At 41.3% G+C, this 72,089-nt stretch overlaps 2 protein-coding genes across 3 annotated transcripts; one reads left to right on the top strand and one right to left on the bottom strand.

The window, feature by feature from the left end:
• Window positions 1-24,935: 24,935 nt before the first annotated feature.
• LOC104246721 (protein OBERON 4) lies at window positions 24,936-30,757 on the top strand. Of its 2 annotated transcripts, none has more exons than XM_009802597.2 (3): window positions 24,936-25,160; window positions 25,598-28,522; window positions 29,950-30,757. In XM_009802597.2, exons 2-3 carry the CDS (start codon window positions 25,621-25,623, stop codon window positions 30,522-30,524), a joined length of 3,477 nt encoding a protein of 1,158 aa, XP_009800899.1. In that variant the 5' UTR covers window positions 24,936-25,160; window positions 25,598-25,620; the 3' UTR covers window positions 30,525-30,757. The 2 variants fall into 2 exon arrangements, with proteins under 2 accessions (XP_009800899.1, XP_009800900.1); XM_009802598.2 differs by having other exon boundaries at window positions 24,947-25,152.
• A 5,119-nt stretch (window positions 30,758-35,876) lies between these two features.
• Window positions 35,877-42,814, bottom strand: LOC104246720 (DNA topoisomerase 2-like). Its single transcript, XM_070156440.1, is given in 20 exon segments — window positions 35,877-36,679; window positions 36,788-36,899; window positions 37,018-37,079; window positions 37,156-37,197; window positions 37,200-37,350; window positions 37,437-37,850; window positions 37,946-37,995; window positions 38,074-38,260; window positions 38,352-38,709; window positions 38,789-38,922; window positions 39,020-39,361; window positions 39,456-39,620; window positions 39,695-39,805; window positions 39,907-40,020; window positions 40,115-40,324; window positions 40,412-40,611; window positions 40,699-40,969; window positions 41,066-41,147; window positions 41,232-41,506; window positions 42,187-42,814. Coding segments are annotated over 20 exon segments (4,422 nt in total). The 5' UTR covers window positions 42,739-42,814; the 3' UTR covers window positions 35,877-36,089.
• Between the last annotated feature and the right edge of the window lie 29,275 nt (window positions 42,815-72,089).

The raw sequence follows: 72,089 nt of genomic DNA, 5'->3' as shown, positions 1-72,089 counted from the left end.
TCATATTATATTAAAAATCAGATAAATAAGCCAAATATAACAGTTGAGCGACCGTGCTAGAACCACGGAACTCGGGAATGCCTAACACCTTCTCCCGGGTTAACAGAATTCCTTATCCAGATTTCTGGTACGCAGACTGTAATATAGAGTCATTCTTTCCTCGATTCGGGATTAAAATTGGTGACTTGGGACACCCTAAATCTCCCAAGTGGCGACTCTGAAATAAATAAACCAATCCCGTTTCGATTGTCCTTTAATTGGAAAAAACTCCCCTGCGCCCCTCGGGCGCGGAAAAAGGAGGTGTGACAGCTCTGGCGACTCTGCTGGGGACCAACACCCAGAACCACTGGTTCAGGGTTAAGAATTCGAGCTTAGAATAATTGTTATTATTTGGCTTTATTTATTATCTGATTTTATTACATGTTTTGAGCCTAATGTGCTAAATGCTGCTCTTACCGCTTTGATATTACTTGAACTGTACATATAAACTGTGCCGAAACCCTTCTCTTCTCTCTTGAGGAGCGCACGCTGGTCGTGGCTTCTTTCTGTTAGTGTCATATGCCAAAATAGAACGAGGATTCGGAGGAGTTGCAAAGTCGGATGGCCTTTTGGTTACCGGTACACAGCTCCCATCCTCGGCTCGAGTTGTCCGCTCGGGTAAGCCAGGTCTAGAACAAGCACCTAGGTTTTACAGCTTAGCATAACATAACTTCATGCCGGATCCCTAGTAGGAACGCTTATTTGCATCATGTGCATTTGACTTAGGGGACTCAGCACAGGGGCTGGGTCCGTCTAGGACAGGCAACCTAAGAATAAAGGACCATCCTGCTACATCCTGTTTGCTTTATGCATTTACTTGTTTCAAGGCTTGCATGCTGACCGGTTTCTGAATATCGGGAATGTTTGGAAAAGGAAGAGGAATAACGGTTAAGGGGCTATTTATTCTTGAAAAGTCACAAAAATGGTCAAAACTCCGCCAGAATTTTGAAAAAATGTGTGTCTTATTAATCTATTTTAAAAGAAAAAGAAAAAAAAAAGAGAGTCCTTGATTCATTTTTAAGAAAAATAGGGTGTCCCCAAAATTCGATTTATGCCCGAACTACGTCAGTTTGGTTCTCGCATGGTGCGGGATACGTAGGCAACCCCCATCGGGCTCAACTTGTTTCTTTCAAAATAGAGGTATAAACCAAATAACGAAAGTTTTTAGGTAACATCGTACTTTCAAAAACAACCAGGATTTCGTTTTTTCTAAAAAAAAAAAAAAAAAAAAAAAAAGGGTGTCGATTTGTGTATTTGAGTCTAATGAGTCTGGATCTTTGCTTAATCACCCCAATAAATATGCAGAATGAGCATGAGTCCAAGTTTGCCGATGACGGTTAGAAGCAAAATTCCCCTGGAGGTGCGATTATGGTGGGAGGATTTGGAAAGGCCAGAGCAAGACAAGGTCAAACTGCATCTGGGGGGTTTGGTTGATTTGTTGAAAGTTAGGCCTCGGTGTGACATCATAAAGGCTTTGGTTACATTCTGGGATCCGGCCCACAACGTGTTCCGTTTCTCAGATTTTGAACTCACCCCAACCTTAGAAGAAGTGGCGGGTTACATGGACGTCACTGAAGGTTTGAGACACAAATACCTGATCGCTCCAAGGGCTGTGAATTCACACAAATTCATGGATCTGTTGAAGATAAGCAAAGGAGTCCCATACGCTGAACTGGATAAAGGTTTTTCTACCCTACAATTCATATACCAGAGGTACGGGAGCATAGGAGGATTCAATGAGCCAGAAAGTGGTGTTTGCAGCAGGGGAAATCTGGTAAAATGGAATGAGCATAGGCGGTTCGCTTTTATGGTGGCATTTTTGGGCCTTGTGGTGTTTCCCCGAAAAGATAGAAATATCGACCTAAAGGTGGCTGGAATCGTCAGAATCCTGATTACCAACGATAAAAGCATCCTTGCTCCCATGATAATGTCAGAAATATACCGAGCCCTCACGGCTTGTAAGGCTGGAGCAGACTTCTTCGAAGGGTGCAACTTGTTGTTACAGATGTGGATGATCGAACACTTGTGTCACCACCCTCAGTATATGCACTACATGTCTACAAATGTGGGCTGCATCGAGGGTTATAGCCTAAGGGTTTCAGGTTTCCGATCACCGGGAGGGCTTGAAGAATGGATATCCTATCTCCGGATCATCACCGCAGACCAAATAAACTGGACTTTGGGTTGGCTTTCCGTGGAAGAAATCATATACATGCCCGCCACTGGTCCTCACTTCCTCTTGATGGGACTCAGGGGTATTCAACCTTATGCCCCTTACAGGGTAATGAGGCAGTTGGGAAGATGTCAAGTACTACACCCGGACGAAGATCTCAGCACTTATGCAGTCGAGGTCAGCAGTGACGGCCAATTTCCTGAAAAGACAGTTCGTTGCATATGGAGTGAATGCCAGTACTTAACGGCGAATACCCGAGTAAATGATTTGTCCAAGGGTGAAGTCTCGCCGGCCTATATCACTTGGCAGAACAAGAAGAACATCGTAAAACGGCCAATCAAACGGCCTCACCTCCGAAATTTTGTTGAGTCATCGCAAGAACAATGGGACTGGCTTGCAAAAGAGGAAGGTTACCTGGTTGAAATTAGGAAGTTGAAGCGACAAATGGAAAGGATGGTATTCGAAAACAACGTACAAATCGCCCAAGAGCAGGCTGGAAAAGACAAGTTAGCCCAAGAAAACCAAAACCTGAAGGCCCGGCTTCGCCAAGCCAGTAAGAATAACATCGACCGACAGAGGCGTTGCTCCGATGAAAGATTGATAGCCAGTCTGAGAAATCAGGTCATCCAGAGCCAGGTGGAATTAGACCTATCAGAGGCCTGCATAGCAAGGATGAGAGCCAAATGGGCAGAAGCTACAATGGCCCGGAGAAAGCGCCTACAGCAAGTCATGAGGAATTGTGAACTGAGCGTCAAAGCAGCGAAGGAAACAAATTCCGCTTTGCAGGAGCGGATCTTCAAGCAAACGCAAGATGCCCAGGCCGACCGGAGACGCTATTGCAATGCAATGACAAGGATGGAAAGGCAAATGGAGATATTCCAGGATCAGCTCGCCGCCAACGCACAAACGCTAATGTTGAAGAGCCGACAGATAAGGCAATTGTTCGCAGAAAGGGACAACATTCGGGCAAGAATTGACAAAGTCGGGCATTACATCTACCTAAAATGTTTGGCATGCGAGCAGACACCTCGGGAAAACCTCATTGCTTCCATCATGGGCTGCGTCCATCGGATTATGAACGAGTTGAAGGGCTTGCAAAGAGACCTTACACCTAGGGCCGCGAAAGGGCCGAAAGATGCCTCGTGGGTCCCTAAGTTGGAAAATTAGTTGTTGATCGAGTCCTGGTTATTTTGTTTGTTGTTTCCCCAATGTTGTTTTCTTTTCCTCAAACCAAGTTTAAAACCCTGGAGTCTGTACTATTGCTATTTTGTTTGAAGTAATGTGTAATAGCAAATTTTGATAATGAAATTAAGTGACTCCGGAAGAATTTCTATGTGTCTTTACTTTATGGCAGAACTACGCCTGGTCTGATTCACGCGGGGACGTGATACGTAGGCAATCCCCATAAGATTCGACCGCTTTTAATAAATAAAGAAAAGAAAATGTAAATAAAATAAAAACGCGGGGTTTCGCATAATACTCTAAAAAAGAGACGAATGAACAAACCGGGATGACGCATGTGGTTTGAAGCAAAGCATGTAGAAACGGTTAACTGCCTAGGTGCATTGCATCCTCTATGTGTTATGATCAAATCTGTTAAGCTCTAACACTAACAAAGTTTGTTGTTGTCTGATACCAGACAGTTAGTTGTTAAAGAATTCTGGCAACACATTCATACCAAACCAGATCCAAAGGACCGGTAGCAACAAGCATGACCACTTCTGAGAATAGTAATGAGGAAGAAAGGCCGATGAGCCAGTTGCTAAAAGAGGCAATGGAAAAGATTGAGAGGATGGGACTGGAGATGCATGCCATGCAGCTAGCCCTGGCCAAAACGCAAAAGAGCCCTGAGACACTGGGACACGTGCCGGAGTACCCTCACTCTGGCCCTTCCACGAGCCGCCCAAACCCCCTCTATCATCAAGAGAGAAGCCCTCATGATTCCCAAGCTCCACCACCCCATCAACCTCTCCCAACATCCAATATTCCCATTTTTGTGGGACCTGCATCAGCCCCTTTGCAGCGAACGACCAGTGAGCCATTGTTTCAGGCTCACGATACACAATACTATCCCCCTGAGCCTACATTCCATGCACCCGAACCGCAGGCTTACAATCCCCATTTGGAAGTTCCGGCAGAGGTTGAGAAGCCGGTTAAGGCCCCTGAACAGGATGAAGTGTTAAGAAAGTTCAAAAGCCTGGAGCAATCCTTCAGAAACTTGCACGGGCTGGGCAATCAAGTCAGCGTGGCATACAAAGATCTGTGCCCTTTCCCAGATGTCCAACTCCCGGCTGGGTTCAAGATGCCCAAGTTTGATTTATATGAAGGGCACGGTGATCCCATGGCACATTTGCGGGGATTCTGTAGCAAAATGAGAGGGGCAGGAGGCAAGGATGAGCTTTTGATAGCTTACTTCGGCCAAAGTCTGAGCGGATCTGCGCTGGAATGGTATACCAGGCAGGATTTCAGCAGGTGGTACACGTGGGATGATCTGGCACAGGCTTTTGCAGGTCATTTCCAGTACAATCTAGAGATAGTCCCCGACCGTCTCACATTATTGAGAACTGGGAAGAAACCCGGGGAAAGTTTTCGCGAGTTCGGATTCCGCTGGAGAGAACAAGCAGCTAGAGTCGATCCTCCCATGAGAGAGGGAGAAATGGTAGACTACTTTTTGCAGACATTGGATCCAACCTACTTTGGTCACTTGGTGACAACGGTTGGAAAATCTTTCAACGAGGTGGTCAAAATAGGGGTCATGATAGAAGAAGGTTTGAGGTCGGACAAGATCTTAAACTATTCGGCACTTAAGGCCACAACCCAGGCTATTCAAAGCGGCACGGGAGGTGCGCTAAGAAGAAAGAAAGAAGAGGTTGCCACGATCGAGGCAGGCAGTTGGTCCAGGGCTGGCAGGCCACACTACAACCAACCCAGGCCTCACAGGTCAAACTATCCATACAACCCACCACAAAATTTCTATCCACCTCGAGAACCACATTGTTCCGTACACCAAGCCCAGGTATACACTCAGCCTCCGGTTCGCCCACAATGGCGCGCACCGGCTCCCCAGAACATATATGCACCACCACAAAACACTTACCCTCCACCAAGGGCATATAGAAATCCTTCAGGGGCAGGTTTCCGGGGAAATCCAGATGCCAGAAATGACAGGTTGCGGAAGCAAAGAACCTTCACCGAACTGGGAGAAACCTACACCGCTGTGTTCCACAAGCTGCGGCAATTGGGTTTGGTTAGTCCCGTCCATACCCGAGAACCAAATCCCCCGCCTCAGAATTTGGACCGTTCAATCAGTTGTGAATATTGTTCAGGGATGCTCGGGCACGATACCGAAAAGTGTTGGAAGTTAAGGCATGCCATACAGGATCTTATTGACACCAATAAGATCGAGGTCCAGACACCGGAGGCTCCTAACATCAACCAAAATCCGCTGCCAGCGCACCACGAAGCTCACATGATTGAGTTGGTGTGTGAGGGAGGTGAATTAAGAAAACCCTCACAAACAGTGATGATGATCCAAGCTGCCCCAAAAGAAGCCTTAACCGGGGGAGGAACAAATGTACAGTCGCAAGGAGAAGGCGTCAAGCCGGTAGTAATATGGGGGAAGAACCCGTCCGCCATAGCAAGCAAACCCGAGCCAAGCAAGTTGGTAATACCAGGGATCCTGCCCACACCGGCAGTCATGTTGAAAGGGGTATGTAGAGAACGGGTGACCATAAAGCCGGTGGTCCAACTGCCAATGCTTGACAGCAGGGCTGTGCCCTGGAAATATGAAAAAGCAGTGGTGACATACCAAGGAAAACAGGTGGAAGAAGTCAGTTGTGAAGCGCAAGGGCTGACTCGATCAGGTCGATGCTTTGCTCCGGTGGAGTTAAGAAAAACCAACCCAGTGGCAACCAAGAAGCCAGTATCAGAAGAAGAGGCGGAAGACTTCCTGAGGAAGATGAAAGTGCAAGACTATTCTGTGGTTGAGCAGCTGAGAAAAACTCCTGCCCAGATCTCACTATTGTCATTACTCCTCCATTCCGAGGAACATCGCCGAGCCCTGTTAAAGATATTGAACGAGGCCCATGTACCCAGTGAGATTTCTGTAAACCACCTGGAAACCATTGCTAGCAAGATTTTCGAGGTGAACAGAGTGACATTCTCAGATGATGACCTGCCGGTGGAAGGTACGGAGCACAACAAAGCTCTATACCTAGCTGTCAAATGTGAAGACTCGGTGGTAACCCGAGTATTGGTGGATAACGGCTCAAGCGCCAATATTTGTCCATTATCCACCCTGGACCAGTTAAAGATTGACCGTGGAAGAATCCGGGAGAATAGCATCTGTGTCCGAGGGTTTGACGGAAACGGAACAGCCACTGTGGGGGATGTTGTACTTGAACTAACCATTGGCCCGGTCCTGTTTACCATGGAATTCCAGGTGTTGGACGCCACGGTATCTTACAACTTGCTGTTAGGACGACCTTGGATTCATGCAGCTAAAGCGGTGCCTTCCACCCTACATCAGACAGTGAAGTTCGAGTGGGAAAGACAAGAGGTCGTGTTGCACGGTGAGGATACAACATGCACCGTGGGCGGAACCATTGTGCCTTTCATAGAGACCACTGATGACAAGGGTCCTTGGGTCTACCAGATTCTCGATACAGGGTCGGCCAACAAAATCTCTGAAGGAGAAATCATCCCGCACCCTAGGGTAGCTGCCGCAACAGTCATGATGGTATCGGAGATGCTGGGTAATGGGTTTGTGCCGGGAAAAGGCCTGGGAGTTGAACTTCAAGGGATAGTCCAACCTGTCTCCCTTCCTAAGAATCTGGAAACTTTCGGGTTGGGGTTCAAACCAACCGCAGCAGACAGGAAGCAAGCGCGAAAAATGAAGAAGAGGGTCTGGTTTCTGCCTAAACCAGTGCCACGCCTCTCAAGGTCTTTTGTTAAAGCTAGTGCCAAGGGGTCAGCGATCCCAAAGATTCGAGGACCTTTGATCGGAATAAATGAAGACCTCAATCAGAGTTTTGAAAGGCTATTTGCGGATGTCAGTATGGTGGAAGCTGGAGAGGGTTCCAGCAGAGCAGAGATACAATTCGTGGGGCCTAAGGCCAAGACCAACAATTGGACGGTTACTCCTCTTCCTGTCCGAGGGGAGTCTTGGTAGTAGGCTTTGATTAATGTTTTGTTTGTTTGTTTGTTTGATCGGATTATTCAAGGGTGTAATCCCAATTTTACTTTCGTTTTGTAAAAGTGTGAACCCTTTTTATCCTGCAAATTTAATAAAGTTCTTTTCTTTTGTCCCATTTTAATTTCTGGTTTTGTTCTTTTTCTTTCTGAACAGTTCTCTTTTTACTGGTCCTAATGACATGGCATGCACAGCGGATCTTCGACCTAGTCTAATAAATCAATCTGAATCTGACTCAACAATGCAAGAGGTCGTTTGTGATAATGAATCCGAATGTGACGAAGGAGAAGCCTTCGAAGAAATAAATCGAGAACTGTGCCAATTTGAAGAGAAACCCAAGCCTAACCTAAATGACACTGAGGCTGTGAACCTAGGAGACGCTGATAACATCCAAGAGACCAAAATTAGCATCCACATTGAGCCAAATGTCAAAGCAGAATTGATCAAAACTCTCAGGGAATTCAAAGATGTTTTTGCATGGTCATATGATGATATGCCTGGATTGAGCACCGATTTAGTGGTTCACAAATTGCCCACTGACCCGGCATACCATCCGGTCAAGCAAAAACTAAGGAAATTTAAAACAGAAATGAGTGTAAAGATCAAAGAAGAAGTGATTAAGCAGTTGCAATCGAAGGTCATTCGGGTCACTCGGTATCCCGAGTGGCTGGCCAATGTGGTACCAGTCCCAAAGAAGGACGGAAAAATCAGGGTGTGCGTCGACTACCGCAACCTCAACAAAGCAAGTCCCAAGGACAATTTCCCGTTACCCAACATTCATATCTTGATCGATAACTTGCGCTGGGCGCGAGATCGGATCCTTTGTGGATTGCTATGCGGGATATCATCAGATCCTAATGGACGAAGAGGATGCTGAGAAGACAGCGTTTATTACGCCATGGGGAACCTACTGCTATCGGGTAATGCCGTTCGGTTTAAAGAACGCTGGGGCAACGTACATGCGAGCAATGACTGCTGTGTTTCATGACATGATACACAAAGAAATAGAGGTGTACGTCGATGATGTGATCATCAAATCTTGGCGTCAGGAGGACCATGTGGCAGACCTAAGGAGATTTTTCCAAAGACTCCGGAGGTATGATATCAAGCTTAACCCGGCCAAATGCGCATTCGGGGTTCCATCAGGAAAGTTGCTAGGATTCATCGTCAGTCGACGGGGGATTGAGTTAGACCCATCCAAAATTGAATCCATCCGAGACTTGCCACCGCCAAGGAACAAAACAGAGGTAATGAGTTTGCTGGGTAGACTCAATTACATCAGCAGGTTCATCGCTCAACTCACAGCAACTTGTGAGCCCATATTTCGGCTACTGAGAAAGGATGCTGCAGAAGGTTGGACGACAGAGTGTCAAGAGGCTTTCGACCAAATCAAAGGGTATCTGTCTAATCCACCCGTGTTGGTCCCACCTAAGCCCGGGAAACCCCTAATCCTTTACCTGACAGTCTTGGAAAATTCATTTGGTTGTGTACTGGGGCAACATGATGACACAGGAAGGAAGGAGCAGGCCATCTACTATCTTAGCAAGAAATTCACAGTGCATGAGGTCAAGTACACTCAACTCGAGAAAACATGCTGCGCCCTAACTTGGGTAGCTCAGAAGTTGAAGCACTACCTGTCTTCATATACTACTTATCTCATATCCCGCTTGGACCCATTGAAGTATATCTTTCAGAAACCTATGCCCACGGGAAGGTTGGCAAAGTGGCAAATTCTGCTCACAGAGTTTGATATCATCTACGTAACGAGGACGGCCATGAAAGCCCAGGCACTGGCAGACCATTTGGCAGAGAATCCCGTTGACGAAAAATACGAGCCCTTAAGAACGTATTTTCCTGACGAAGAGGTGATGCACACGACTGATTTGGAATTACCTGAGGAACCGGGTTGGAAGCTTTTCTTCGATGGAGCTGCAAACGCAAAAGGAGTTGGAATAGGAGCAGTACTCATTTCTGAAACAGGACGGCATTATCCTGTTACGGCTCAACTGCGCTTCTATTGCACCAACAATATGGCCGAATATGAGGCTTGCATTTTGGGTCTGCGCTTGGCTGCTGACATGGATGTCCAAGACGTCTTGGTCTTGGGAGACTCGGACCTCTTGGTACATCAAATTCAGGGTGAATGGGAAACACGAGATCTAAAGCTCATACCATACCGACAATGCTTGCATGATCTGAGCAAGCAATTTCGATCGGTGAAGTTCAAACACATCCCGAGAGTTCACAATGAGGTTGCAGATGCCTTAGCCACCTTAGCATCAATGTTGCACCACCCTGACAAAATGTATGTTGATCCTCTGCATATCCAAGTCCGTGATCAGCACGCCTACTGCAATACCGTAGAAGAAGAAGCAGATGGCGAACCCTGGTTTCATGATATCAAGGAATACCTCAGAATGGGGATATATCCAGAACATGCCTCGGGAGACCAAAAAAGAGCCCTTCGGCGTTTGTCGAATGGTTTCTTCCTCAGTGGAGGAGTATTGTACAAAAGAACCCCGGATTTGGGATTGTTGAGATGCGTAGATGCCAGTCAAGCAATGACGGTCATGGAAGAGGTACATGCGGGAGTTTGTGGGCCACACATGAGCGGATATATATTGGCAAGAAAGATCCTTCGAACAGGGTGTTATTGGCTAACCATGGAACACGACTGTATCACTTTCGTAAGGAAATGCCATCAGTGCCAGATACATGGAGATTTGATTCATTCTCCGCCAACAGAGTTACATACGATGTCAGCACCCTGGCCGTTTGTAGCATGGGGCATGGATGTCATTGGGCCCATCGAGCCAGCAGCGTCCAACGGTCATAGGTTCATTCTAGTGACCATTGATTACTTCACCAAATGGGTTGAGGCTAAAACCTTCAAATCAGTAACTAAGAAAGCAGTGGTGGACTTTGTTCACTCCCATATCATCTGCAGATTTGGGATCCCAAAAGTGATCATCACGGATAACGGTGCGAATCTTAATAGCAGCTTGATGAGAGAGGTATGCCAACAATTCAAGATTACACACCGCAATTCCACCCCATATCGTCCTAAGGCAAATGGAGCAGTCGAAGCAGCCAATAAGAATATCAAGAAGATACTGCGAAAAATGGTGGAAGGGTCCAGACAGTGGCACGAGAAATTACCCTTTGCTTTATTGGGGTACCGCACTACCGTCCGGACCTCCATAGGCACAACTCCTTACTTGTTGGTATACGGAACTGAGGCCGTGATACCAGCGGAGGTCGAAATTCCGTCTCTCCGAATTGTCACTGAAGCCGGGATTGATGATGATGAATGGGTAAAAGCTCGATTGGAACAGTTGAGCCTGATAGATGAGAAAAGATTGGCAGCAGTGTGCCATGGTCAACTGTATCAGAAGAGAATGGCAAGAGCATATAACAAGAAGGTGCGCCCCAGGAAGTTTGAGGTAGGGCAGCAAGTGTTAAAGAAGATCCTCCCACATCAGGTCGAGGCGAAAGGCAAATTCGCCCCAAATTGGCAAGGGCCTTATATCGTGACCAGAGTATTGTCCAACGGCGCTTTGTGTTTGACAGATGTCGAGGGTAGATGTGTCGACATGGCTATCAATTCAGATGCAGTCAAGAGATATTATGCGTAATTTCTTTAATTACGGCAATTATTCGGTTTGTTTGTTTGTATTGGGCGTTTATTGGATAATGAGATGACGGAGGCAATTCTTTCTTCTACCCAAACACTGTTTAACCCTTGCTTCCCCCTTTTGAGCCTTAAGCAAATTCTTTCAATACCCCTCTTTTGGAATCACTAATGGGAAAGATACGAAAAAAAAAAAGAAGAAAAAAAAGAAAAAGAAAAGAAAAGAAAAAAGAAGATGAAATCATAAAGAAATACAAAACCGTGGGAACTACGTTTGACCTGATTCCTCAAAGAGGATACGTAGGCGCCTCACGGCTCGGTCATAGTATGCATCATAATAAATATAGGATGCATAATGTACATAGTGTGCGTAATAGGCACAGCGTGCGTAACGCACATAGCGCAACATAAGTATAAATAATAAATTCCCCAAGCAAGAAACTGGGGCAGAAGTTATGTTTTAAAATTCCAACAAAGGTTCGATTCCAAAAGTTGTAGCACATCACCCATCAAATTATTTTCATTTCTTTCATAGCCTTTCTTTAACCCCACACCAAAACCAACATCGACATCCAAAAGACCTCCCGATCAATGTTCAAGAGATGCCAAATTCGGCAAATAAGACCGAGAATGATACACTGATCCCCAGCAAAGAAAAGGATCGTAAGACTGGGAATGAGTTGATAGTCAAAAGAATCCCCGGAAGAGAGGGTCGTATCTACAACACCCCGATTCCTCGAAAGAAATAAAATGAGAGAGTCTCATCGGTGAAAACCTTCGCAGGCACCGAGAGGCGATGTAAGATGAGGGATATGAAATGAGAGAGTCTTATTGGTGAAAACCTTCACAGGCACCATAAGGCGCCGGGAGATGAGAGAAAAGAGAGAGTCTCATTAGTGAAAACCCCTCGAAGGGCACTATGGGGCGGCAAGACAGATCAGCAAAGCTACCACATTCGCAACAAGATGAACATCCATCTATCATCCCCAGCAAGTCAGACCATCGGACAAATCGATTGATACAAATAGACTGGGTCGGGAATCTATGGTGCACGTCGTGATCACGGGGACCAGTTGTGTCCTCCAGATAAGTTCTTTGGATTGTCTCCTCCCACAAAATATTGGTTCAGAAAGTTCTTCTTTTTCCATGTCTTTATTTCTTTTCCTAAACTGTGTCTTGAAAGGATTTTTCAAAGCTTACTACCAGAAACCAAAGGAGAATTCATCCAATGCAGGATGATACAAACAGTCTCAAAGGCCGGTCCCAGGCAATGCAGGGATTGTGCCCGGAAATTTTGGAAGAAGTAAGCTCCAAAAGGGAGTGTTTTCGGGAGTTAGAAGCAGACTCCCACATCATGTGTTTAAAGAGAAAGCAGAAAAGGGGATAAATTGAAAACCAATCCTCAGCAAGCTAGAGACCCCCAACAGGCAACTTTACCTGCCAACCAATTATGGGGACAAAGAGCAAGAAAAGGGGAAGAGAGAAAATTGCTCGCCAGAAAGGCACCCTCTACCACCACGATTAAAACTGACTAAATCCTTTTGTCTTTTGCAGGAGAGCAAAGAATTGATGACGGCAACAAGATGCAATGCCATGGAAGTTACCAAAAACCGGGGCAGAAAATTTTCTGCCGATTGTCGAAAATTTTCTCGGAAGAACGGGGAAACAATTTCAATACATTTTAAGTTCTAGGTCGCCCACCAGTATAATGCGGGAATACTTTTAAGTTCTAGGTCGCCCACCAGTATAATGCGGGAATACTTTTAAGTTCTAGGTCGCCCACCAGTATAATGCGGGAATACTTTTAAGTTCTAGGTCGCCCACCAGTATAATGCGGGAATACTTTTAAGTTCTAGGTCGCCCACCAGTATAATGCGGGAATACTTTTAAGTTCTAGGTCGCCCACCAGTATAATGCGGGAATACTTTTAAGTTCTAGGTCGCCCACCAGTATAATGCGGGAATACTTTTAAGTTCTAGGTCGCCCACCAGTATAATGCGGGAATACTTTTAAGTTCTAGGTCGCCCACCAGTATAATGCGGGAATACTTTTAAGTTCTAGGTCGCCCACCAGTATAATGCGGGAATACATTTAAGTTCTAGGTCGCCCACCAGTATAATGCGGGAATACATTTTAAGTTCTAGGTCGCCCACCAGTATAATGCGGGAATACTTTTAAGTTCTAGGTCGCCCACCAGTATAATGCGGGAATACATTTTAAGTTCTAGGTCGCCCACCAGTATAATGCGGGAATACTTTTAAGTTCTAGGTCGCCCACCAGTATAATGCGGGAATATATTTAAGTTCTAGGTCGCCCACCAGTATAATGCGGGAATACTTTTAAGTTCTAGGTCGCCCACCAGTATAATGCGGGAATACTTTTAAGTTCTAGGTCGCCCACCAGTATAATGCGGGAATACATTTAAGTTCTAGGTCGCCCACCAGTATAATGCGGGAATACATTTTAAGTTCTAGGTCGCCCACCAGTATAATGCGGGAATACTTTTAAGTTCTAGGTCGCCCACCAGTATAATGCGGGAATACTTTTAAGTTCTAGGTCGCCCACCAGTATAATGCGGGAATACATTTAAGTTCTAGGTCGCCCACCAGTATAATGCGGGAATATATTTAAGTTCTAGGTCGCCCACCAGTATAATGCGGGAATACTTTTAAGTTCTAGGTCGCCCACCAGTATAATGCGGGAATACTTTTAAGTTCTAGGTCGCCCACCAGTATAATGCGGGAATACATTTAAGTTCTAGGTCGCCCACCAGTATAATGCGGGAATACATTTTAAGTTCTAGGTCGCCCACCAGTATAATGCGGGAATACTTTTAAGTTCTAGGTCGCCCACCAGTATAATGCGGGAATACATTTAAGTTCTAGGTCGCCCACCAGTATAATGCGGGAATATATTTAAGTTCTAGGTCGCCCACCAGTATAATGCGGGAATACTTTTAAGTTCTAGGTCGCCCACCAGTATAATGCGGGAATACTTTTAAGTTCTAGGTCACCCACCAGTATAATGCGGGAATACATTTAAGTTCTAGGTCACCCACCAGTATAATGCGGGAATACATTTAAGTTCTAGGTCGCCCACCAGTATAATGCGGGAATACATTCAGCTCTAGATTTTGGAATCAGTCACCCCACCTGAAGACGGAAGGGTACAACAGAGATCCCCAAACGGGAAACAATGAAATCCCCAGCACCAAGAAGCAGACAACTGCAGAGGCAAGCGCGCAATTCAAAAGGAAAAAGGAACGCGTCTCAAAAGAGCAGTTTGAGAACGCTATGGCATGCCCAACATAACAATTCTGATGAAAAGCCATACCACTGAGGAAACCATTGAAAGATTTAAAGAAGAAAGTCGTATCCCCAGCGGGTCAAGCAAAGTGATGAAAACTGGCATTCAAACGTCAGCAAAGGACCAACATCATCTCCCAAAGGCACAAGATAAAGACATCGGAGGAAAGCGATAGCCGACAAGAGAGCAAGGCAACAAGAACAAGTCGAAGATGGATGAGACTTCAGGATCCTTAGTTTAGCTTAGCTTCTTGTTTTCCTTTTAGAGCAATGTAATAGGGAGATCGGTTGAGCAATAGCATCCTACAGCAGCGTACAACAGCGCACAACAACAGCAAGCAATACAGTCACATGGTAGTCCCAGCTGCCAAAATTTCCCGAACTACATTGACCTGATTCCTGTTTCAGCCCAGGATATGTAGGAAACCTCTGAAGCAAAGGTTCGGTCAAATCTTTTTCAAAAAATGCTTCACATGGAGTATTCGGACGGGCAAAAATCGCTCGCTTTATCTTTGCGCGAAAACCCTTCGTGTCTCCGTGCAAAGAGGGGCAGCTGTAAGCACGTGATTTTTGCTTTACGGACAATCGCTCCAAAAGAAAATAAAAATAGTGACAAATGGTTTCATTGTACAAATTGTTCGAGTTTTCATGTGTTGTTAGTCATTTGTGGATCTGTCCATTTTTGCATTTTATCATTAACAAACAAAATACAAAATATATGTATTAGGATGGTTAAACCATAATTCGGTCAGTAAAAGAAAATTCAAAAAATATATATGTGCACCGTTCGCCCTAGGCTTTTTAGCTAACCTACGTAAATATTTTTGTGATAATTGTGTTAAAATGTTGCATTGTTGTTTAATTCCGTTACCTTATTATTTGTTATTTTTTATTTTTTGTTTAAAAGAAAAGAAAAAAAAAAAAAATAAGAAAGAAATGAAGCAAAAGAGTAAGGGTCTAAATCGATTTGGGCCCAGAAATTGAAACAAAAACAGGCCCAAACCAACACTGATCCAGTCCAAATCCAGCCTGCCCAAACACGGACTCAAACGACGTCGTATCGGCGTCCCCTTTTGAGACCGTTGATCTGATTCAAAGGAACGGTCCAGATCAGGCTGTCCAACTCTCCTCAACGACGCCGTTTCAGGCAAGTTAATCTGGGCCGTTCATTCCCATTGATCCAACGGATCCAGGCCTTCCTCTAAACCCGTCAACACAACCCGATCCAATCCCCTACCCGGTCTTAACCCACTCCCGAACGACGTCGTCTCTCCTCAATGAGTAGATCCTGGCCCTTGATCTCAATTGATCCAATGGCCAGGATCTAAACCCTCAATACATATATAAACCTAACCCCTTACCCCACGCCCCAAGCCACACCCCCCTCGGCCACTGTTCACCATCTTCCCCAGGCTCCCTTTCCTCTCAAACCCTAGCAGCCTAGGTTTCCCACCATAAGCCTGGCAACCACAGTTCCGATGACCACCAAAATAACACCCCCGATGCACCCAACCACCCTGAACACGAAGCTGTTAACCGTTCACCTCGAATCGACCCATAGCTTCTCGAATCTTCCAACGAAGATTCGAGTAAAAAACCAGATCTACACCGATTGACCCCAAACTCGCACCAGACACTCCCCTGACCTTCCTCGTGACCAAACCAAACTTGGTTTGGTCCGAATCTACCCACAACTCCCAAAAATCCAGATCTGGAAATCCAGACCTTTGAAACACATGCACCTGTGGAACCCGGCCAGTTTTGACATAGGTTTGGGGTCTAATAGACCTTAACCAAGGTGTTCTCATGTGAGAACACCCTGATTAAGGTTTGTTCGGCCTCAAAGGTTCGAAGTCGAGTTTGATTTGGGACTGTTTGGTTTAAACATCTTGGTAAGTTCTCCGTTCTTTTGTTTTTATTTCCAAATAAGTTGTCAGCATATCTCTTTGTGTTTGTTTGTTATTTTTATTATTTTTTTTATCCAGATTTCTTTCATCTCTGTAAAGACCTTTTATTTGGTCGTTAGTCTTCTGTTTGTATTCTGAATGTGCTCTGTGATGAACCTGTTCGATTAGATTGTTCGTCAAATGAATAAACTTATATAGGTTCCCAGTTATTTAACACAGAATTGTCTGATGCCCTTTAGGTCCCTAAAACGTATTATTTATGTGAGCGATCGATTATTACCTGCTATAATTAGTATAGTCGACTCGATAAATGTCGTCGATTAGTTTTCTATAACTAATGAATCGAAGGAGCTAGGATTTTCACATAACTAATTAAACTCGGACACTGGCTGGATGACCTAGTAATGTTTGAAATAGTCTGTTGGCATTAAAAATGACTAAAAAGGTTCAGTTTAGGCAGTCCTGAGCTCGAGCTCTCATCAGTGCAAAAAATGTCCTGAGACTGCAATAGGCAGAGGCAGTAATAATCAAGGTTAACGGGGGTAATCTGGGGTGTTTAAAAGAACAGAAATAACTAGTTTAAATGAGCTGACAAGTAGGGTACTAATTTGGGATTAAACTAATACCAATGGGGAACAAGACACAAGGGTATGGGGGCTCAAAATGAATAAACAAATGAGCCCATAATTCTGGATTAAACAAAACCAGGCGTGGGGAATAAAGGGAGCTGACACCAAGCATGCTGAGGATGGGCTTAAAGAGTATGGGCATTCTGCCAATTGGCAGGCAGGGCAGCTCAGCTGTAATGGTGCATTTGGCCTATAAATAGGCCATTTGATAACTAAAACAGGGGCTGAAGTTTAAGGGTCTTAGGCTGGACTTTTAGCTTTCAGAGAGGGAAAAACAAAGGGCTGGAAAATTTGTAGTCTAAAGAGAGGTCTGGTGAGTTCAAAGAAAACTGAAAAACATAAGGTTAGCTTCCAATAAACATTGCAACCAAACATTGCCTGAAAGTTGTATAAGAGTGTATATTGGTCAAGCTGTCTTGACCAAGTTCTTGGTTTGCATTGGTTGAGCTGTTTCTGTTTATTGAATTGGTAGCCAAGCTGTCTTTGCTAATTGTTGTTGGTTATTTGCCGAGCTGTTTGTGATTGTTGAACTGCTGGTGCTGTTATATTGAATACTCTGGTTTTCTGTTGGTTCATCATTCTGTTTCTGGGACTGCTTGTTTGTTGCTCGACCACTTGTGAGCTTCATCATTGTGGCTGGTTGTTGTTGCTGTGTTGTTGGTGTTATCTGCTGTTGCTGTATTCACTGCATATTGCTTAGCTGATCATTCCTTTCTTCTTTGTCCTCCTTACCAGGTACACAATCGATACCACTAATGTAACTGAGAGTTTGAACATGAATGCAAAAGAGAGGACCTGCAGATTGTTTTATATACACGTGGACTGTTGTGTTAAATGTCATGTAGTATATAGTAGTTACATTTTTGTTTGGATAATAGAAGTAGCCTACATGCTTAGTGTATCAATGCAGGTTAATGCATGCTAGTCATGTATGTGTGCTGTTAGGTGAAAAAACATTCCCAGTGTAATAAGTTGTACCTTTAGACTTAGTCTGAGGGTGTAATATATTCTCTAATGTAAGCCAAATAGGAAAACTATCCACTTTAGTTAAAATTCTTTCTCCTTTTGCCAGATTGTCCCATATAAATTGATAAACTCATTTCACAGAACAAAGAATCAGTCCTAGGCCTCAATCTCATGAAGGCCGAGCCCAAATCGAAACAAATCAGTTAGGCCCATATCGAAAAAGGGGGCCTAAGTCTGGCCATCTCGCATGAGCTAGGTTTGGGCCCATAATTTTCGGCTAGTTATCCATAATCGCAGTCACATTTTATTATTCTGTAAAAGCATTTTAAATCCTGTTATAAGTAAACTCGCAATCATGTAATTAATTAGGACTGTCTACCGTTTTCAATTGATAGAGACGAACACGACAAGAAACGTAGTTGCTATAGGATAACCTTTTAAAATAAGAACGAGATGAGCCTCGATGAAGATAAACAAAACACGCAGATGCGGGGCCCTTGTTAAATATAAATCATTGAAGCATTTAGTCTCCCGGATGGGTTGTTTAGCAAATTTCGCGACCCTCCTAAAATAACAACACATTAGTCTCTTTAGGACACGCTTTAATAAACCTTACCTTCCTAAACTTGGGTGCACATTTATGTGACCCAAATCCCAATCTCGGCGGATTCGAAATATGTCTCTAGTCACGGGCGCATTGATTGTGGCGTGGCCCGGGATGTATTTCCATGACGTTGCAAATTCTTTAAAGAAATAAGAATGAGATGAGCCTTGCCGAATAAAAAATACAAATTGCGGGGCCCTCAATAAATACTTGTTTAAAATTACTTAGAATTCAGGAGGGCCGTTTAGCGAATTTCGCGGCCTCCGCAGAAAATAATAACGCGATAGTCCCTTTAGGCGCGTGTTTAATAATTTACTTTCTTAAGCTCGGGTGTGCATTTCATGCGACCCAAATCCAAATCCTAAAACATCAAATAAAATATGTTTCGGATTGTGGGTGCATTTCATGTGACACAGTCCAAGGATATATTTTAAGCGATGTTCACATTCTTATAAAACAATAATAATAAAGCGGTTAAAAGATAAATTTGCACATAAGTTCATATTATATTAAAAATCAGATAAATAAGCCAAATATAACAGTTGAGCGACCGTGCTAGAACCACGGAACTCGGGAATGCCTAACACCTTCTCCCGGGTTAACAGAATTCCTTATCCAGATTTCTGGTACGCAGACTGTAATATAGAGTCATTCTTTCCTCGATTCGGGATTAAAATTGGTGACTTGGGACACCCTAAATCTCCCAAGTGGCGACTCTGAAATAAATAAACCAATCCCGTTTCGATTGTCCTTTAATTGGAAAAAACTCCCCTGCGCCCCTCGGGCGCGGAAAAAGGAGGTGTGACAATGATCAGTAAACACCTCAAAAGACACACCATACAAATAATGCCTCCAAATTTTCAATGCATGGACAATGGTAGCCAACTCCAAATCATGAATAAGGTAGTTCTTCTCATGGGGCTTCAACTGACGAGAAACATAAGCAATAACTCTACCCTCTGCATCAATACACACCCAATACCAACTCTCAAAGAATCACAATACACGGTATATGAACCTGAAGTTGATGGCAAAACTAACATTGGAGCTATGGTCAAGGCAGTCTTGAGCTTCTGAAACCTCTCCTCACACTCATCCGACCACCTGAATGAAGCACCCGTTTGAGTCAACTTGGTCAAGGGCGATGTGATAGATGAGAATCCCAGAACAAACCGTCGGTAATAACCCACCAAACCAAGAAAGCCGCGAATCTCTATGGCTGAGGATGGTCTGGGCCATCTCTGAACCGCCTCTATCTTCTTTGGATGGACCTGAATACCCTTGCTGGACACCACGTGCCCCAAGAAAGACACTGAACTGAGACAAAACTCACACTTGGAAAACTTTGCATAAAGCTTCTCCTCCCTCAATCTCTACAACACAACTCTCAAATGCTCCGCGTGCTCCTCTTGAATACGCAAAAACACCATAATATCATCAATGAAAACTATGAAAAATGAGTCGATATAAGGCCAAAACACACTGTTCATCAAATGCATAAAGGTTGTTGGGGCATTGGTCAGCCTAAAAGACATCACCAGGAACTCATAATGACCATATCGAGTCCTGGAAGCTGTCTTAAGAATATCTGAGTCCCTGATCTTCAACTGGTGATAACCTGAACAGAGATCAATATTGGAGAACACTCTCGCTCCCTGAAGATGGTCAAAAAAATCATTGATACGAGGCAAATGATACTTGTTCTCGATTGTTACTTTGTTAAACTGTCTGCAATCAATCACATCCTCATCGTGACATCCTTCTTATTCACAAATAGAACAAGCGCACCCCAAGGCGACACACTAGGCCGAATAAATCCCTTATCAAGGAGTTCCTAAAGCTGCTCCTTTAACTCCTTCAACTCCGCTGGTGCCATATGATACGGTGGAATAGAAATGGGCTGAGTTCTCGACACCAGATCAATACCAAAATTCACATCCCTGTCCGGTGGTATGCCTGGCATGTCTGCAGGAAACACCTCGGGAAAATCTCTCACAACAGGAGCTGAATCGATACTAGGAGTCTTTGCACCGACATCCCTCACAAAGGCTAAGTAATAAAGACAACCCTTCCCAACCATACGCTGGGCCTTAAGAATAAGATTACCCTACTGGGAACATAATCAGTCGAACCTCGCCACCTGATCCGTGGTACACCCGGCATAGCCAATGTCACTGTCTTAGCATGATAGTCCAAAATAGTGCGACTCAGAGATAGTCAATCCATGCCCAATATTACATCAAAGTACACCATATATAACAATAATATATCCACTTAGGTATCCAGACCCCCAATAGTCACCACACACGACCGATACACACAGTCCACAATATTAGTATCGCCCACCAGAGTAAATACATGAACAGATTAAACAAGAGACTCACGGGGCGTATCCAAATAATGAGCAAAGTATGATGACACATAAGAATAAGTGGAACCGGGATCAAATAATACAAAGGCATCTCTGCGACAGACTGAGACAATACTTGTGATCACAACATCTGAAGCAATAGTATCGAGTTTAACTGGGAGTGCATAGAAACGGGCCTGACCACCACCTGATTGACCTCCCCCTCTAGGGCGACCCTTAGCTGACTGACCTCCACCCCTAGCTGGGCGGGTGGGTGGAGGTGAAGTAACTGGCACTAAAGTCGATGGCTAACTACTTTGCTGAAATGAACCCCCAAGACGACGAGGACACTGCCTCCGTATATGACCCAACAATCCACACTCATAGCAACTCCCGGGTGCTAGAGACGGTGACTAAAGGGAAATCCTAGCACCAGAATGACTAGTAGATGCACCTAGCATAGAAGAGCCCTGAATTGATGGAGCTCGGGACGAACTCTAGGCTGGAAGGGCATTGAGTGATGACTAACCCTGATGTAAACTATGAGAACCATGACCCGATGATTCCCCACGATAACCTGGGGGAGCTAACTGAGCATGTCTAAATGGATGGTCTCTGTCGTGCTGAAACTGACCTCTTGAAGGAGCACCACCATAACTACCAGATCCTCGAGGCCTCCCCCTCATCTCGCTCCTAGCGACAACCGACTCAATCTCGCGAGTGATGTACACATCCACCTCAAAAGTAGCACCAGACACCCTCTCCCTAGTCATGAGAGTATGAAGCTGATACGTGAGTCCATCGACGAACCTCCTTATCCTCTCTCTCTATCCATAGGAACCAATCAAAAAGCATGACGAGCTAACTCCGAGAACCTTATCTCATATTGTTTCACAGTCATCTCTCTCTGACACAACCACTCGAACTGCCTGCACAGCTCCTTTCTGCGAGACTGTAGCACATACTTCTCCAAAAAGAGAATGGAGAACTGCTGCCAGGTAAGGGGTGCCACACCAACAGGCCTACGCTACTCATAAGCCTCCCACAAAGTGAAGGCGGCTCCAGAAAACTGAAAAGTAGTGAAAGCGACCCTGCTGGTCTTCAGAATACCCGCTGTACGAAGAATCATCGGACACTTGTCCAAGAAATCCTGGGGATCCTCGCCATCTGCACCACTGAAAGTCGTAGGCTGAAGTCTACCAAACCTCTTGAGAAGAAAAGAAAAAACAAGAAAGAAAATAGAAAGGTAAAGAAAAAAAAGTACCAATAAAAAGGAAATAGTGTTTGTAATACACTTTAGTACAATTAAAGAAAGAACTAATTAGTTTGTGTGGGTTCCGTTTGAAAAAGGGCATATATGGACCAACTATGTGACGGTAAGGGCATATATGAGCTAAAATATTAAAGAAGCGCATATGTGTTCAATTTCGTATAGTACAAGGACATATTTGGACCTTTTCCGTAGTATTTATCACCAAAGGTCCTTAATTTGCTGTTTGTAATTAAATAAACAGAATACGTCCTTCTTTGATTGTTAAATAAGGGTTCTATACGAAGTTACCTTTCACGGTAATTAGATATTTGGAGTTCATACTTGAGAATGGAAAAATACATTGTAAGAAGTGTTCCTCTTTAATAGATATATTAACAATGTGAATTAAATTAACCGGACCAGTCATGCAACAATAATAATATATTTAGTAAAATTTTATTAATGGAATCTGAGAAAAGTAAAGTGTAGGCAGACCTTATCCTTATTCTGAAAATGATAGAGACTATTTTCGGGAGACTCTATGCGAAGAAAAACGTTGCAAGAGATTTTAAAAAGCAACTTCTGAAAAGTCAAAAAAGAGTCATACCCAAAGTGGACCACCACCAAATTCACCAAGTTGGTCCATCTTTTTCATCTCGGCTGAATATTTAACTAGAGTGGTACCTTCTTGTTTCCAATTGTTTTACTTTACTCCTTAAACTTTAAAGCATATGTGTTTTATTCTCCTTAAGTTTCTTCCCCTAAAATTCACTTAAAATGTTCCAAAAACCTCTTCCTTCACAACTTTATTTACTAAATCATCTTTACTTTTTGTATAAGTATTTCATGTTTTTTACTATACAAATTAAGTTAGAATAGTCATGAATGTAAGAAAAACTATAGAGAGAAAAAAGGCATTTCACTGTACAAAACATCCTGTATTCACCCGGAATTCGAGGAAGTATCGCATCCGTAAGGATTAAAAAAAATAAAAACCGTAAATAAAACTAATTCTTTTTAAAAGATTGAATGTATTAGAATACGCATATTGTTTTTCCATATTTAAATTCAAAACTATAATTCTTGTAAATCAAATTCAAACAGGCAAGAATTTTCCTTTAAAAAAAAAAAACTCAAATACCAATTCTCCTAAAATTGAATCAAAACTTGATTTCTAAAAATTTAAATACCACCAATGACAATAATTGGGGTATGTCATAAACAAAAGAAGTTGAAATGAAATAGAAAATTGAAAAAAGACAGAGGTCTAAATCTAATTCAAAGTTTAGGTTTAGAGGGTGAGGTGGAAAGTTAAGAGTGGTGCACTTTAACTTTCAAAGATAGTTGACTAAACCTCCTTACTAAAATGCGCCATACGCGCATTTGCCCACACTTTCTCCCTCTTTCCTCTCTTTCGCTCTCTCTCTCTCTCCTTTCAAATCGCCCAATGTATATTTTATTGATAGCACTCAACTTATGTTAATTTCAGTTCTGGTCCCATATGTTATTACATTTACCATTTAATTTATTTAAAAGGTCTAATAATGATATTTGCACTAGAGAATTGATTGAATACTTATAATTTTGTTAAGTTAGTCAGATTTCTGGCCTTACAGACTTCCCAAAAATTAATTCAAATAACCATGTCATGGACTACTGTAACGAATTGTTCTAAACTACGGTCGTTTTAATATTATTAGCTTTGTGTTTTCATTAGGTAAAAGTTTACACATTTGATAGTATTTGGAGAAAAATAGATGAAATAATTGGCTTAAGTGAAATTATTATCATTACCTAATACATTTATGTTGTTACTCTAGTCTGCTGAGGTGGATGTGCGGGTACACTAGGACGGATTAGATTAGGAATGAAGATATTCAGGAAAAGGCGTGTGTGGCCCCTGTGGATGACAAGATGCAGGAAGCCAGGCTCACATGGTTCAGACAAGTGCGAAGGAGAAGCCCTGATGCTCCGGTGAGGAGGTGTGAGCGGTTGGCTTTAGAGGGTTTAAGAAGAGGTAGAAGGCGACCTAAGAAGTATTGGAGAGAGGTAATCAGGCAGGACATGACATGATATGACTGCAGATCTTTGAGGACATGACCCTTGATAGGAAGGTGTTGATGTCGAGCATTAGGTTATAGGCTATGAGGTAGTCGAGTTTTTTTCTACTTTGAACCGAGGGTGAGGCTAGTTTGATTGGGTTGATCTTAGACAACTAGTGGTTAATGGTGTGTTCACACTATCTTCTGTTTTTCATAGCACCAGACCTTGTTATTGTTATTGCATCTCATCTATTTTTTTGGTTCTTATGATGCTGTTATTATTTCTATGATTTCTGTTGACGGTACCGATATATTATCTCTTCTTGTCTTTTCCGTTTTCTTGAGGTGGGTCTATCAGAAACAGTCTCTTTGCCCATTGGGATAGGGGTAAAGTCTATGTACACACTATCTTCCTCAAACCCCACTTATGGAATTTCACTGGGTCACCGTTGTTATTATTGTTATTGTTACTCTAGAGAAAACACAACTGTTCATAAGAATTCTACTAGTATCATTTTAGAGACAATCAAGAGTATAGTTTAATGGTTAATAAGGTGAAAGAATAACTATGAGATTTCAAGTTCATACCTCAGCAACCACATAAATGCAAACTAATTTATTTATAGTGACGGAAGACAACAAGTTTCAAATGAAATAGTGATATCAAATTAATATAAGAAAATTTGTTAGTTTTAACCCTCAAACAATAAAAAAGGATAATTGTAGACAAGCAAATTAATATAAGAGGTAAAGTGAGAATAACCTCAAAATACAAGGACGGAATGTAGTAAGAAACAAGAAGCTTTCCAGGTTCCCAATATATCCCCCTTGACCGATGCGTTCTACGCACTTTGCGTATTCAAGTCTCCTTCTTTCTCTTTCACCACAAAACAAAGCAAACAAAGACCTACCCACCTCAAGTACGCTAGCAGTTAAAACTCCGTTGACTAATAATACAAATACTAGTATCTTTTTCTCAAAAATGGTCTAAATCTTGGAGCATTTTCTCACCGGAAAAACTTCCCCGGCTGACATTTAGAAGCTACTCCGGTGGACTGCTGTGGTAATATGGTAACATTTCCTCAAATGGGTTTTTGAATCTGACCTCTGTTGTTGCAAAAAGTTGTAATCTTGAAAAACCCCAATTTAAGCTCTTGGGATTTTAATTGACAAAAGATGGGGTTTCTATAGTTTATGGGTTTCTCGTGATTTAGCTTTTGTAATCTTCTTTGTTTGGTGAATTGGAATACTTCTCTTTGAGATCTGATGAAGAACTTTTTTCCTTCTGCGGAGTGATTTTTTGTTGGCTTGTTTATGCTTGAGTTTCTATTTCTTTTTGCTGAAGATTCAGAATTGATTAAAGCTGAAAGATTTATTCTTTTTGTTGGTGTTGCTTTTGTACCTTTGGAAGATTAGGTTTTTAAGGGTTTTTCTCTGTTTTCTCTGATGCATTTAGAAGACAGGAGTATGGTTTTGATTAAAGTTGAATGAAACTTTTTGACTTGTAGGAAGTTGGTTTTGTAAGCTCACAATGAAGAGATTGAGGTCTAGTGAAGATCTTGAGTCATGTGGGGAGAAAGGTCTGTTGAAAGATTGGGCAAGAAGGGAGGAGGATCCGAGTTTGCATCGCTCGTCTTCCCACAGGAGCTTTTATTACAAGTCTGAGAGTGGGAGAAAGGGATTGTCTTCGTCATCGTCTAGGTATGATCGGTTTGAGGATGACCGTGAAAGTCTGAGACCGATAAAGAAGCGGACAGATTATGATGCGGACAGCTATGATAGAAGAAAGAATTACGATCGATACAGTCATAGTAATGATAGAGGGGTTCTGAGCTCTTCTCCACGGGGTGGATACGGTGCTGATCGGATTCATAGGTCAGAAAGTTTTTCTGGCCCAAAGAGGGAATTCCCTAAGGGGTTTAGATCAGAGAGGGATAGGTCCAGGCGGGAGGGGAGTGTGTCATCATGGCGCAGGTTTGGTGGCGGGAAAGATGGTGATGAAGGTACAAGGAGTGGTGGAGATTCAGCAAGAGGAAGTAGAACAGAATCAGAAGATATAGGGAAGGCAAAGTCACCGCCGGGATGGAGAGATGCAAAATCACCTGCTTGGTCAAAGGACTCTGGTAGCGAGCAATCAAGGAGTGTTGAAGTTAAAAGAAGTGATGCCTTGCCGATGGAGAGTGGTGGACATAGCAGTGAAATGGAAGAAGGGGAACTGGAGCCTGATCATCCATCTTCTGCAGCTGAGCCTGCAGCTGAAGATGAAGCTTCCGATGAGATGAATCCCTCACAGAAGGAGAATGAGAGGCGAGATGATGGGGTTAATTCCTTGTACGAACAGAAAGATGAGCTCAGTAAAGTAAGTGCTACTGCTGAGCAGTCGGAAGAGACACAGTCGGATAATGTCCGAGACATTTTCAAGGATGGTGATGGTTTGTCTGATCATCAAGGCACTTCAATGGGGCCTAGTGGCATGGGAAATGGAAGTGAAGCCGTGGTAGATCATGTTGGTGAAAAGAATGACTCCACCAGGAAAAGCAGTAGTGGGGAAGAAGAAAAGAATATAGATGCTGAGAAGCTACCACCTAAGAAAAGGGAACAAGTGGAGGACAAGAGTAGAGATGTTGAATCTAAGGTAAATCGTAATGACGTTCGTGAATTAAATAGGGAGATTGCTGGGGAAGGTGGACCGCCGGGCTCTGTTTCTTCTGTCGCACATGAAGATGTATCACAGAGTGTCCAGGACAAGGGCAAAAGTGTGGCTGTTTCGCCTGGTAATAACACTGTCCCTCCTGCAGATTGTTTGAGGATGGAAAATGAGTCAAGAGGCATTGTACCTTGTGGAAACTCTGTTATGGAAGGACCAAGTAGCAGGGGCCTTGAGTTGTTCTTGTCAGGTCCTGTCAAAAAACCTGAGAAAGCAGAGAAATTTAGTAATTCCATGACCAAAGATGAAAAGTTTGATCTGGAACCACTTGAGCTTTCTCTTAGCTTGCCAAATGTCCTGTTGCCTATTGGTGCACCGAAAGAAGTCCAGCCTCCTGGTTCACCTAGTCAAGGAAGGAGTTTCCAATCCTTTGCCAGCTCATTTCGCACAAATTCTGATGGCTTTACCATGTCTATGTCCTTTTCAGGATCACAACACTTCACTCATAATCCTAGCTGCTCACTGACACATAATTTAGTTGATAATGAGCAATCTGTTAAAAGTCGCCCCCTCTTTCAAGGTGTCGACTGGCAAGCCCTTGCTTCAAATGAGCAGAAGAATAATGACATCCCAGGTTGTCAAGGCATAATATTATCAAATGGAACTGGATTGTATCAGCAGTCTCAAGGAAATTCTAGTGGTCAAGCTGTAGGAAAACATCTCAGAGCTGCAGAGGGAGGCTCTAGATTGCCTGTTGGGCTAGACAGGCAACTAAGTACTGGTAAAGCATCTCGTCATCCAAATGGAACTAGATCTCCTACACAGAGTGTTGGCTCTCATGAAACCGGATCAGAATATAATAAAGATAACAAACAATTAATTAGAGCTAAAGATAGTAGCTTTTATAGATTCGGTGGTTCTGATGGCAAAGAGCTCCCATTGGCTGTTGGAGCGGACTTTGTTGAATCAGTAATCACCACTATGGTTTCTGAACCAATACATGTGACCGCCAGGAGGTTTAATGAGATCTCAGGGCAACATTTGCTTTGTCTGAAGGAGGCTGTCTGCGACATCATTACAAATCCTGGTAAACCCTGGCAGCTTAGTGCTCTGCAAAAGGCACTGCAGAAGAGGTCTGACATCACTTTGGATACACTTCTGAAATCCCACAGGAGTCAACTAGAGCTGTTGGTGGCTCTGAAAACTGGTCTCCAAGAATTTCTTCGACAAAGTTATGATATTTCATCATCTGATTTGGCAGAGATATTTCTGAATTTAAGATGTAGAAATCTGACTTGTCGATCTTCGTTGCCTGTGGATGAATGTGAGTGCAAAGTTTGCTCGCAGAAGAGTGGTTTCTGCAGTGCTTGCATGTGTCTTGTGTGTTCCAAGTTTGACATGGCATCTAATACGTGTAGCTGGGTTGGATGTGATGTATGTCTGCATTGGTGTCATGCTGATTGTGGGCTACGTGAATCTTACATCAGGAATGGACGTAGTGTTTCTGGTGCAAAGGGTAGTGTAGAGATGCAGTTTCATTGTGTTGCCTGTAACCATCCATCTGAAATGTTCGGCTTTGTAAAAGAGGTTTTCCAAAACTTTGCAAAGGAATGGACGGCAGAAGCACTTTCCAGGGAGCTTGAATATGTGAAAAGAATTTTTTATGCCAGCGAGGACGTCAGAGGGAAACGCTTGCATGACCTTGCTAATTATATGCTGTCAAAATTGGCAATTAAGGCTGACCTTCAAGAAGTTCAAAGTCAAATTATGCATTTCTTGCTGACTGGTGAGCTCTTGACCGTTAATCAGCTTTTCTTGATATTCTGTTAGCAAATGATCTTTTTCTTGAGTGCAAGATGGATTGTCAGCTGGTAACTTTGTTGCAGAAGTCTCTATTGTATCTCTTTCCATGATAAGATATAAATAGTAGAATCTTGGAAGTTTTTGCCTGAAGCCCTTAACATGATATGTATGCCCCCTCTTTTTCTTTCCTATCTTTCCCCACCTCCTTCCTCCCTAATCATCTTCTGTCTTATCCTAACTAACAAGCCCCTTCTGGCCTTGTCCTCTTTTATCATAGTCGGGTTGAGGGTATAAGTTAGAGTGAGCAAACCTTTACAACAATAAGAGAGCAAAATTCAATGCGGGGTTATAAGTTAGGCAGTGGAAACCTTGCTAGTTACAAATTCGTACTCAATTTAAGTTGAAACTTCTTCGGTTTTATGTAGAACTTTAATCCTAATGTAATAGAATCTGAGTAAGGAATACCATGCCAAGAAATGTACCCATGTCTTTTACTTTTTGTCTTGTCTTCCTGGAAGTTAAGTGGGTTTCCTTCACTTTTATAGAAAATAGTAAAATGGTTATCAAAAGAAGAAAGAGTAGAATGGATTTGCTGCACGTGCATAATGCACTTATGTGAATAGTTTTCATGTGTGAACTTTTATTTAGTGGTATGAATATTTGATATTAGAATTGTATCAGTCTGTTTTAAGTGACAGTTAACATTTCCAGACATTTCTTTTTTGATTAACACTGTTAACATTTCCCGTCATTTCTAACTGTTTAACATGTTTCTACAATTACTGTCATTCTATATGGCTTTCATATATTTCAATAATTGAAATTTATTTAACTATTTTAATATTAGAACAGATACTGCAATTACTTATTGTAAAATAGAATCCTCAATTGTTTGTTAACTATAGTGTTCTTATTTTGGTTAAATTGGTATTCTAAGGTTATTTCTCCTTCACTCCATTTACAATTATAGCTTTTGCCTTCTATATGATTTTTCCTGCGTCAATCAATCAACTGTCTCAATTGGTCGATGTCGGCTATGCATCATATTTAGACTATTTTTAGCTGATGATAAACGTACCAAAACCCTGCTCCTTTATCCGGATTTGGACTGGTTATGCTTTGCCGGGCTCACATAAGTGGACTAATATTTGCTTTTCTATTCATGTGACATAATTCCTATGACATTGATTGCTGGTGCCCTTATCTACTTTTCTACTAAGGAATAGAAATTGGAAGCTTCATTGTGCTGCTTTTGAGTTGAAAATGTTGAAATATTACTTTAATGGTTTTTTCACTTGTCTCTCCTCTCCTAACTGTGGACGTCCTTGAGACTGTCTAGTTCTGTCACTCCCAAGTCCTAATGCTAATGCTCAATTTGATACGGATGTTTCATTTTAACTGTGAATGCAGAGCCTGATTCAGCCAAATCTGAAAATGTTCCAAATATTCAAGGAAAGGAGTTGCCAACAAAGAACCACGAAGGGAACAATGGTGTTGCTCGTCCCAACCAGGGAACGATGTGGTTGAAATCTGTTAGTTCAGAGAAGGCTCCTCAAGTGGAAAAGCCTACAGCAGGTTTGCCTTCAAGTTTTGATAGCCTCCGGAATGACAAGCAGGTGATGATTTCGAGCTTTCAGCCAAGTGTAGAAAAGGGACCAGTATTTGATGAACTAGAGAGCATTATTAGAATCAAGCAGGCTGAAGCCAAAATGTTCCAAGCACGAGCTGATGAAGCTAGGAGAGAGGCTGATGCTCTGAAGCGCATTGCTGTAACAAAGAGTGAAAGAATTGAAGAAGAATACATAGCTCGAATCACAAAACTGCGATTGACTGAGGCCGAGGAGATGCGGAAACAAAAGGTGGACGAGCTGCAGTCTTTAGAAAGAGCTTATCAGGACTACTTCAATATGAAAATGAGAATGGAAAATAACATCAAAGATTTGTTGTTGAAAATGGAAGCTACTAGAAGGAATCTCAGTTTGTGATTAATCAGTAGCATCTTGTTTAGGACAACCTTGGTTTTCTAAAATCAGTGTTTGCAAGGTAGAAACACCTAATATATTAACTTGTAGGTGTTCTTTAGTCTAGTTTTCTTTGTCTTCTTTTAACCAGAATCCGTACAGAGACCCCCTTATGTCTTTATGTTAAGATGAACTCCAGTCATGGACAGGATGAGAAAGTAGAGATTCAACACTTGGTTATCTTGTATCCAAATGCATTCTTTTCCCAATAGGGAATCCCAATAGAATATCGTCCCTGAGGAAGAACAATTTAGTTTCTGGATAGTGTATGACTACCGTTAAGATCTTTTTTTTTTAAGTACCTTGATCGTTCTATTGGGTACTTAGTACTTCTTACCGGTGCAAGTAATAGGTAACTCATATGGCGTTTTTTTGTCTCTAGTGGATTGATTTTTCCCGACTTCATTGACTAGGCACTCTTGGGTGACCTTGGTCACACTAACTAAAGAAGTATAAGGAGAAGTTTAACCATTCAAGGCAAGATGTCACATCCTTAGTTGTTAACTAGGTACACGTGCGACACTTGACAACTCGCTCACGATCTTCCACAATTTGCTCACGTTCTTGCTATGTCAAGTCAGCCTTACTACACTCAAGATCGCTAAGAAAATGGAAGAAAGAAAGAACACAAGAGAATTGTTAAAGGAAGCTTTGTATTAGAGAGCACTTGAATTGTTTGCTTGATGAATTACAAATGAATGACCCCCTTTATATACTAGTCTCCTAGGGGCTAGTGCATAAATATTAATTAGTACACAAGTCCTTGATATTTACAAGATAAAAGCTTTTTCTAGAATTCTCTACAAGTCTAGAAGATTCCAAGGACTTTCCTAGCAAATCCATAAGGATGTAGGTTCTTCCTAAGGAAATGTCCATACCTCTCTAGAATCTTCTCACAAATGCTAGCCTTCTTCTTATGTAAGCTTCCACATGACATTAATATATGCCAAATGGCGCCTATGTGGCATGATGACATGGCGGGTCATCACACTCTCGCCACCCAATATTGCGACGACCGTGGCACAATGCTGCTGCATAAACTCTCGGATCTTATCTTTGAATTGTCACAAGTCTTCATATTGTTCCCATGTGGCCTCCTCCGGTGATTGCCCTTTCCAATGGACGAGGAACATAGCGGTGGCTTTTTGCCCTTGTTTTCGCCTGGCCTGGTAATCTATGATAGCCTCAATCTCCCGATCATGCGAGGCGGTGATAGTCATTGACGCCCGACTTGATTGGCCCCTACTCGGATCATCCTTATCTTCATGATATGGCTTAAGCATGTTGGCATGGAAGACAGGGTAGATCTTAAGATACGATGGCATGTCAAGCTTGTATGAATCTTGCCTACCTTAGCGACGATCTTAAATGGCCCCTCATACTTGCGAATTAGATTCTGATGCATGCCCCGTAGTGCCTTGAACTGTCTTGGGTTAAACTTCACCATGACCATGTCCCCAACTCTATAGTATGTGGGACGCCGCTTACGGTCCGTAAACTTCTTCATCTTCTTAGCTGCCTTATCCAAGTAGGACTTAGCAGTGTCGAGTTGCTCCTCCCATCCTTTGGCCATATGATAAGCCCCCAAACTCTTTCCCTCGAACGCGGCTGATAAGGAATGTGGAGTTTGTGGTTGTTAGCCTATGGCTGGCTCAAATGGTATCCGTCCCGTGGACTCACTCCGCTGCAAGTTATAAGAGAATTGGGCGATGTCTATGAGCCTTGCCCAATCTGTCTGATGCGTGCTTACATAATGCCTCAAATAGCATTCTAGTAAGGCATTGACTCGTTCCGTTTGTCCATCCGTATGTGGGTGGAAACTAGTAGAAAAGTGCAGCTCCGTACCAAGTATGTCAAACAACTCTCTCCAGAAGTTTCCAGTAAAGCGGGGGTCTCGATCACGGATTATATGCCTTGGTAAGCCCCAATACTTCACCACGTTTTTAAAGAATAACTTGGCGGCTTCCTTGGCTGTGCAACCTGGTGAGGTGGGCATGAAGGTGGAATATTTGGAAAATCTATCCACGACTACCATAATAGTACCATAACCGTCGGACCTGGGTAGGCAAGTGATAAAGTCCATAGTCACGCTCTCCCATGGACGCTCTACAACTGGTAGTGGCTCCAAAAGTCCTCTGGGCTGTTGTTGCTCAACCTTGTCCTGCTGACATACAAGACAAGTCTGCACATAACATTCTATATCATCTCGCATGCGTGGCCAATAGTAGACTGACTCAACCAAGGCCCTGGTGCGACGTTGGCCTGGATGACCAGCCCATATTGTATCATGACTCTCCCTTATGATCCGCCGTCTAATGTCTCCAAACTTAGGCACGTAGACCGCCGACCCGTGGTAAGCAATATGCCGTCTTCTACCCAAAAATATATCGTCTTGCCCTGGTTGGCTAACTCGATAAGTTGTTTGGCTGCTGGATCATGTTGCATGCCTTCTTTTATAGCCTTCCGAATATCCCATCTCGCTGAAGTGATTGCAGCAAGCTCGACTTTCCGGCTCAAGGCATCAGCTACAACATTACCTTTGCCCGGCTTATACTCCAGCGCATAATCAAACTCGGCCAAGAAATCCTGCTACCTAGCCTGCTTTGGTGTCAGCTTCTTCTATGTCTGAAAGTAGCTAGTAGCCACATTATCAGTCTTGACCACGAACCTCGACCCGAGAAGATAATGTCTCCATGTACGAAGGCAATGCACAATGGCAGTCATTTCCTTCTCTTGTACCGTGTAACACCGCTCCATCTCATTTAACTTGCGGCTCTCAAATGCTATGGGATGCTTATCCTGCATCAGGACACCCCCAATGGCAAAGTCTGAGGCATCTGTGCGTACCTCAAAAGTCTTGGCAAAGTCAGGTAATGCCAAGACTGGCTCCTCTATTCCAACTGCCTTAAGGCCTTCAAACGCCTTTTGACAATGCTCCGTCCAAACCCGTGCTGTTCTTCTTTAGCAACTCAGTCAATGGTGCGGCCTTTGCTGAGTATCCACTGATGAACCGACGATAGTAGTTAACAAGGCCAAGGAAGGATCTCAACTTAGTTACCTTTATGGGTGCCTCCCACTCCTGGATAGCACGTACCTTACCCTCGTCCACTCGTAGCTCGCCATTGCTAATGACATGGCCTAAGAAGTGCACCTTTGATTGTGCAAACTCACACTTCTCTCTTGATGTATAGCTCGTTCTTTCGCAAGACTTAGAAAACCTTCCTAGATGACATAGTCATCTAGGTAGACTACCACGAACTGATCAAAGTAGGGATGAAAAATCTTGTTCATAAGGGTGCAAAATGTGGCCGGTGTATTGGTTAAGCAGAAGGGCAACACCAACCACTCAAAGGCTCCATATCTCGTCACACATGCTATCTTTGGCTCATCCCCTTCCGCAATGCGAACCTGGTAGTAGCCCTTTCGAAGATCCACCTTGGTAAAGTACTTGGCTTGCCCAAGTCTATCGAACAAGTCAGCAATGAGCGGGATCGAGTACTTATTCTTCACGGTGACCTTATTAAGTGCTCGGTAGTCTATGCACAAACGCAACGATCCATCTTTCTTCTTCTGGAACAATACTGGTGCGCCAAAAGGTGCCTTTGATGGGTGAATGTGACCTTCATCTAGCAGCTCCTTCAATTGTTTCCTGAGCCCCTCTAGCTCGGGAGGTGCCATATGATATGGGGCAAATGCAGGTGGCTTAGCCCCTGACTCCAAATCAATCTTGTGATCCACCTCTCGCCTGGGCGGCAAGTGCTTAGGCAACTCCTCGGGCATGACATCTTTGTTTTCCTTAAGCAACTTCTCTATGCAAGGCGGCACTGTCCCTTGAAATTTTTTGTCTTCCTCTAGACTTGCAATGATTGCCACGAACGTCGGCTCCCCCTTCTTGATCCCCTTGACAACCTGCATAGCTGATAGTTGTGCTTGGATTTGTCCGTGTGGTATAGTCACTGTAGGTACCATGCAAGCTCCTTCTCGCTCCATAACCAAGAGACGTTGGAGGTACGGGTCGATTAAAGTATGACAATGTCTAAAGAACTCTTGCCCCAGTATGATGTCAAAGATATCAATAGTGGTTACGGTAAAGTTTGTCATACCTTTCCAAGTTCCCAATTTGACATCAACTCCGTTAGCTACCCCACGAGCATTCTGTATATCTCGGCATGCCTTCTTCTTATGTAAGCTTCCACATGGCATTAATATATGCCAAATGGCGCCTATGTAGCATGATGACATGGTGGGTCATCACAAAGATCTCTACAATTAGTCATCACTACAATAAGGAACCACTCAAGGCTGGTGAATGGGGCTTATAGCCTGTTTGGCCAAGCTTCTCAAGAGGCCAAAAGTGTTTTTTTCTTTCCAAAATACACTTTTTTTCCTAACTTGAGGTGTTTGGCCAAGCTTATTTGGGGGAAAAAGTGCTTTTGGGAAGAAGCAGAAGCATTTTCAGAGAAGCAGAAAAAAGTAGCTTCTTGAGAAGCTTGGCCAAACAGTAGCTTGTTGAAAAAAGTAGCAGAAAAAAGTAGCTTCTTGAAAAAAGTAGCTTTCAGAGAAGCATTTCCAAAAGCAGAAGCTGACTTTTCTTCTTACCTAAAATACCCATAACAAAATATAGTGTATACCAAAATAACCCTTAACCCTTAAACCCTTAAATTAATACTTAGGATATTAATTTATAAATATTTCTTCTAATTTTTAGGAAAACTTTCTAATATATCAGACTTGAGGTGTGAATGCTTTTATATTTGTTGAAGAAATTTTAATATATTTAACTTATGTTAAAAGAATTAAGTACTTTTTAATTTTATTTTCATATTTTACTTAAATAAAATGATTTTGTTTTTAATTATTGCATTTAATAACAAAATTTTGAGATTATTTATTTACTTATAATATTTAATTATTAAGTAAATCTATTTATGTCATTATTCGTAATTTGACACTTAAAAGCACTTTCTAAAAAGCTTGGCTAAACACAAATTATTTCTCAAAAGTGCTTTTCAGTCTGATTAGCCAAACACAAACTGCTTCTCTCCAAAAATACTTTTGAAAAAAGCACTTCTCAAAATAAGCTGATTTCTCAATTAGGAATTATTACCCATTTTGCCCCTTGTGCTTTTCGCAAAGGGTAACTGAGATATTCTTTTTAATCTTTTAAAAATGGCAAGAAACAGTTTATATTTTGATTGAAGTAACCTTTAATACAATTTTGGTTTTTCTTTTTTCGTACTTAATTTATTTGTCTTAAATTTTAGAGGAAAAGGGGTGTACACTAATTGTAGAAGTTTAACTACATTTTCAAAGTCGTGAACAAGACTAACTACAAAAATATAATTGCATTTAACTAGTATTTAATTAGCAATAAAATTAACAATCCATGTCTGTAATGGCAGTTTCATTTGTTAGCAGTCAAATTTTCAAGAAACCAACAAGCTCATTGGTTTACAGCCGCGTAAAATTCAACACACATCAGCAATTAACTTCAAAGAACACTTTCAAATTTCTGATCTAAGCAGCCAGCTAATCGTAATCTTCATCAGAGTCATCTCCATCAAACTCAGAATCATCAGTAGGTTCATTATCAGAATCACTGATAACATATGTTGTCTTCTTCCCACGAGTTACCCTAGCTTTTGGAGCCACAACAGCTTCATTGACTTCATCCTCTAGACTGCCCAAAGAAGAAACAGGACTCACGTCTTCATTTTCCTGTGAAGTACTACCCTCCTTGTTCTTTCCCAGAACAGAACCACTTTTCTTGTTAAATGGGGATGCCCTCATTTTCCTCACTTTTTTCTCAGGTGAGCTATTATCAGTATTCTCTGCAGGCTTCAGAATTGATGTTATGAGTTTCTGACCAATACCTACTGATTGCTTATTACCTGGTCCTCTTTTCTTTGGGGGTTGTTTAGTTGCTGCTGGTGCTGCTTTCCTCCCTCCTTTCTTTTTCCCTCCCACAGCTACTTCTGGCTCAAACTCATCATCATCACTAATTTCAATCTCATCCTCACCTTCAGAAACATCTGCAATGGATGGCAGAGTCTTCTTTTTTGCAGCAGCTTTTCTAGTAGGTGCTTTCTTTTGAGCTTTTGGGGCTTCAGTCTCCAGGGGGGGGGGGGGGGGGGGGGAGTGGTCTTAGATTCTAGAAGACAAACTGGTAATCATGAAAATAGTTTATTCTATACATCCCTTAATATATTATAGGACATTTGACTTACCTTCTGTTGAGTGATCTGGGGAAGAGTTAAGATTGTAAGCTGCAAGTCTGTCTTTCAACGCTAGCACCTCATCATCTTCTTCTTCTTCATCTTCAACTGCAATAGGTTTTGCCTGCTGATCACAGGGATCGAAGGTTAATATTTCATTTGACAACTATAATAACGAAGAGAAACAGAATTTATGAAAAATCTAATCAAATTCCACACAAAAAAAAAATCAAATTCCACACCTTTGCAGGAGCTTTCTTCGAACCTCCTCTGGCTTTTGGTTTCACAACTTCAGTAACATTGGCTGGAGACGAAAGGAAAGAAAACCCAATTTAGTACACATATCAATTATCCATGAAGATTACAGCAAAAGCCATGACAATTAGATACTAACCTGTTTCCTTTGTTGAAGCAACTGACACGTCCATTGGTTCAGCAGTAGACTCCACTACACTAGCCTTCTTAACATTCTTTCGGGGTTTAGGCTTCGGTGCCTTTAACCCAGCTGCGTTCATTACCTTCTTCTTTATCTTCTCTCTAGCTTCCTCTGTCTGGATATCAATTTTGTCTTGTTCCTGAATATACACAAGCATAAATTAAAATGAGAAAGGAAAAGCATTCGAAAAATTCGGAAAGAAGGAACAAACTTTCAAGAGCATACATCAAGCTGTTTCTCAAGGACATCAAGATCCTTCAACCACAAAAGCTTTGGAGTTGCATTTCTCATATCTTCAACCTCACCATTCAGTTTATCCCTCTCAGCACACAGTTCTTGAACCTTCTCAAGAGTCAATGTTCCTATTGCCATCGACAGCAAGTAGTCATAATCACCTGCCCTAACTCCTCTGTTTAACTCCTCTTCGCTATCTTCTGCATCATCACTTGTGTCTGCAACAACAGCTTCAACAGCCTTTTTCTTGGGGAAAGGAGTAAAACCTTTCTCCTTCAACTCAAGCAATAGATCAGCTCTCTTCCTGTTATTCACAATGATTTCTCCTTTCACAACTCCAAGGATGAATTTCACCTTGTTCTCAATTCGCAGCAACTCCAATTCAAGAATCTCCAACAGAGCTCTCTGCACAAGTTACAAGTTTACAGTCAGTGGCCAGCAATCAGGAGGAAGAATGTATAGCTAGAAACATATTCAGTTCATTTATTTCATTAACTTGCCTTTCGTTTCTCATAATACTCGAGTCTTACATGGTAGAACTCCTCAAGGACTGCAGTAAAAAAATGTGAATGGTCAAAAGCAACATATATTTTCTGCTAATCTAATGTATTTAGTTGGAGTTACGTACTGTCTTCTGGGTTGTCATATTTCTTAATTTTGCCCTTAGAGTCGAAAAGGTGCATATTGCTGGTGCTTATTGTAGTAGCCAGCTTAAACTTTTTAAGCAAACCCTCTTGCTGGGCTAAAATCAGATTCTCCTCAGACAAGATCACTTCAAAACATACAGAGTTCTCATCACCATATGCTCTGACTTCCTGCAAGGAGAAGCTTCTTATTACTTAGCAACATTCGAAGTACTGTTATAACAAAAAATAATTTAATCAGTAAGGAACTCAAGGGACGTACCTTTATGAAGGGATCCTTGGCCTTGTCATTTGAGACTGTCATGGACTCCAGAAACTGCTTATAATCCTCTGTCCACCTCCGGACTGGCAACTCAGAAATCCTAAGAGTCGTTTCATTGAGCTCTTCTATAATACCAGTGACAGTGTAGGTAGCTCCGGCTTCTTTTGTTGCTGTTTTCTCTATTGTTCCTTTGAAACCTTTATACCATGGATCCATTGGTTCCATAGGCTCATCATTCAGCAAACGCCTTACATTAGCAACAAGGTCTCTTGGATTATAATTTGGAACGTATGAACTCCAACCTGTCCCTATACCTTCACTGCCATTTATAAGTACCATTGGAACGATCGGCACATACCTGAGAGCAAAGAGAATCAACTGTTCAGTTATTTGCATCATTTGATTTTTTCTTCACTAGAAATGAAGGTATAACTTACCAAGTAGGTTCAATAGATTGACCATCTTCATTCAAGTAATCAAGAATTGTATCATCCTCCTTGGGAAACAGAAATCTTGCAATCGGTGAAAGCCGAGTGTAAATGTACCTAGAGCTTGCATGATCTTTGCCTCCCTGCAATATAAGGGCAGTGCGGTATATGGATAAATGAAAAGGAAAGGAATCATGTTATATAAAAGTAAGATTCAACAAATGAGATTTAGTTCCTCACCATATTACGAGTGCCAAATTGACCATTTGGTTGCAAAAGATTTACATTATTACTGCCAACATAGTCCTGTGCCATGCCAATGATGGTGCTGCTAAGACTCTGTTCACCATGGTGATAAGCTGAGTGCTCAGAGACATAACCAGAAAATTGGGAAACTTTTGCTTCCTTAACAAAGTTCCTCTTAAACGCACAGAACAGAATCTTCCTTTGACCCGGTTTCAAACCATCAAGCATTGATGGAATAGACCTTTGAAGATCGGCCATTGAAAACAGAATAAGCTCTTTGTTAACAAACTCAGTGTATGAGATGTACTTTTCTTTTTGGTCTAGATGGGTACCAGGCTGCAGAGTACAGAAGTTAGAGAAGGATCAGTCAAATCAGGAAATTTGGATGTATTGTAATCAAAACTAAAATAAAAACATTGTTGGTCCTAACCTCAAATTGCCTAAGCCAATTCTTCCTTGCTTCTATCTTTTTCTTACTGAAAGCAAGTTCTATTGATTCCCCATCTTGGTTATCCGCCCAAATAAAATCTTTCCTGTGTTTCTGAAGATCTTGGAAGTACTCTTTTCCTTCCTTTGAAGTACTTGTTCCCAACCCCTATCAAAGCAGTTAAGAGAAAAATTAGCAGAAAGCCAAGTTTGATGGTTTCATGAAATGTTTGGTTGACAAACCTTATAGTACTTAATCGACCAACCGCTTGAATTAGCACCCAAACTCTTTCTCCACGACTCATACTCAGGCATGGTATAAAATGACAGTATCTTCCCACTTTTATGAGTAGCCTGCAAAACAATAATATACAGACTAATGTATTTAATAAAAGATCGTTTGAACCTGATTGTGGAGGTAACTTAGGCTATTTAAAAAAGGGTACAAAATTCACCTTCACAATTGGTGTGATGAACTCAATCAAGAAAGATGGAACTTTCAGCAAGGATGGCCAAAAAGTGTGGATGAAATTAATTAAGAGACCCTTGATATGTGAACCATCATGATCCTGCACAAGTATAAGATATAGTTCAATTACAGCGAACACAGTAAAACCACAAACCATTCAACATAATGGATACTGTTGAAAAAGAAAGGGGCACCTGATCTGTCATAATCATTAGATGACCATATCTGAGTGATTTTACGCTGTCATATTCTTTGCCTGTCTGAAGTCCAAGAATCTTCTTGATAGCCTCAATTTCTTTATTTTCTGAAACCTGCTTATGACTTGCTTCCCTTACATTTAGCAGTTTACCCCTCAAAGGGAACACGCCATAGTGATCACGCCCAACAACAGATATTCCAGCCATCTGCAAAACAGCTCAGTTCCCTTAAATACACATCAAAACTGGTATTCATCATAATGAGGTTAAATAAAGTTAAAAAGAGTAGCATACAGCAAGAGCCTTGGCTGAATCTCCTTCAGTCAAAATCAATGTGCATTTCTCGGAGTTCCTCCCTCCTGCATCATTAGCATCTTCTAGCTTTTCCACTTTGACCTTCTCAGATTTTTTTCCATCTGTCTTCTTAAGGTCTTTGCTATTCTTAAAGTCTGCCCAGGAGAGTAGAGTTTCCACAATGCCAATATTCTTCTCAACTGCAAAATTATAACCAAAATCACAGACTTAATAAAATTGATAGCATAATTGGTCTTCGCAAGAATCAAAGAGAACGACTAACATACCTTTCTTTAGAAAATCTGGTTGAAGTTCACATTTCGAACCGAAACTGCTCTGACGCAGAGTCAAGGTTTCTTTAGTTTGTGAATCAAAAGCAGGATTGTCAATGAGAGCATTAACAAACATCCATAAATGGTTCTTCACTGCGTGGGCTTTGATGTTAGCATTTTTATTCTTCTTGTTCACTACACCCATTATGTGGTTTGCTATCTGGTTGGCCACATAATCAACATGAGTTCCACCCTTGATTGTAGCAATGCTGTTTACAAAACTGACCTGCCAAAGTTATCATGCTGGACCATGTTAGTTTCCGACCTAAATATTTCATAGATTACAACAGTAGTTTTGGCTCAAGCAACTTGTCACCATTACCTGTTGAAATTGCCCTTCACTCAAACTCACACATATCTCCCACCTTAATAATCCGTCCGCATCTGTAACTTTTAGGAACTCCCTGCAAAATTATTGAATGTTAGCATACATCTCAAACTAAATGGCCTGATAAAGAAGTAAAGAATAGAAAATTTTAACATTTAACCTTTTTGCATCAGTAGAATCTAAGAAAAGCTTGCAATACTCTTCAAATGATTTGACAGGAATGCGTTGTTCATTGAGTTTGACCTTCACAGTCTTTCCAAGGCATCCACCCAAATCAATCACTCTCTTTCTCATTAACGCAACTACATCTTCTTCAAGGTGTTCCATGTTAAACTTTGCCAGGTCTGGCTTAAATGAAACTTTTGTCCAATTCTCGCTCGCTTTGCATTTTGTTATGATTGGTTCACCCTTCTTTCCCATGTTGCTAGAGAAAACCTTCATTGCCACGACACAAAGTTCACTTGTTTAAAAACCAGTAATCAGCTGACAATCAAGCAACTAAAAAAAATACAACTACTAACTATTACAAACAGCCATGAATTACTGCTTTCTCATCGTCAATGGAAAATAGAAGCTTAATCAAATATCCAAAGTTTCCATTATCCTGACTATTAAGATCTTCAGCCTGCTCGAAGGATTATAATTAGACATCGATAAAGTCCATTATCCTAATTAACAAGCTCTTCAATTCCCATTAATAGTTGCAAATTAACATCAGTAAATTCCATTAATCTAACATTAAAATTAAATGATCAATAAGTGCCACTATCCTAGTTCTAAGCTCATTTACCTTCTTATACAACTAAAACTAAGTATCATAAACTCCATCGTGATGATTAAAATTAGGTATCAGGATGTTCCGTAACAAATAAATTAGATATTTTAAAACTCCTATCCTCATTGTTTATTCAAAATTTCCAGTATCAAACAACAATATGTATCTTGCTTCTAATTTAGTGTTTCATGGACTCAGAAATTAAAATTCGCACAATAATTAACATTTAACACAGTACCTACAACGTTATTAGCCCTAAAATCACATTTTCCACAACTCATCAAAATTGACCAAATATTAAGCAATAATATTAAGAAACCCTAGAAATGCGAGAAATTACCTGCTTATATTTCTTCTGGCGCTTCCCATCAGCAGTTTCAATAACAAATTCAGTCGAAAAAATATTCGTAAGCTTAGCACCGTAACCATTTCGTCCACCAGTGGTCTTCTTCTCAGCATCATCATAGTTACTACTAGTCAACAAGTGCCCAAAAATCAATTCAGGCACGTAAACACCTTCCTCTTGATGGATCTCTACAGGAATACCATCACCGTTATTATAGACGCTAATGAAATTCTGTTCGGGATCTATCACCACTTCCACTGCGTCCATTTTAGGGTCACGTTGTTTGTTATCAGCCGCATTGACTAAGATCTCGTCGAAGATCTTGTACAAACCGGGCACATAAGTAACCGGACGATGGGTCATCTTATCATTTTCCCATACCCAAAGTGTTTGCGTGTGTTTTTCAACGGATCCGATGTAGGTATCAGGTCGAAGAAGGATGTGTTCGAGTTGAGTTTTCTTTTGGTAGGTTTGTTCAATGGTTTTGCCGTTTGTTGCAATGTTGGCATTGCTGCTTGATTGGAGTGGGAGTTTTTTGGAAGCCATTGTTGTAGAGGAGAGAGAGACACAGAGATGGTGTCTTTTGAGGGAATTTGGAGAAATTTGGGAGAGGAGGTTAGGGTTTATAGTACTGAACGGGCGCTTTAACGGTAAAGTAGAGGAATTTGAAATTTGAAATTTGAATTCTGGATTGGAGGGCTGAGATGAAATCCGACGGTGGTTAACTGTTTCGTCGACGTGTACCTCCATTGCAGTGTGGGTAACTGTGCACTGAGTTAGTAAAAAATATTTATGCTCAGTTATTTTGTATAAAAAAAATTTATACTCAGCCTCTATGTGGGGTCAAAAAAGAGTGGACCACATTGAATTATATGTACGCAAATAATTCTTTATACAAAATTAATTACTTAATATATATGATAACCTTACAAAATGGAAAATAATCATTTTAATAAGTCCAAATAAAATGATAGAGTTTGTAAAAACTTGGTTTGTCTACCTGATTTTTGGATATTTTGACAGATTTTTCAATTGAATTTGAAAAGCTTCATAAAAGATCGAATAGTTTCTTTCGCAAAACCACAAAAATAATATAACTATCTTAAAAAATTCAACGATATATATAGCCAAGCAATAGTCTGAAGATGAGTTTTGGGGAAAAAAATTATATGGACGAGCTGGTCCTTAATTTTTGCAAACTCTAAGGGGGTAATTGGGTCTCCCACATTAATAACATAATTCCACCTAAAATTTCACATGAGTTACTTTCATATGTTTGGTTGGTTGTACGAGAATATATGTATAAGCAATTCATATATAGATTAAAAACAAAAAAAAAACATTTAATATAATCAGTCCCTATCTATCAAAATCAATTCATAATTATTATTCGCCGTATAACAATTTCCTTACATGTTAATTATGGTTACATAGCATTTACTAAAGAACCTTGTATTGATCATTTCCAATTATTTGAGCAACTAATGTCGTCATCTCTCTAATAATCAGAACTCAACAATCAAAAGTTGATTGAAATATAGCCTGTGTCAATTTTTTTTTTTTTTTGTTGAAAAAATATCCTGATATGGTTCATTTTGGAATACGTTTTGACTATTTCACACACGTCTATAAAACTATAATTATATGTAACAGTATTGTTAGATTATTATTCGGCATTACAATTTATTCTCGGGGTGCTTATTATTATTAGGTATTACAAATTACAACTAGTTTCTTCATCAAAATGGAGTACAATTTCCATCCATTTCGCAACGCATTTGGAATTATAGTATGAAAGTGCTTCCAAAAATTTCTCTGTAACTAGTAAATGGAAAGAACTTTAGGTAAAGTTGAAAATCCGTACAAAATGTTATGATAAATTACAAAACAAAATGACTCTACTAACAAGCCGTTTTTTAACCTTGAAATCCCTGTAACTAGGGGTGTACAAAGGAAACCGACAAAGCGCACCAACTCGATAATCCGAGTCAAACCGAGAAAAAAAAACCCGATTATGGTTTGGTATTGAAAAACAAAACCCGACCATAATTGGTTTGGTTTGGTTTTAACTAAAGAAAGTCAAACCGAAACCAAACCAACCCGACATTATATATATAGAAATTTTAGATATATTTAATATATAAATATATTTATTGTGATGTAATTTATAAATATTTCTTAAATATTTTCATAATTTTATCGTCTAAGGTATTATTTCAAGTTTGGACTTAGAACTTTTGAATGTTCCAATACATTTTATAGCCATTAATATTAGTAAATTAAATAATGCTAACAAAAGCCCAAACCAAAATCAAATCAATATTTATGCTAACAAAAGACATTCAATTCAATACTATGAATGGGAATGTATGGAATATCTATTTTTAGTTTTGCAATAATTTAGATAAAAATGCATAACCTATTTTTATTTTTTCTTTACCATTTAGTCATGTTATTAATATTCCCTTATTACTCTACTTATTTTAGCATGACTTAGTACTTTTAGATTATGTGTATTTTTATTATGACTTTTTAATTAGCAATATTTATATTACATAATTTTATTGTCTTTATTGTTGAATATTTTAGGATAATACCATGACACATCTCATATTTTGTATTATTTTCTTGGAAAATACTTTATATAGTTGTATCTTACTAGGAGTAAAGAAATATTTTGAGCACAAGTTATATGTTTTGTTCTACGAAGATTTTACCTGAAAAAAACCCCAATAACCCGAAAACCCGAGAAAGCCCGAGAAAATCAGAGATTGAGAAACCCGAGTTTTATTGATTTGGTTTGGTCTTTAAATTTAATAACCCGACAACCCGGTCTATGTACAACCCTACCTGTAACAAGTGAATAAGTACATCTAATATTTTAAATATTAGTTAATCTTCTTTGTGGTTTGTGTTATTACGATTCTCCCCCTCATTTTAATTTTCATGTAACAATTAATTTAATCTATGGCAAAATACCTTAAACCACTCATAAACTTAGCTCAGATTATTAGAATTCTTTCTGAACTATGCCCGATTTTAATTACCACCCTCAACTTGACCTTTTGAGAGCCATTACCCCCCTAGACGCTGATGTGGCAAAATGTGTGGGTGCACTCGCCTGCCACGTGGATTTTTCTGTCTATGTGGTATTTTTTTTAAAAATAAAATATTTGTTTTCCTTTTTAAGAATATTACTTTTTAGATAATTTTTTTCGAATACAATTTATAATAAAACTTGGATAGAACTACATTATTTAGGCTAAATATTTTTATTTGGCCAAAAATAATAAAGTTTTAGTTAATCTTTTTTGAATTTGACCTGAAAATAAAGATTTATACAATTGAAATAAATAATCAAGGCATCTAAAAAGTTATAAAAAATATATAGTTTGAAATTGATATTTTGGCTATAATTTTTTATATAGCTCTAAATTACGGTGCTCTAATTTTTTTTTTTTTTACAGATTTAACCTAAAAAGTAAAAATACACAATTGAAATAAATAGTCATTGCATCAAAAGAAGAAATAAAAAGAGTGTACAATTGCAAAAAATTACAAGTGCAATTGTACACTCTCTTTTTTTATTTGATGCAATTACTATTTATTTCAACTATGTATTTTTTATAACTTTTTAGATGCCTTGGCTATTTATTTCAATTGTATAAATCTTTATTTTCAGGTCAAATTCAAAAAAAAGATTAACTAAAACTTTAATTTTTGGCCAAATAAAAATATTTAGTCTAAATAATGTATTATAGCCAAGTTTTATTATAAATTTTATTCGAAAAAATTATCTAAAAAAGTAATATTCTTAAAAAGGTAAAAAAAATATTTTATTTTTTGATAAAATGCCACATAGACAGAAAAATCCACGTGGCAAGCGAGTGCAACTATACTTTTTGCCACATCAGCGTCTAGGGGGTAATGACCCTCGAAAATGCCAAGTTGAAGGGGGTAATTAAGACCGAGCATAGTTCGGGGAGGATACTAATAATCTGAACCAAGTTTAAGGTATTTCGCCTTTAATCTATTTATCATCAATAAAAAGTAAGTAATTATATTTTGACCAGTTTACCTTATTAATATTTTCTATTTTACTCCTCATTTAAGATTAATTCTAATGTCTTCTTAAAAGAGAGTTTTCCAAAACTAAGAAACCTATTTTCTTTGGTGCAAAAGGCGACTTTCCTATTCCTTTAGAAAGCATAAATAGCTAAATGATGATTAAGGAAGCTTTATTAGTAAAAACCAAGGCAATATTCTGGTAACTTGATAGGTTAGAGCGCAAACACTGATTAGGGAAAAAGAAAGGAGTAAACAGTGGGTGTAGTGAAAATCAATCATGAGAATATATGTGAGCTGTTTTTAGTTATTATATAGCTAAAAGATATTGTGGAATATCAAGAACTAGAGTTTTATGTTGCTCACGATCCTTTGTCACGACCCAATTTTATTATAGGCCGTGATAGTACCTACCGTTATTAGGCAAGCCAACACTGATTAAGCTAGTGGTTTCCGTTTTAAATAAATTTTTAAGTGGATAACATTTCCTCATTTATTAAAAAGATTTAGAAATTTACAAATGTAACATAACTAAAGGGAAACAAATGGGTACAAATCGTAATAATGAAGACAAATACAAAATCATAAGTCCACTAGTGTGTGCAAAGACCTGGTGTCACAAGTATGTGAAAATTGTAGTAGAATATACAAAAGAATACTAGTCTATTGTGTGAAAGGAAATAAACAGAAAAACATAACATAAGGAAGACTCCAGCTGCTGCAGAACGGCTCGGAAGGCAGCTCACCGTAAAATCTTGAGATGGGGATCAAATCTACACGCCAGACTGGTAACCAGATGCACCTGCCTCAGATCCTGTACAATTAAGTACATAAGTGTAGCGTGAGTACATAAATAATATGCACCCAGTAAGTATCTAGTCTAACCTTGAAGAAGTATTGACGAGGCTAAGGGCCAAATATATGATAATGTGAAATTCTTTTTAAAACATGATATATAGAAATGACAATAAAACTCAGAATAAGAGATATCTAAACAATCCTTGTACCATATTTAAGAACCGAATCATTTCCTTCATTTTAAACAAATAATCTCTCAAACAATGAATTAATACCAATTATGAAAGGGACTTCCAGTCCTATTGTTACGCACGAATTCTACCGAGGATATACGGCCCGACCCAACATATATATAAACTGTGCAATGCCGAGGGTCGAACGACGCGAACCATAGATGCATCTATTAATCTGCCGAGGCAAGCGGCCCACTCCCATGAGAGTAGTGGAAAGAATCGCCTCGCTCGCGGAATATACTTGCGATGCAGTCAAATATAAATTTATCAATAAATCATAACCTTTCTCGATTCTTTTCAAATAAAAGAAATTCAATTTGGAGCTTTTGAAATCTATTCCATCAACACAATTAACAAATAAAATCAGATAACAGTGTCCACAAAGCGTAGTGTAAGTCTAAACTACCCGGACATAAACAGGAATAATAGCTGCATACGGACTCTCGTTACTTTGTAGGTATGTAGCCCCCACAAATAAGTTCACCTATGGGGTAAATTTCCTCTTACAAGGTTAGAAAAGAGACTTACCTTGTCTCAAGACCTACTTACCGGTCCAAGATTTATGCTCAAACCCTCAAATCAGTACCGAACAATTCAAATAGTGTAAAAGCTAATCACTATATGTTCAAAAGTTCATATTCTAACTATTTAGGTGATTACCCAACCCTAAATGTAAGGTTCTTAAAATTTACCCATGGGCCCACGGGCCCGGATTCCAGAAATTTTCGAAGAAAGTTGTTACCCATAACCTCATGAACTCAAATATATGATTTTCACCAAATTCCCTATCAAATTTCGTGGTTAAATCTCATTTTTATCAAAAACCTAGGTTTTCGTCTAACCCATAATTTTTACTAATTTATATGTTATAATCTACCCATAAACTATGTATTAAACTCACATTAGTTAGAAATTACTTACCTTCAAAAGTTAGGTGAAAACCCCTCTCAAGAAGCTCCAAAAATCACCCAAAGAGTGAGAGAAATGTGTAAAAATAGCTTAAGTCTTGTATTAAATGAACCTTACTGCCTCCAGCAATTTCGCATCTGTGGTCCCGCACCTGCGAAAAAGCCATCGCAGGTGCGCATGTTCCCCTACTAGCCAAGCTCCGTATCTGCGGGCTCAAGGGACCGTATCTGCGTAAAAGCTCGCACATGTGACCACTAACCTCGCACCTGCGATCGCGCATGTGCGCCAAAACTTCCGCACCTGCGGTGCTTGAGCTGTCCTCCCTCCTTTGCTTCTGCGGCTCGTGGCTCGCACCTGCGAGTACGCACCTACGACTGGCCAAGCGCATGTGCCATTATGACAGAACTGGGGAGCTTCAACTGCTGTCCTAAATTTCCAACTTGGTCCGAGCCTCATCCGTTTGACACTCGGGGGACCCCGCCGGAACATAGCCACAAGTTTAGAATCATAACTCGCACAAACTCTCGGAATGCCCGAAACAACATTAAAACTAAGAATCACACCCCAAAACCAATTGAATCAAACTTAAGAACTCCAAGTTCTTTAATTTTCTTTCAATGTGCCGAAATATACTTAAACTACTCGGAATGATATCAAATTTTGCGTGCAAATCTTAAATAACATTACGGAACTATTTTCGGTTTTGAAATTTTGTTTGGACCTCTATATCACCAAAACTCGCTCCAAACTAAATTTAAAGAACTTCTAAAACCTTCAAGAACCTACTTTCACTATTAGGCGCCAAAACCCTCCCGGGTTATCCAAAACCCTATTCGAATATACGCCCAAGTCTGAAATTATCATAAAAACCTATTGGAACCGTCAAATCCCAATTCCGAGGTCGTTTACTCAAAATTTTGACCGAAGTCAAACTTGCCCTTTTTAAGCCAACTTCAAGGAACCTAGTGTTCCGATTTCAACCCGAACCTTTCCAAATCCCGAACTAACCATCTCCGCAAGTCATAAAACAGTAAAAGCACGTATGCGAAGTCTTATTTAGGGGAATGGGTTTCTAGAATGCAAAACGACCGATCAGATCGTTATATTCTCCACCTCTTATACAAACGTTCGTCCTCGAACGAGTTTAGATTCATACCTGGAGTGCTGAACAACTGTGGATATCTGCTCCGCATGTCCTCCTCGGACTCCCAGGTCACCTCCTCGACTGGTTGGCCCCTCCACTGAACCTTTACCGCAGAAATCCTCTTGGATCTCAACCGGCGATCCTGTTTAGCAACAATGGTAACTGGATCCTCCTCATAACCCAAGCTCTCATCTAATTGAATAGTGCTGAAGTCTAACACACGGGACAAGTAGACGTGATAACTCCGGAGTATAGACACATGAAAAACCGGATGAACTCCTGATAGGCTGGGAGGTAAAGCAAGCTTATAAGTAACCTCCCCAACTCGCCTCAATGACTCAAATGAGCCTATGAACCTAGGTCTCAACTTGCCCTTCTTCCCGAACCTCATAATACCTTTCGTTGGCGAGACTTTCAAGAGAACCTTCTTGCCTACCATAAATGATACATCACGCGCCTTCTGATCCACGTGACTCTTCTGTATGGACTGTGCTGTGCGAAGCCGCTCCTAAATCAACTTTACCTTTTCCAAGGCATCCTTTACCAAATCAGTACCATATAACTTAGCCTCACCGGGCTCAAACCACCCGATGGGAAAACGACATCACCGACCATATAAAGTCTCAAATAGAGCCATCTCGATGCTGGACTGATAATTGTTGTTGTAAGTAAACTTGGCCAAAGGTAAGAATCGATCCCACTGCCCTCCAAAGTCAATCACACATGCTCTGAGCATTTCCTATAGGAATCGAATGTCCGCTCTAACTGCCCATAGGTCTGTGGATGAAATGTTGTGCTGAGCTCTACACAGGTCCCCAACTCACTTTGTACGACTCTCTAGAAATGTGAAGTAAACTGATGGCCTTTATCTGATATGATGGAAACGAGCACACCATGCAACCAAACTATCTCCTGAATATAAATCTAGGCCAACCTCTGTGAAGTATACCTAGTTACAACCGGAATGAAGTGTGCCGAGTTGGTCAATCTGTCGACAATGACCCAAACTGCATCAAACTTTCGTAAGGTCCGCGGGAACCCAACTACAAAGTCCATAGTAATACGCTCCCACTTCCACTCCGGTATAATCATCTACTGAAGTAGGCCACCTGGCCTTCGGTGCTCATACTTAACCTGCTGGAAATTTAGGTACCTGGACACATACTCAACTATGTCTTTCTTCATCTACTGCCACCAATAATGCTGCCTCAGGTCACAATACATTTTTGTAGCACCTGGATGAATGGAATACCGAGAATTGTGTGGCTCCCCTAGAATCCTCCCTATTAAGACATCGATATTACGAACACATAGACGACCCTGGAGTCACAGAACACCATCCTCCTCGATAGAAACCTCCTTGGCTCTACCCTGTAGTACCGTTTCTCTGAGGACCATCAAATGCGGATCATCAAACTGTCGAGCCTTGATCTGCTCCAATAGTGAAAACTGAGCAACAACGAATGCAAGAACTTGGCTGGGCTCTAAAATATCCAACATCACAAGTCTGTTAGCCAAGGATTGGATGTCTAAAGCTAGTGGACTCTCCTTTGCTGAAATAAATGCCAAGCTACCATACTCTCAGCCTTTCTGCTCAAGGCATCCGCGACTACATTCGCTTTGCCCGGATGATAAAGAATGGTGATGTCATAATCCTTCAGTAACTCAAGCCATCTGCGCTGCCTCATATTAAGATCCCTTTGCTTGAACAAAAGCTGCAAGCTATGATGATTAATGTAAACCTCACATGACACCCCATAAAGATAATGCCTCCAGATCTTAAGACCATAAGCAATCGCGACTAACTCTAGATCGTGCACATGGTAATTCTTCTCCTGAATCTTCAGTTGACGCGAAACATATGAAATAACTTGCCCCTCCTACATCATCACACTACCTAAACCAACGCGGGAGGCGTCACAATAAACCATTTACATCTCTAAATCGGTAGGCAATACTAGAATCAGTGCTGTAGTCAAAGCTGTCTTGAGCTTTTGAAAACTCGTCTCATAATAATCAAACCAACAGAACGAAGCACCCTTCTGGGTTAATCTAGTCAAAAGTGCTATAATGGATGAAAAACCCTCCAGAAATCGGCGATAATAACCTGCTAACCCCGAGAAACTCCTGATCTCAATTGCCAAAGTAGGACGAGGCCAACTCTGGACTGCCTCAATATTCTTGGGATCCACCTTAATACCCTCTCCTGATACAAAATGCCCCAAGAATACCACAGAATCTAACCAAAATTCACATTTGGAGAACTTAGCATATAGCTTCTGTTCCCTCAAGGTCTGAAGCACCACTCTCAAATGCTGCTCGTGATCCCCTAGGATACGTGAGTAGATCAAGATGTCATCAATGGAAATGATGAGAATGAATCAATATAAGGCCTAAACACCCTGTTCATCAAGTCCATAAACGCCGATGGGGTGTTAATCAAGCCAAAGGACATACTAGAAACTCATAATGGCCATATCTAGTACGGAAAGCAGTCTTCAGAACATCCGAGTCCTGAATCTTTAACTGATGGTATCCTGACCTCAAGTCGATCTTAGAGAATACTCTAGAACCCTTCAAATGGTCCAATAAATCATCAATACGCGACAACGGGTACTTGTTCTTGATGGTAACTTTGTTCAATTGGCGGTAATCAATGCACATCCACATAATACCGGCTTTCTTCTTCACAAATAACACTGGTGCACCCAATGGTAATACACTTGGTCTGACGAACCCTTTTGATAACAACTCCTCAAGCTGCTCCTTCAACTCCTTCAACTCTTTCGGAGCTATATGGTACAATGGGATAGATATAGACTGGGTACCTGGGGCTAAGTTAATATAGAAATCAATGTCATGATCTGGTGGCATGCCTGGAAGGTCAGAGGAAACACATCGACAAATTCCCAAACTACTGGCACTAAATTAATCATCTGAGACTCTGCGGTAGTATCCCGAACATAGGCTAGATAAGCCAAACACCCCTTCTCGACCATATGTCGAGCCTTCAGAAAAGAGATGACCCAACTATATGTACTAACAGATGAACCCTTCCATTCCAATCTCGGCAACTCTAGCATCGCTAAAGTAACAATCTTGGCATGGCAGTCTAGGATGTCGTGATATGGGGATAACCAGTCCATACCCAGGATGACCTCAAAGTTGGTCATATCAAGCAACAGAAGCTCCGCTCTAGTCTTGTAACCACAAAATATGACCACGCAGGATCGATAGATCCGATCTACTACCACCGAATCGCCCACATGAGTGGATACATAAACAAGAGTACCCAAGAACTCATGAGGAATATCCAGGAAATGAGAAAATAGAGATGATATACATGAATAGGTAGATAATGGATCAAATAATACCGAAGCATCCCTACCGCAGACAAAAATAATACCTGTGATTATGGCATCTGAGGCCACTACATCTGGTCTGGCCAAAAAAGCATAGAATCTAGCTGGGGCGCCGGATGACTGGCCTCCGCCTGGCTGAACAACAGTTGGCTGACCTCCCCTGCCTGGCCTACACCTCTAGGACGGCCCCTACCTACCTGCCCTCCGCCTCTGGGCAGTCAGAAGGCTAGTGCTGTAATCATGGGTTGATGACCTTGCTGTACTGCCTTGCCCCAAAGTTTGGGACAAAATCTCTTCATGTAACCCAGATCCCTACACTCATAACAACTTCTCGGTGCCATTGAATACCCACTAGAAGAACCCTGAATGGCTGGTGGGCGGTACGAACTCTCTGGCATGGCACTAAAATAGAAACTGGAAGAACCCTGAATAGTTGGTGGATGGTAGGAACTCTCTGGCATAATATTAAAATAGGGCCGCGCTGGAGCATCCTAAGGAGGTGGTGGTGTTAGATATGTGGGCCTGCTAGACTGACCCTTCCCAAACTGACATCTGCCCCCAACCGGGGAACCTTTAAACTCTTCAGAGAAATAGGTCCTCTTGTCCCGTTGCATCTGCTCTCTACCCCTCTGGAGGTAGCCCTCAATCCTCCGAGAAATATCCACGACTAGCTGATAAGAAGTCCCCATATCAACCTCCCAGGTCATGCTAGCCCTAATACCGGAGTGCAACCCTGCAACAAATCTCCGCGTCGATAGGAATTATAATAAGTGCATGGCGAGACAACTCAGAGAATCTCGCCTCATAATCGGTCACTGACATCTGACCCTGCTCGAGTTGCTCAAACTAACCTTGCAACTCTTCCCTCTGAGAGGTGGAATATACCTATCTAAGAAAAGCTATGTAAACTGGTCCCAAGTCATGGGAGGAGAACCTACTGGCCTGCCGAGAAGGTAAGACTACCACCACCTACGGGCTCTTCCCTCCAACTGGAAAGTAGTGAAATCCACCCCGTGGGACTCCAATATCCTCATGTTTGCAGTCTGTCCCTGTACCTATCAATGAAGTCCCGGGGATCCTCATGTCGCTCACCTCCAAATACAGGAGGGTGTAGCTTAGTCCATCTTTCCAAAAGCTTGTGTGGCTCACCGACCGCAACTGGTCTAGTCTCAGGTACAACCACTGCAACTAGCTGGGCTCCGCCCACGAGTAGTGTACCCGTAGTCTGATATATTGCAGCTATAAGCCCAGGAGCCTGAGCATTAGGGGTATGTGCTCCCCCTCCCTCCTGAAATGTGGCTGGGTCTGCTGGAAATAAATTAGCCTGGATCATAGAATCCATGAACTGCAGTATACGGCCCATGACCTCCTAAAAGCCTGATGATGACATGATATCTACCGGGGTTGGCTCTGCTATAGGAACCTCGCCCCGCTCCTCAATAATGGGATCCTCTACTGGATCTGCTGGTGGTGTAACTAGGGCAACTCTAGGATGTCCTCGCCCCCTACCTCGGGCCGGTGCCCTCCCCCGGCCTATGCCTCAGCCTCTAACAACAGGGGGAGCAGCTCCTCCCGGGTCCAGAACATCTGATGCGTGCGTTCTCACCATATGTGAGAGAATTAAAGAAGAAACTTAGTATACCATCAACTGCACGATAGGAGATGAATAAAGAGTAGTTTCCTAACACCCTATAGCCTCTCGAAGATAAGTACAAACGTCTCCGCACCAATCCGCAAGACTCTATTAGATCTGCCCATAACTTGTGAGTCCTACGTGAACCTAATGCTTGGATACCATGTCGTCACGACCCAATTCCATTATAGGCCGTGATGGAACTCAACACCATTATTAGGCAAGCCAACACTGATCAAACTAGTGATTTCCCATTTTAAATAAATTTCTAAGTGGATAACATTTCCTCATTTGTTAAAAAGATTTAGAAATTTGAAAATGTAACATAATTAAATGGAAGCATATGAGTACAAATCGTAATAATGAAAACAAATCCAAAATCATAAGTCCACTAGTGTGTGTGTGTGTCAAAACCTGGTGTCACAAGTATGTGGGCATTCTAGTAGAATATACAAAAGAATACTAGTCTACTGTCTGAAAGAAAATAGACAGAATAATATAACTTAAGGAAGATTCCCAGTTGCTACAGAATGGCTCGAAAGGCAGCTCACCGTGAAGTCTCGAGATGGGGATCAAATTTGCATGCCAGACTGGTAACCAGATGCACCTGCCTCAGATCCCGTATAATTAAGTACAGAAGTATAGCGTGAATACATAAATAATATGTACCCAGTAAATATCTAGTATAACCTAGAAGAAGTAGTGACGGTGGGTCGACTCCGACACTTACTAAGGGCCAACAATATGATAATATGAATTTCTAGTTAACACATGATATATAGAAATGACAGTAAAACTCAGAATAAGAGATATCTAAACAATCCTTGTACCATATTCAAGAACAAAATTATTTCCTTTATTTTAAACAAATAATCTTGTCACACCTCCTTTTTCGCCCGCGCCGCCCAAAAGGGGCGCGGAAGGGAGTTTTTTCCAATTAAAGGACAATCGAAACAAGATTTATTTATTTATTTATTTCAGAGTCGCCACTTGGGAGATTTATGGTGTCCTAAGTCACCGGTTGAATCCCGAATCGAGGAAAATATTGACTCTGTTTAACAGTCTGCGCACCAGAAATCCGGATAAGGATTTCTATTAATCCGGGAAAAGGTGTTAGGCATTCCCGAGTTCCGTGGTTCTAGCACGGTCGCTCAACTGTTATATTCGGCTTGATTATTTGATATAATACATGTTGAACATATGTGCGAATTTTGACTTTTAACCGCTTTTATCATTATTATTATTTTTATCGAGAATTGCAACATCGTGAAAATATATCTCGAACCACGTCACATCAATGTACCCGTGGTTATCGACATATTTCGACTCTGTTGAGATTTGGATTTGGGTCACATAAATGTGCACCCGAGTTTAAGAAAATAAATTGTTAAAGGCGTGCCTAAAGCGACTAGTGTCACACCTCCTTTTTCCGTCCCTGGAAGCGTGAAGGAGTTTTTCCAATTAAAGGACAATCGAAACAGAATTTGTTTGTTTATTTCAGAGTCGCCACTTGGGAGATTTAGGGTGTCCCAAGTCACCAATTTAATCCCGAATCGAGGAAAAGAATGACTCTGTTTACAGTCCGCGAACCAGAAATCCGGATAAGAAATTCTGTTAACCCGGGAGAAGGTATCAGGCATTCCCGAGTTCCGTGATTCTAGCACGGTCGCTCAACTGTCATATTCGGCTTGTTTATCTGATTTTATACAATTATGAGCTCATGTGCAAGTTTTAACTTTTAACCGCTTTCGTCATTATTATTATATATTTTTTCAAGAATTGCAACATCATGGAAATACATCTCCAACCACGTCACATCAATGCACCCGTGGTTGTTGGCACATTTCAACTCTGTTGAGATTTGGATTTGGGTCACATAAATGTGCACCCGAGTTTTAAGAAAATTAAATTATTAAAAGGCGTGCCTAAAGCGACTAGCGTATCATTTACTTTGGGTAGGGCCGTGAAATTTTGCTAAACGGTCCATCCCGAAGTCTAAGCAATTTTAAAGCAAATATTTACCGAGGGCCCCACAATTTTGTATTTTTATTCGGTGAGGCTCATCTCATTCTTATTTTTTAAAGGAATTTGCAACGTCATGGACATGCATCTCGGACCACGTCACAATCAATGTACCCGTGATCAGAGACACATTTCGACTCCGTTGAAATTTGGATTTGGGTCACATAAATGTACACCCGAGTTTAAGAAGGTAAGATTAGTTGAGGCATGTCCTAAAGAGACTAACGTATTGTTATCTTAGGAAGAGGCCGTGAAAATTCACTAAAACGGTCGACTCCGAAGTCTAACCAATTATTGTATGTGTTTATTGAGGGTCCCGCAATTTGTGATTTTATTTGGCGAGGCGCGCCTCATTTTATTTTAAAAGCCGTCCTAAAGTGACTATGTTTTCTATTTCGTTTGTCTCTAAAATAAATGAAAAGGTCCTACTTTATTTACATACTTATGAGTATTATAGTTAAGTTTCGAACATGATTTGTTGAAAGATGGACGTGATACGGGCAGTCCGTTTGACAGTTATGGGCCCAGGCCCAATGTGCATAACGTGAAACTTGACCTGGGCCATCCTTATTCCAGTCGGGCCTAGTTAACTTATTTTGTATATGTTTGACATTTATAAGGGGGCTGAAATGTAAAGTACTGCTTGTCTAATCAAGCAATATTCCTACCAATTTAAAAAACATGCCATTTGTTTAAAGAAGTAACTATTGGGTACCTAACATGCTTCTTGTCAAACAATAATGAACTAATAGAACATGGCTACTACAATATTAATCCCTTTTAATTATAAGCAAAACATAGAGTTCTCCAACTAAATGATATGTATAAATGTTCAGTTACATCACAGCTAACTACATGGTTCTAGTAGAGAAAGTGAACTATCATACATACAACTAATGTTCGGTGTATTTCTAAAGTGAATTCAAAATAACTTCAACTCTTCATTTTTGTATTCATGCTTCAAATTTCAGCCTATATTGACCAGTGTATAAGTTGTGTACCTGGTATTTGGGAAAGCAAAAGAAGAAGAGGAATGATCAGTGGGAGCAGTAGCATACACAGCAACACAGCAAGCAGGAAAGCAGCAACACAACCCCAGCAGTCAGATTTTTGTTACCAACAGCAAACCCAGCAAAACAAAATCCAATAATACCCAGTAGGAGAAACCATCAACAGATTTAAACCAAGCAGAAGACCAATGGACTCTCAAACTAACAGAAAACCAAAACACTCAACTGAAACAGTGTTCAACAAGCAGAGAAACCAGGAAAAACTAAGCTGAAACCGAGCAGCATCAGAACAGGTACAAGCAAAGCAGAGAAGGAAACAGATGCAAAAGCAGTAGCCTCTGATTGTTATGTTCAAAAATCCAGCACAATTTCACTCTATATCACTCTGAAGCTAGACTGACCTATTCAAGGTTGAAAGACCAGCCTTGTTTTTGCTTTTCTTTTCTTTTTCTCTAAACTTCTGTCCTGCCCCTTTCTTAGCCAAAAATAGCTCTATTTATAACCTGAAAGAGACCCCCTAAGGCTGCCTTGATCCCTTCAGCCCTTACCCCTTTAAACTAATCGACAATGCCCATCCTCCTGACAGCCCTCTCATTTGTTTTTGTACCCAGGAGGCATGGAGAGACTATAATATTCAATTACCCCATGCTATCAAGTTTTGTTCCCCACTATTGTATTAGTTTAATCATATTTCAGTATGCTACTGTCAGCCCAACTTAAACTGACCATTTTCTGATCTTTTCAATCCCCAAACTACCCCTTTAACCCCTGGTTATTTCTGTTTTAACCTAAGCTTCAGCAACCTAAAGTTTGAACTTACGGAAGTTCAAACTCAACACCTACCCAAGACTGACTTCTAACCATTTCCTAAGTGCACTGCAGCCATAAACCCTTCACAACTAAATTCAAATAATCAGCTAAATTACAATGGTTTGATCAAATATGTGAGGCTTTATGAATCAGAACATTTGGACATTCAGCCCTGTAAAACTAATCGACGACATTTATTTAATCGACTATACTAATTATAACATAGAACAATCAGTCGATAAACAAATAACACGAACAAGGCCCTAAATGGCTTCAGACAACTTTGCACAAAATAGGGGAACAACATGAATAAAACGCTCGACGACACTGATCGAATCGAGTATGTGTCTCACCATACGTATTTAACAATAAACAAAAGAATAGTCGACCAAATAAAAAGGTCTTACGAAGATGGCAAAAATTGAAAGAAAATACCAGTAAAATCAACAAATCAACTAAACATGTTAACAAACACAAACAACATTCAAACAAGAACAGAAAGAAAAAGAAAACTCACTGTGGAAGCTTAACAACGAACGACCCAGGCCTGGACTGGATTTGACCATTTGAGGTCGAATAGACTTTAATCGAGGTTTTCTCAACCGAGAACACTTCGATTAAGGTCTATTAGACCCCAACCCTCCATTTAAACTGGCCGAATTCCCAAAGTTCTTGTGTTCTAAGGTTTACACGGTCTGATTTGGGGCTTGAGGGTTTGTGGGTAGATTCGGACCAAACCAAACTTGGTTTGGTCATGAGTGAGGCCAGGGCAATGACCGGTGTGAATCTGGGGTAGGTTGGTGTAGATTGGGGTTTTGCTCAAACCTTCAAACGAAGATTCGAGACGATGGGGAATGATTCGAGGCAAGGGGGTAACGGATTCGTGTTCAGGGTGGTTGGGTGCATCAGGGGTGTTACTTTGATGGTCACCGGAGTCGTGGTTGCTGGGTTTACGGCGAGGGTGAAGGGTGGCGGCTAGGGTTTTGAAAAGGGGTGTTAGGTTAGTCTCTTGAGAGAGACGATGGAAGGGGGGGTGTTCGAATAGGGGCACGGGGGTGTAATGAGGGGTTTATATATGGGGGGGGGGGAATGGATCCTGGCCGTTGGATCAGGTGAAATCGAGGGCTAGGATCCCTTCACTTAAAGGGAACAGTGTCGTTCCACTTAAAAGGAGGTCGGGTTGGTCCGGGGCCAAATGGGTCGGGCATCTGGGGGTGATTCGAGTCCGTTGGATTAAATAAAATGAACGGCTCTGATTAGACGCACCTAAACGGCGTCGTTTCAATTTAGACGGGAGGTGAACTGGACCGTTAGATCTGTTTGATCAACGGTCCATATCTGATAGGCCAGCACAACATCGTTTAGGGAGGTCCTGGAGATCAAAGGACCGGACTGGGTTATTAAAATGGATTGGGCTTGATTTTTTAGTCATAAAATTCCAGCCCAATCCAATTTCCTTCATTTTTCAACCTCCCTTTTCTTATTTTAATTTTTAAACAAAAATTCTAAATAAATTGTAAAAAATCAAAAGTAAAATTGCACATATTATTTAGCACCTATGATGATTAACACACAAATTAAAAATCACACAATGACAAGAAATACACATGCATATTTTTGTGATTTTCTTTTAACCAAATTATGGTTAATTAATTCCTAAATGTACCATTTATTCCTAAATGCATGCAACATGTATTTTTTTTTGTATTTTTAACTATAGCAAGGCGAGCATTTACGGACAAAACAATTATCAAAATGTCCCGCAAATTCTCAAAATTGTACCCGAAGGTAATTTGTTTTATTTCTTTTTCGATTTCTTTTTGGAGTAGTTTCCGTGAAGCAAAAATCACGTGCTCACAGCTGCCCCTCTTTGTCCGAAAGCACAAAGAACTTTCGTGCAAAGATGAAGTGAACGGATACGAGCGATTTTTGCCCTGTTGGAGTACTCCGTGTGAAACATTTTTTGGAGAAGAAGATTTAACCGAACCTTTGCTTCAAAGGTTTCCTACATATCCCTGGCTAAAGCGGAATCAGGTTAATGTAGTTCGGGAAGTGTTGGTAGCTGGGACTACCATGGGACTGCGATTTGCTGTTACTGCTGCTGCATGTTGTTACTACTACTTACCGATCTCCTTATTACATCGTGCTTAAAAGAAAAATCAAGAAGTTAGGCTAGACTATGAACCATAAGATCTTATCTATCTTCAACTTTGTTTTTTGCTGCTTTGCTTCTTTGTCGGCTTGTGCATCTTCCGCCACTTCTTCCTTTCATAACCTTGGGGATGGCGCTGGCCTTTTACTTTTCTGAATGTCAGTTTTCACTGTCGGGTTCGGTCCGTTGGGGATATGGCTTCCTTCCTTAAGCTTCTCGGCGGTTTCTCTGGGGATATGGCTTTCTTCCTCATATTTGTTATGCTGGGCGTAATTTGATGTTCAAAGGCCGCTTTTCTCGCGATTCGTCTTATCCTCTTTTTGGCTCATGCGCTTGAATTTGCGCTGGGATCTCTTGTTGCAACCTTTTGCTTTCCGGTGAGTTGTTGGTTTCAAGACCTGAAATGTAAGGACTGAAAAATATTCCGCTTGTTATATAGGTGAGCGCCTATTTATCTAAGACATGAAAATATTCCTCTCGTTATACAGGTGGGCGCCTATTTATCTAAGACATAAAAATATTCCTCTCGTTATACAGGTGGGCGCCTATTTAACTAAGACATGAAAATATTCCTCTCATTATACAGGTGGGCGCCTATTTATCTAAGATATAAAAATATTCCTCTCATTATACAGGTGGACGCCTATTTAATTAAGACATAAAAGTATTCTTCTCATTATACAGGTGGACGCCTATTTAACTAAGACATGAAAATATTCCTCTCATTATACAGGTGGGCGCCTATTTAACTAAGACATAAATGTATTCCTCTCATTATACAGGTGGGCGCCTATTTATGCTTGTATTCCTCTTATTATACAGGTGGGCGCCTATTTATCTAAAGCATAAAAGTATTCCTCTCATTTTACAGGTGGACGCCTATTTATCTAAGACATAAAAATATTCCTCTCATTATACAAGTGGACGCCTATTTATCTAAGACATAAAAATATTCCTCTCATTATACAGGTGGACGCCTATTTATCTAGGACATGAAAATATTCCTCTCGTTATACAGGTGGGCGCCTATTTAACTAAGACATGAAAATATTCCTCTCATTATACAGGTGGGCGCCTATTTAATTAAGACATAAAAGTATTCCTCTCATTATACAGGTGGGTGCCTATTTAACTAAGACATAAAGGTATTCCTCTCATTATACAGGTGAGCGCCTATTTATCTAAGACATGAAAATATTCCTCTCATTATACAGGTGGGCGCTTATTTAATTAAGACATAAAAGTATTCCTCTCATTATACAGGTAGGCGCCTATTTAACTAAGACATGAAAATATTCCTCTCATTATACAGGTGAGCGCCTATTTAACTAAGACATGAAGGTATTCCTCTCATTATACAGGTGGACACCTATTTAACTAAGACATAAAAGTATTCCTCTCATTATACAGGTGGGCGCCTATTTAACTAAGACATGAAAATATTCCTCTCATTATACAGGTGGGCGCCTATTTAATTAAGACATAAAAGTATTCCTCTCATTATACAGATGTGCACCTATTTAACTAAGACATAAAAATATTTGAATTTGTCTCCTCGTTCCTTCGAGAAAATTTTTGACAACGGTAGAAAACTTTCTGCCCCGGTTTTGGTGACCTTCCTTATGGCGTGTCTTTCTTCCATCATCAACCTTTATTTTCCTGTAGCAATCAAAGAAAATTTTGTTAGTTTTAACATGGTGAGTGACCGTGTCACTCCTGCTGGGGGATGATTTTTCCTTTCCCTTTCCCTTGCTCTGTGCTCCCGAAACTGGTTGGGGATAAGGTTGCTTGCTGGGGATGATATGTCTGCTGGGGATGGTATTTCTGCTGGGGATGGTTTTCCATTTATCCCTTCCTCGCTTTTTTTGTTTCGAAACATGCCGGGGGAGTCTTCTTCAACTCCAAAACTACTCCCTTAAAAGTTTATTTTCTCTCAGCACTGCAGGGCATAAAATGTTATCACCTGGGGATAACGTTATTGAGGATAGGACTATTGGGGTTATCTTGCTGCGGATTAATTATCTCTTCCTCCTTCCCCCTTTCTGTGGTGTCTGACCACCTTGGACCTTGGTCCGTGATCTATCGAAGTTCTGCTGGGGATCTTCTTGGAACTTGGTCCATAAGTCCCTCAACCGTCGTTTTCCACTTTTCTTCATGTTCCCCTTAACTTTCTAGGCCAGTTTGTCATTTGGTTTTGCAACAAACGCCTTTTGTCTTATGGCCTTGGCTTTGGCCTGTCCCATTCGCATTTTGCTTTGCACCATTTTGTCCCCGGGTAGTAAACTCTGAAAAATCCTTCTCAAAACAAATTTCTGGAGAAAGTCTTTTTGGACAAAGAAATGAAAAAGATAGAAAAAGAGAAAAATCTTTCTGAACAAATGTTGGGGGAGAAGAAAAGGAAAGAACTTATCTGGACGGTATGACTGGTCCCAATGATCATGTCATACATTACGGATTAATCGACCCAGTCTATTTGTATCAATCAATCTTCCTGATGGCCTCACTTGCTGGGGATAAATAGGTGCCCACCTCTTCGTAGATGCGGATCCTTTTTGCCAATCTATCTTGTTGCCTTATAGTGCCCTTCGAGGGGTTTTCACTAATAAGACTCTCTCCTTTCTCTCAGCTCCCGTCGCCTTAGGGTGCCTGTGAAGGTTTTCACCGATAAGACTCTCTCGTTTTATTTCTCTCATCTTTCATCGCCTTATGGTGCATGTGAAGGTTTTCACCGATAAGACTCTCTCATTTTATTTTTTCAGCGGGGGATTGGAGTGTTGCCGATATGACTCTCTCTTCTGGAGATTCTTTTCGGCTATCAATTCATTTCCAGTTTATGATCCTCTTCTTTGCTGGGGATCAGTGCATTATTCTCGACTTTCATTTGCCTGACATGGCACCTCTCAGATATTGATCGGGAGGTCTTTTTTGTACATCGATGTTGGTTTTGGCGTGGGGCTAAAAGAAAGGCTATCAAAAATTCAAAATAACTTTGATGGGTGAACCACTACAACCCTTGGAATCAAACCTTTTTTGAAACTTTAAAACATAACTTCTGCCCCAGTTTTCTTGCTTGGGGGATTTTATTTTCGTTACACTATGTTGAACTATGCACATTATGACCAAGCCGTGAGGCGCCTACGTATCCTCTTTGAGGAATCAGGTCAAACGTAGTTCCCACGATTCGCTTGTTTTTCTTATGACCTTTATCTTGTTTTCATTTTTCTTTTCTTTTCTTTTTTTTTCCATATATTTTTCCCATTAATGACTCCAAAAGAGGGGTATGAAAGAATAAATAAGGCTCAAAGGGGGAAGCAAAGGTTAAAAGTGTTTGGATAGAAGAAAGAATTGCCTCCGTCATTTCATTATCCAATAAGTACCAAGTACAAACAAATGAGCCAATAACTATCACAATCAAAGAAATTACGCATAATATCTTTTGACTACATCAGAATTGATAGCCATGTCAACGCATCTTCCTTCGATATCTGTTAGACATAAAGCGCCGCTGGATAACACTCTGGTTACAACATAAAGCCCTTGCCAATTTGGGGCGAACTTGCCTTTTGCTTCGATCTGATGTGGGAGGATCCGTTTCAATACTTGCTGCCCTACTTCAAATTTTCTGGGGCGCACCTTCTTATTGTATGCCCTTGCCATTATCTTCTGATACAACTGGCCATGACACACTGCTGCCAATCGTTTCTCATCTATTAAGTTCAATTGCTCCAGTCGAGCTTTGACCCATTCATCGTCGTCAATCCAGGCTTCAGTGACAATTCGGAGAGACAAAATTTCGACCTCTGCTAGTATTACTGCTTCAGTTCCGTATACCAACAAATAAGGAGTTGCACCAATGGAAGTTCAGACTGTAGTGCGATAACCCAACAAGGCAAAGGGTAATTTCTCATGCCATTGTCTATATCCTTCTACCATCTTCCTCAGTATCTTCTTGATGTTCTTATTGGCTGCTTCAACTGCTCCATTCGCCTTGGGACGATATGGGGTGGAATTACGGTGTGTAATCTTAAACTGTTGGCATACCTCCCTCATCAAATTGCTGTTAAGATTTGCACCATTATCCGTGATGATAACTTTTGGGACCCCAAATCTGCAGATGATATGGGAGTGAACAAAATCCACCACTGCCTTCTTGGTTATCGACTTGAAGGTTTTAGCTTCAACCCACTTGGTGAAGTAGTCGATGGTCACCAGAATGAACCTATGGCCGTTGGTCGATGCCGGCTCAATAGGCCCAATGACATCCATGCCCCATGCGACAAATGGCCATGGCGCTGACATTGTATGCAATTCTGTCGGCGGAGAATGAATCAGATCTCCGTATATCTGACATTGATGGCATTTCCGCACGAAATTGATACAATCATGCTCCATAGTGAGCCAATAGTACCCTGCTCGAAGAATATTCTTTGCCAATACATATCCGCTCATATGTGGACCACAAACTCCAGCATGCACCTCTACCATAACTGTCGTGGCTTGACCGGCGTCTATACATCTTAGCAATCCCAAATCTGGGGTTCTTCTGTACAACACTCCTCCACTGAGGAAGAAACCATTTGACAAATGTCGAATGGCTCTTTTTTGGTCTCCGGTGGCCTGCTCCGGATATATCCCCATTTTGAGGTACTCCTTTATGTCATAAAACCATGGCTCGCCATCCACTTCCTCCTCTACCATGTTGTAGTAAGCATGCTGATCACGAACCTGAATATGCAATGGGTCAACATACATTTTGTCGGGATGGTGTAACATTGATGATAAGGTGGCCAATGCATCGGCAACCTCATTATGAACTCTTGGGATGTGTCTGAATTCTACTGATCGAAATCGCTTGCTCAGATCGTGCAAACATTGTCGATATGGTATGAGTTTCAAATCCCGTGTTTCCCATTCACCCTGAATCTGATGCACCAGGAGGTCCGAGTCTCCCAAGACCAAAACGTCCTGGACATCCATGTCTGCAGCTAGTCGCAGACCCAAAATGCATGCCTCATACTCAGCCATGTTGTTGGTACAATAGAAATGTAGCTGAGCTGTAACATGATAATGACGTCCTATTTCAGAAATAAGTACCGCTCCTATTCCAACTCCCTTTGCGTTTGCGGCTCCATCAAAGAAAAGCTTCCAACCTGGTTCCTTGGCTCGTATTCTTCATCAACAGGATTCTCAGCCAAGTGATCGGCCAGCGCTTGGGCTTTCATGGCCGTCCTCGTCACATAGACGATATCAAACTCCGTGAGTAAGATTTGCCATTTCGCTAACCTCCCTCTAGGCATAGGCTTCTGGAAAATGTACTTTAATGGATCCAAATGGGAAATGAGGTAAGTAGTATACGAGGACAAATAGTGCTTCAATTTCTGAGCCACCCATGTTAGGGCGCAGCATGTCCTCTCGAGTTGAGTGTACTTGACCTCATATGCTGTAAACTTCTTGCTAAGATAATAGATGGCTTGCTCCTTCCTTCCTGTAATGTCGTGTTGCCCCAACACGCAGCCAAATGAATTCTCCAGGACCGTTAGATAAAGAATTAATGGTCTCCCTGGCTCAGGTGGGACCAACACAGGTGGATTTGACAGATACCCTTTGATCTGGTCGAAGGCTTCTTGACACTCCGCCGTCCAGTCTACCGCAACATCTTTCTTCAGCAGCCGAAATATGGGTTCACAAGTCGCCGTGAGTTGAGCGATGAACCTGCTGATATAATTTAGTCTTCCCAACAGACTCATTACCTCCGTTTTGTTCCTTGGCGGTGGCAAATCTTGGATGGATTTGATCTTGGACGGGTCCAACTCAATACCCCGTCGACTGACGATGAATCCTAATAGCTTTCCTGATGGAACCCCAAAGGCACATTTGGTCGGGTTGAGCTTAATATCATACCTTCGAAGTCTTTGAAAGAACTTCCTTAGGTCTGCTACATGGTCTTCCTGACGCCAGGACTTTATGATCACATCATCTACGTATACTTCAATTTCTTTGTGTATCATGTCATGAAACACAGTAGTCATTGCTCTCATGTACGTTGCCCCATCATTCTTCAATCCAAATGACATCACCCGGTAGCAGTAAGTTCCCCATGGCGTAATGAAAGCCGTCTTCTCCGCATCTTCTTCGTCCATTAAGATCTGATGATACCCTGCATAGCAGTCCACAAAGGATCCGATCTCGCGCCCAGTGCAATTATCGATCAGGATATGGATGTTGGGCAATGGAAAATTATCCTTCGGACTTGGCTTGTTGAGATTGCGGTAGTCGACACATACCCTGATTTTACCATCCTTCTTCGGCACTGGTACCACATTGGCCAACCAATTGGGATATCGAGTGACCCGAATAACTTTTGCCTGCAACTGCTTGGTCACTTCTTCTTTGATCTTCACACTCATATCCGTCTTAAACTTCCTCAATTTTTGCTTGACCGGAGGGTATGCCGGGTCAGTGGGCAATTTGTGAACCACTAGATCGGTGCTTAATCCCAGCATATCATCATATGACCATGCAAAAACATCTTTGAACTTAATGAGGGATTTGATTAATTCCTCCCTGATGTTTGGCTCAATGTGGATGCTGATTTTGGTTTCTCTGACATTATCTGCATCCCCTAGATTGACAGCTTCGGTGTCATTCAGATTAGGCTTGGGTTTCTCTTCAAACTGGCACAATTCTCGGTTTATTTCTTCGAAGGCTTCATCCTCATCATATTCAGACTCATCATCATAACCGATCTCTTGTATAATTAAGTCGGAGTCATATTGATTTATTAGACTAGGTCAAAGATCCGTTTTGCATGCCATGTCATTAGAACCAGTAAAAAGAGAATTGTTCAGAAAGAGAAAAGAACAAAACAAAATTAAAATGAGACAAGAAAAGAGAATTTTATTAAAAATGTGGGATAACAGGGTTCACACTATACAAAACAAAATGAGATTTGGATTACACCCTGGAATAATCCGAAAAAACAAGAAAGAAAAATCAAAGCCTACTACCAGGACTCCCCCCTGGTAGGAAGAGGAGTAACCGTCCAATTGTTGGTATTGGCCTCAGGCCCCACAAACTGTATATCTGCTCTGCTGGAACGCTCTCCAACTTCTATTACATGGTCATCAGCGAACAGCCTTTCGAAGCTCTGATTCAAATCCCCGTCCATCCCAATCGATGGTCCGAAAATTTTCGGGACCGGTGACCCCTTGGCACTTGCTCTAACGAAGGATCTGGAGAGATACGGAATTGGTTTGGGAAGAACCCAAACTCTCTTTTTCATTTTCCGCGCTCGCTTTACATCTGCCGCAGTAGGTTTGAACCCCAATCCAAAGGTCTCTAAATTTTTGGGCAAGGAGACAGGTTGAACAATCCCCTGAAGCTCAGGCCCCAGGCCTTTTCCTGGCACAAACCCATTACCCAGCATCTCTGAAACCATCATGACGATTGCGGAAGCTACCCTGGGGTGTGGAATGCTTTCACCCTCGGGAATCTTGTTTGCTGATACTGCATCAAAAATCTGGTAAACCCAGGGACCTTTGTCATCCTTGGTTTCTATGAAGGGCACAATGGTGCCTCCCATGGTGCACGCAGTGTCTTCCCCATGCAGCACGACATCTTGTCTGTCCCATTCGAACTTGACCATTTGATGCAAGGTGGATGGCACCGCTTTGGCCACGTGGATCCACGGTCGTCCCAACAATAGGTTATAAGATACCGCGACATCCAATACCTGGAACTCCATAGTAAACTTGACCGGGCCGATGGTCAACTCGAGTATAATATCCCCCATAGTGTCTGTTCCACTTTCGTCAAATCCTCGGACGCAAATGCTGTTCTTGTGGATTCTACCATGGTCAACCTTCAGCTGGTTCAGGTGGATAAGGGACAAATATTGACACTTGAGCCGTTATCCACCAACGCCCGAGTAATTGCCGAATCTTCACATTTGATAGTCAAGTAGAGAGCTTTATTATGTTCCATGCCTTCCACTGGCAGATCATCATCAGAGAACGTTACCCTGTTTACCTCAAAAATTTTGTTGGCAATTGTTTCAAGATGGTTTACTGAAATTTCATTGGGCACATGAGCCTCATTCAGTATCTTCATCAGGGCCCGACGATGTTCATCCGAATGGATCAATAGTGATAACAGCGAGATCTGGGCTGATGTTTTCTTCAATTGTTCGACAACGGACTAATCCTGCACTTTCATCTTTTTCAAGAATTCCTCCGCCTCTTCTTCTGACACGGGTTTCTTTATTACTGCCGGGTTGGACCTTCTCAACTCCACTAGAGCAAAACACCATCCCGATCGAGTCAGTCCCTGCGCCTCACAACTATCCTCCTCTACTTGCTTTCCCTTATACATTATCACTGCCTTTTCACACTTCCAAGGCACAGCCCTGCTATCAATCACTGGCAATTGGACCACTGGCTTTATAATGGATGTTTCCCGGTAGACCCCTTTCACAACAACTATGGGTGTGGATGATGTTCTCGATACCACCAATTTGGCTGGTTCTGGTTTCTTTGTTGCAGTGGATGGATTCTTCCCTAGTATCACCACTAGCTTGACATCTTCCCCCGTCAGTTGTACCCCTGCTTCCCCACCGGTCGGCTTTTCTCTCGGAGTGGCACGGATCATCATCACTGTTTGTGAGGGTTCCCCTCCTTTGTGCACCAGCTCGATCATGTGAGCTTCGTGGTGCACTGGCAATGGGTTCTGGTTGATGTTGGGTGCCTCCGGCGTCTGGACCTCGATCTTGTTGGCGTCAATAAGATCTTGTATTGCATGCCTCAACATCCAACATTTTTCGGTATTATGCCCTAGCATTCCTGAGCAGTACTCACAGCTTATCGATCGGTCCAAATCTTGGGGTGGGGGGTTTGGCCCCCTAGGCTCGACAGGACTCACCAAACCTAGCTGCCTCAATTTGTGGAACAAGGCGGTATAGATCTCTCCCAACTCAGTAAAGGCTCTCTGTCTCTGTAGCCTGTCATTTCTAGCAGCTTGATTTCCTCGAAAGCCCGCCCCTGGAGGGTTCCTGTATGCCCTTAGTGGAGGGTAGGCGTTTTGGGGTGGAGGGTATGTGTTCTGTGGAGGTGCATATGCATTTTGGGGTGCCGGTGCGCGCCATTGCGGGCGAACCAGAGGCTGAGTGTATGTTTGGGCTTGGTGCACAGAGAAGTGTGGCTCTTGAGGTGGATAATAGTGTTGTGGCGGGCTGTATGGATAATTTGGACTGTGGAGTCTGGGTTGGTTGTAGTATGGTTTTCCGGACCTGGACCAACCGCCTGTCTCAACCGTGGCGACTTCTTCTTTCTTCTTCCTCCCCATCGCACCTCTCGTGCCGCTCTGAATAGCCTGGGTCGTTGCCTTGAGAGCTGAGTAATTCAGGATTTTATCGGATCTCAGTCCCTCCTCTATCATAACCCCTATCTTTACTACTTCATTGAAGGACTTTCCAACCGTCGTCACCAAGTGACCAAAGTAAGTTGGATCCAGCGTTTGCAGGAAGTAGTCCACCATTTCCCCCTCTCTCATGGGAGGATCAACCCTGCCTGCTGTAAGCACGTGATTTTTGCCCTATATGAGAATTACTCCCAAAAAATTCAAAAATAAAATAATTTTCATTGGTGTGCAATTTTTGTGATATTTTGTGATATTTTGTGTAACTATTTGTATGTTTGTCTGTGCATGTTTATTTGTTAAATTATTAAAAATACAAAAATATGTTGCATTTCGCATGGAGGATTTAATTCTACAATTGTTAGTAATTAAATTTGTTTTACAAAAATTAAAAATTACAAAAATAGGCATCGTTTGCATTTTTAGCATTTAATGTCCAAATATACAATTTTATGCTTAATTATTATTTAATTGTGCGTTAATTATTATTGGGAGTTAATTTGCGCTTTTATAACTTAATTTAGTTCTTAATAATAGTTTAAGTATTTTTATAATTTAGTTTTAGAGAAATAAAAGAAGAAAAGAGAGCGAAAATATAAAGAAAGTCGGAATTGAGCCTCTTCTTCAAATTCAAGCCACAAGCCCAAAAAATGGCCCAATCTTCCCTACGACCCAGTCCATTTCGAACTGGGTCGACCCAGTCCATAACCCAAAAGACCCAAACCCCCTTTGTCTTTCATTTTTTTGCAAAACAAAAACAAAACAAAAAAGAAAAGAAGAAGAAGAAAACCCTAAGAAATCCATCCGCCCCCTCCTATCTTCTTCTTCTTCCTCAAGCTTCCCCAAGCTCCTCCCATGGCAGACCTTTCCCCTCACACCCCTGCCCCCTCACGTCAACACACACACAACACAACCACCTCACCCCCACGACATCCCCTCGCTGCCATGGCTGCGTTTTTCAAGTTCGTCGAGCAACTTTTACGCCACCATTGTTGCCCGTAGTTGCTTCTCCTCCTGCTGTTGCGTTTTCTTCTTCTCCGACACTGCTGCTGCTGCATTTTTCATCCTTCATGTTGCTGCTGCGTCGTCCAAACAAACCACCACAACTGCTGCCCGCCGCATCCAGCCATGGACGAGCTTCATCGAGCTCGAACTCGAGCTCCCATGGCTGCCGTTGCATTTTCTCCGACATTGCTGCTGCTATCACTGCTTGGACGCCACTGCTGGGACGCCACTGCTGGGTCGCCGCTACTGTATGATCGCTGCTGCTGCCCGCCATGGACGTTGCTTTCCGCTGCTGCGTCCGGCTACTATTATCACCAAACAGACCCCGTTTATTCAAGCTTTGTTCGAGTTGTCCGTGTCCGTTCGAGTTCATCGTTGCTCATTTCCGGTTAGTAGATTTTGAGTCTTATTTTGTCCGTATTTTGTTTGATATTTTCCGGATCCAAAATCGTTAAAGAATTCAATTCTTGTTTTGTTCGTTGTTCATCGTTGAAATCGTTTTTCTAGTTTGTTCATGTTCATGTGCTTTGTTAAAATTAATTTTCAGATTTCAAAATAGAAATTTAATTAGTTGTTTTCATGTTTATTTCATGTTTGTATTATTGTTTAAGTGAATATTTGTTAGTTTAATATTAATTAGATACAAATTGAAGTTTAATTAATTGTTTCTTCAATTTGTTTCATGTATTTTATGTATTTTCCGGAAATTGTTAATATTGTTAAGTTCAAGTTTAAATTCATAATTGTTTCTTCTTAGGTTTTGTTTTGTCATTTGCCTAAAAGAATTTAGTTGTAATAAGGGAAGTATGTTGGTTTTAATCATTTGAATCCGTCGTTTTTATTTTTAGATTTAATTCATGTTCATATTATGTTTGTTTGATCTTGAATCCGAAATGTGTATAGTTTGATTTCTTGTTTACCATTTATGATTATTTCTTGAATTGGTCTCATAATCTTGTTTAAAGTTTAATATAAGAATTGTTTGTTGTAATGTTGTTAGAGTTGATTTTAAGTTCAATATGATTGAATTTAGAAATCTAAATATACTTGTTTGTTGTTGTTGTTGAATCCGAAAATAGGATTGTTTGTTGCTAAAATATTGTTCAATCAAATTTTAGTTGTTCTTTGTTGTTCAATTTGTGTTCATGTGATTTGTTGTTGAAATGTTGAAGAAATCATGTTCATGTGATTTGTTGTTGAAATGTTGAAGAAATCATGTTCATGAAATTTGTTGTTTGAACATTGTTAGAAATTAATCATATTGTCTATATTTTGGTTAAGTTTGATTAATTGATGTGTTATAGCTGATGGGTAGTTTGGTAAATTTGTAGTACGTTCAGGGG

This window comes from Nicotiana sylvestris, chromosome 9 (genome assembly GCF_000393655.2).
Source record: "Nicotiana sylvestris chromosome 9, ASM39365v2, whole genome shotgun sequence".
Taxonomy (NCBI): Eukaryota; Viridiplantae; Streptophyta; class Magnoliopsida; order Solanales; family Solanaceae; genus Nicotiana; species Nicotiana sylvestris.
The sequence above is the reverse complement of the archived record's forward strand: the minus strand, read 5'-3'. Positions and strand labels throughout refer to the sequence as shown.

What these genes read in the sequence shown, in the direction of transcription:
- LOC104246721 (XM_009802597.2), top strand. Translation starts at nt 25,621, where the DNA reads ATGAAGAGATTGAGGTCTAGTGAAGATCTTGAGTCATGTGGGGAGAAA. An exon ending in TATGCATTTCTTGCTGACTG is followed by an intron (nt 28,523 to 29,949) that starts GTGAGCTCTTGA and finishes CTGTGAATGCAG; the next exon opens with AGCCTGATTCAGCCAAATCT.